The 72,089-nt window shown below is 46.9% G+C and overlaps 1 protein-coding gene and 1 pseudogene across 1 annotated transcript; both read left to right on the top strand.

The window, feature by feature from the left end:
* The first annotated feature begins 25,198 nt into the window (after positions 1-25,198).
* Positions 25,199-25,754, top strand: LOC143431793 (uncharacterized). Its single transcript, XM_076908731.1, has 2 exons — positions 25,199-25,308; positions 25,400-25,754. The coding sequence occupies exons 1-2, from the start codon at positions 25,199-25,201 to the stop codon at positions 25,752-25,754; spliced, it is 465 nt and encodes a 154-aa protein (XP_076764846.1).
* A 545-nt stretch (positions 25,755-26,299) lies between these two features.
* LOC143432026 (5S ribosomal RNA) lies at positions 26,300-26,418 on the top strand (annotated as a pseudogene).
* The last annotated feature ends 45,671 nt before the right edge of the window (positions 26,419-72,089 follow it).

Here is a 72,089-nt window from a genome sequence, read left to right on the forward strand (position 1 = left end):
TGGGAAGTTTGCCACATGTTCGTCGCCTCTTCCTTTACTGTTTTGAACCATTATCCAGTCCGTTTTGAATGACGGTATCCCCGATCTTGGTGTCTTTCCCTCTACGAAGCCCTATGCTGCTGGACCACAATGTCGACGGAGGTGGCGCCGATCACCACGTACGCACCCTCCCACGATATCCGGCGATAAGCACTGGTAATCGCGATTAAAGCGCGACGCTGCGCGGACCTGAGCACCCTCAACTCCCTCTCCGTACACAGGTCAACCCATCTCGCAGAAGTATATGCCACCATTGGGACGAACACTCCCCTGTAAATGCCGGAGAGCGAGCCGAAGCAGAGCCCCCACGCACACCTCGCCAGCCTACTCATCTTCGCGAATAGCAAGCCGACCTTGTTGCTTAGGTACCTACAATGGGTTCTGACGCCCAATCCTGCATCTAAGTATACGGCAAGATATCGTACCTCGGGTTTAAATTTTATATTTTTAGCGCTTATATTATCCTCTTCGACCTAGTATTGGCCTTTCGATCCAGCCACTCTTGAGTACGATTGCCACAGTCTTTGTGGCCGAGATTTCAAGTTTTGCTGAGCTACACCATTGGAGAATCTGGTCAACGACTTGTTGACCTCGATTCTCAATTTCGCGTCCACTATTTCCGCCTACGAGAACGATGAGATCGTCCGCGTAGGCGATAAACCTATTCTCAACTGTGGTCTCGAGTGACCGCAGGAGATTGTCGAACATAAGGTTCGTACAAGCAGGGCCGAGTACGGAGCCTTGCGGACAGCCCCCCCCCCGTCGCCCGCTTCGAAACCCGTTCGTAACTTGTAGCGATACCCCGAAAACGTTCCGAGGGCAGTCGCGCTTCTTTAATGATTCTAAAACCAATGGCCACCATATAACCGAGAAGAGGCAAATCGGGCGGTAGGATTTTGGATCCTTCTCGTCCTCCCCCTCTCTTCAGGAGAACTCGGAGGGAGCCCTCTTTCCAGGAGGAGGGAAAGACGCCCCATCGAAGGCATCCGTTGAGTAGTCGTGTAACTTCGCCGGGGATAACTCTAACTGTGGCCTTCAGCACGCTGACTTCGATGTGGTTCGGTCCTGGTGCCTTTTTATTGTTGAATGTTTTAACTGCACTCGCGACTTCCGCTTCCGTGAAGGGGGCAGCGTCGGGAGTGTCGGGTGCGATGCGTGCACCCTCCCTAATTGCACGCTGCGCCGGCGTGTCTTCTACATCCCGGTCGTCTGGAATGTGGGCCCTCGGGAGTAAGCTAGCGGTTTCGCAACAATCATACGTGTCTTCACTACCACGCCGGAGAGTACTACGGATTCTCTCGGAGTTCATACGCCTGGAGGATATACGAGACTCCACGGCCCCGAATTCCCGTCTGACGTTACAAATCGTTGCCAACTTTTGAGTTTGTCCGGTTTACCTTTTTGTGGTATTTCCGCAAAGAGGAGCGGTACTTTAACCATTTTTCTTGGCGAGCGGTTTCGTCTCTTTCCACCTTAGCGGCACGTCGTTGGTAGTGCACAGCTATCTTCATCTTTAAAAGTTCTTTTGGCCACCACGGAGTGGACATTCTAAATTTCCTTTTATACGGCATCGACGCGGCACAAGAGTCAATGTTGACTGGCGTGTACGTCTCTGCCATTTTATTCACATTCTCCACGGATTCCAACCTTGCGGTCTCGAATCTATAACTACATTGATCGGCAAGACTATCAGTGAAAACCTCTCAATCGGCTCGATTGGCGTCGAGCCGAGTGCTCGCTCCTCCTTGCTCTACCGTTCTGGTTCTCGGGACCCTCAGCCGGATATCTGAATAGGATAGATGAATAGGAGGATGGTTGACGATGCCACTGTAACGTCTATGTAAGAGGAATCTCTGATCGATCAGTAGGTAGAGGGTTGACCAATATCATTCATAAACTCCATGCCAAACGCCCGTATGAGCTCTTCGAATTGAGCTGGTCTATTGTCTATGCTCTGTAGCCCCCAGAGTGACCATCGATCGTTGGTATCTAATGAAACTAAGAGCCTCTTCCCCCTCTGGGAACGAATCACCACTCCGAAGAGCCTGAGGTGCCCCTCGATATTGTCTCTGTACTGGAAGTAGAACGACACGACATATACTGAAAAGCTGGGCGCCAGCACCTCTTCAATAACACTGCGGAGTATTAAGCTGCGAGACAAAGATCATTTCGAATCGAGTATTACAAACGGCAATCGCCGTCCTCGGGTATTGTGAGCCGATGGCCGCCACCTTCGTTCCGATTCCTAGACCGCTCACAATGTGGTTCGAGCCCAGCGTTCTAACGTATGGTTCCTGCAAGATAGCATAGCAAGACGTCTAAACGCTTCTGAGCTACGAACTGACGCACCTCTCCTGATACCGTAGCTGAATGCTGCATATTCAGCTGCAGAATTCTACGCGGACGTCGGTACGGTCGCGGTCGTGGTCGCGGTCGCGATGGGGTTGGGTTAGGTCGCGTTCACGGAAGGTATCGCGGGGCTAATATTCACGTTTATTTCTTCGATTTCGCGATTTTCCCCTTTGGACTCAGCCGGAGATACCGAATCCGACCTGAGTCCCTCGTCGCATCTAACTAAGCGGACTTGGACAGCACGAAGGCTGTGACCTTGAGGCCGCGCCAAAGTCGTGTTCGCAGGAGCACATCCGGCCGCGGCATGGCGATGATGCCTGAGGGTGGCCGTCATCGAGCGCGTTACCGGACGGCTATGTTGCTTGACAGTGGGGCCAACGCCAGGGGACGAGGTCACGAGCCGAAGATTTTTCGCCCGCCTTGACCTATTCATTGCCACGATGACCTCACCCGGAGATCCGAATGGAGGGCTATTTTACCTCCGGAATATTTAGAATCGGATGTGGCCATCATGATTTTTCGAGAAAACGGGGTTAACGCTTCGTACTTCAAGTAAAGGTGGGGTCCGTCGTTCCCCATCAGCGCGCACCGGCGCTGCCCTGCCCGGGTCCTCACTCTGGTCCCCACTCAATAAAGGAGCTCAATTCGAGGTGCTCATACAGGCGTTTGGCATGGAAGTTGTGAATTATATTAATCAGTCGCCTACCTACTGATCAACCAGAGGCTCGTCTTACATAGACGTTACTCTGGCATCGCCAACCATGCTCCCATTCATCGGGGACTGGAGAGTAAGGAGTGACTGAATGACCAGTGATTATAACACCATAGACATCCGGTTGAGAGTCCCGAGAACCAAAACGGCGGAGCAGGAAGGATTGAGCACTCAGTTCGACGCCAATCGTGCCGATTGGGAGCTTTTCACTGAAAGTCTTGCCGATCAATCTAGATCGAGACTCGAGACCGCAAGGTTGGAGTTCGTGGAGGATGTAGATAGGATGGCAGAGACGTTCGTGGGTGTCACCACTGAATCATATGCCCCGTCGATGCCGTATAAAAGGAAACTTAGAAAGTTCAACCCGTGGTGGACAAAAGAACTTTCAAAGATGAAGAGGGCCGTGCCGCTTAGATGGAAAGAGATGAAACCACTCGCCTAAAAAAATGGTTAAAATACCGCTCTACTTTACGAGAATACCATGCAAAGGTAAAGCGTACAAAACTTTAAAGCTGGCAACGGTTTGTAACGTCGGACGGGAATCCGGGGCCGTGGAGTCTCGTATATCCTCCAGGCGTATGAACTCCAGGCGAATAAACTCCAAGAGAAACCGTAGCACTCTCCGGCGTGGTAGTGAAGGCACGTATGATTGCCGCTAAACCGCCAACTTACTCCTGAGGACGCATGTTTCTGATGACCAGGACGATGGAGACACGCCGGAGCAGCGTGAGATTAGTGAAAACGCACATTTCGCGTCTGTTTGTTTAAACACCTAAGAGAGAGAAGATTGCTCTTATTCTGGAGATATTATGATAAAATATGAAATAATGACAACCACGTGCCATCGGTAGCCGCCATCTTGTCAGACATGAATTATGACAAGATAGATAGCAAACAACAGATATAAGAACACAAGACATAAACTATATAAGATATAGACGGGTAACCAATTAATCCCTTGGTACATGCAGGAAATGATCACGTAAAATCAATTAAATTAGGAATATTTGTTAATAAACATAAAATAGAAACAAAAAATAAAAAATTTCTCCATTCTTATTACTGTTCTTTTGTTTTCCCTTTATTTCTAAATATAGAGTTAGTTATTTGGAAGCGCATAAAGGTACCTGTCAAGAAATAGGGGGAGAAGGCTATAAATGAGCATATAAATAATTAAATAATGTAAATAATTAAGCAAATACAAAATAATGTAGATAATAAGATAACATAAAATAGATTCTTACTATACCTTTTTTTTTTTAACGTGGGGAAATCCTCATGGATCCCCCGGAGCTGGGGAACTCCGGGGGTATGCCGGACTCTTACCGGCTAAAACCCCACGGTGACCTTCCTCGGCGCTGCTGGGAGAGGACCGGGAACTCTGGATGATCACGTCCGGTCCGCTCCCGCGCCGGGGTCCTCCATGGTGACTGGGAGGACCCCCTTCCCGGAGGGGAGTGTGGTCGACGAGACACACTGCCCCGACCGAGGTAATGGGCGATGGCTGCGTGACCCAGCCACCGTTCCCGCCCCGGGGAACGCGTGCATTGATCGGTACGATCTCTGAATCGTACCGACCGCACCCCCCGGACGACGCCCGTGCAAAGGCGTGGGGCACGACCAAATGGTCCACCCCGCACGGGCGTCGTCGACGCCTCGGGCCAGGCTTGGCCCGGAGTGACTGGGTGCCCCGGGTGCGTCAGACCCGATACCACGACCCGACAAATGCCGAGTCGTGGCCCCTGAGGCAAGATTCATACTATACCTAACATAGAAATTAATTTAAACTTATATATATATATATATATATATATATATATATATATATATATATATATATATATATATATATATATGTAGAAATATATAAATTGAAGGAATCATAAAAGAGGAACGCTAAGCATAAGATTCTTTTTTTTCATCCTCCACTATCCTCGCAACGGGGGGCTGAAACCAGCAATTACCATAACGTCAGCACACCCGGCCTGGTTTCTCATCCCTAGGGAAACTACGCGAGCGGTCCTTTAAGTTAGATTGGATGTTATTAAGATTTAATCCTTTCAAATAGATAAAAAAAAAGGTTAAGTTAGGTTGGGGCAATGGAGATCTGTAATCAGACTCCACCACTCTGTGAAGAAAGCGTCAAAGGATTTTTCCAAGCGGGTTTTTAACGTCTATCACATATTTAGACAGCTTCATTGGTACTCCACTTCTGCGAGCCTAGTAGAAAGACAGTACTGTTGAGTAGCTAGGTTATTAGTGTCGAAGAGCACTCCGAAGCGCAGGCGTTCAGTTAATCAGTGAGATTAACTCGCATTCTTTAATCTATGGCGAGTACCTTACTGAAAACCTAATAGAGGAAACCGTGAGGATTAAATGATTTTCTCGTACGCGGCGATCCTAAGGAATCATTTCTGATGGACTCGGTACTTAACCGTTAGCTTGAGGAACTCCGTTCTGATGCCAACTGGGACGGCAGTGAATCAAGTAGTGATGAGGAGAAATGTCATCCGAGGGTAAGGGTAGCCACCCGAAACTTTTTCCTAAATACATGCCGTCAGGTCTCACTAAACCCGCAGCCGGTGAACAACACGATAAAGTCTGCGGGGCGAGCAGAAAGAAGAAAGGGAAGCAGGGAGCTCGGGGAAAGGAAATTCCCCAGAGCCGACTTGCAACAGGGACAGTGAGCAGCCCAGAGCCAAAGCTGGAAAGCTCATACTTCACAAGAGATATAGCCTCCTATGCGGACAACTTATTGACGCATGCTTGTGAAGAAACTACTCAACAAACTACAGAATTTGGTAAACTGATTAGTTGGGTGGCTATAAACGGGGCTGGCCCCGTACCTCCAAGCATCAGCAATCGAAGACAGTCTACCATCTGGGAGGACCGGGTTGCATGGCTTGCGGCAACGCAAGAAGACGAGACTTTTTCGGGCACGGTTCGGGAAAGGGTCAAAGGCAACGGCCCCCATGTGAATGGATTCTTCACTGACGAGAAGGGAAAAGGAGAAGGGAAGAAACAAAGCCTCGGGAAAGGTAAGCGTCTGAGTATCAGGGCTGCGCAAATCGCAACCTAAATCAAGGATGACTCTGATAAGATGATGGACGTTCCAGAGACGGGGGAGTCTAACAGGAAGTGGGCGATCGCTGTGGCCCAAGCCCACAAAATGCTGGGGATAGAGGAGAAAACCATGAGGGGATGGGAGGCCAAATCACACGGGATAGATAGGTTGACCCCGAAAGAGAAAGCGTCCGTAGTCCGCAATTACATCGATCTATGGGCCAACAATAATCCTTCACTTTGGCTGAAGAGGAATTAAATGATTTTGTGGAGCGAATAGAGCAGGTAGCCAAACGGGATGGCAATCCAAGATCCTTCCCTGTTAGCACAAAAAGAAGCCGCTGTAAAGATGACCGAACTGTCGGTTGAAGACGAAGAACGTGCAGCGTACGTGTTTGCATACGTCATGTCTATGTGCGGAGGGGGCGGGTGTATCCGGGGGAAGAAAGTGTGTCCCTTCTGTGTTTTCTTCGATTTATCAGGCATCACGTGTCGTGGTGTACCCCCACACGGTCTAGCACGGAAGACCGGGCGAATCCGGAGCATGAGTCTACCGGGAAGGTTAACTAGCTACGAGCATGGGTCGAGCTGAATTGATGCAGCGGCAGCATCACACAACGCGGAGATGCACGCAATAAACGGCAACATAGATTGTGCTTGGGGAAACAACAGTGAGACGCGGCCCAGAGTCGCGGGTAACAGAACCATGTTCTGCGACGCAAAAACGATATGTGACGAGGGAACCCAGGCGACAGCGCATCACGCTTTGCTGCACAACTCCGTCGTGTATTGGGCTCGGGACCCTGACAGGTCCGCTCAAACGTATATAAACCCTGGGACCTTGCACCAAAAGCTAAGTTACGGTGCGGATTTGAGCGAGAATCAACAATCCGGGCCCAATGACTCACTGGACAGTGGGGACAAGCTACGGCGGGATAGACACAGGGAAGGAGAGAGCAGGCGGGTTGGCGACATTGAGAGTGCATCCACTGTTGCCGGAGACGACGGCACGAAACGTATCAGAGGTGAGAGTACATACGGTTTAAATAACGCCAGACGGAAAGACAGATTAAGGAGCCGGAGGAGGAACGTCATAATACACGGATGGAGTACCCCAGAAAGGTGAGTTGTCACAAAATGACCCCCCACAAAAAGCAGAAGGTTCTAGAACACAGGCCCAAGGTGCGGATGAAATCGACGCCATCCGTCCCAGGTGTTATTAACCGTGCTAAGAGAATATGCACCAGGGGCTATATGTCGAGCGTGCCTATATTAACGATTGTAATTAAGCGAGCAGTAACAGGTGGTGGTGCCGTCTATAGGAGAATGGCGATAAAAGTGGACTTGTATGATGAGTTATGCGAGAGCCGCATGACAGCCTGTTGGCGTTGATTACGCGTGGGCGGAGCCGGAGTTTCCAGGCAGACATGAAGTCTCCAGCAGAATGTCGGGTGACTGGCACTATAGTGGCATTTTTGTGACAACCGACGCATTGGAATACGGATTGAGATTGGGAAGGGGGGCTGCAAGTGGGCGGAAGAAGGGGGTCCAACTAGAGCCTGGCAAGCCCAAACATCAGGATTATCCCCCTCGCAGATAACAGTTGTCCTGATAAAGTAGGCCGTGACATGTGGGTAGTGGGACATCTCACGTACCCTTCGTCCCGCGTAGTGGAAACATTTAAGATGCACATTGTAGGTAGGAGGAATGACGGGCTGATGTTGGAGGGCGAGGAGGGAGTTATACTTGTAGAGTTTGTCAGGACCTCAAGCCTAGTCGACATCAGTGACACCATAAATGCCACAGTTTTTGTGTTGCCATAGAAAAACGCAGGTACAGTAGATATAGGACGTTCCGAAGGATATGGTTATTGCGGAACATAATTTGGATCCTGGGATAGATACTGTCGTCGCTAACTTACTGTCTGCTCCTCGTTCCTTACGCGAGGCATTCAGTGAGTACACATATCAATACTTCCCGAAAGGGATCAATTGGCTTGAAATTAACTCCGTTACCACGGTGTTGACTGTGAGATGGCACCAGAAGATCGAGGGGGTCATGGTAGGTACAAACGAGAGGCAAGGGCGAATTGAGTATTATGGTGCTTCCGCGTCCGTCCTGGAAGAAATGGATCTTACCCTAGGACTTGGCCTCAATGATAACAGCTACCCATCATATGGGGGCATGGTAGCCGTAACCGGCATTGACCAAGGCGTGGCAAAACGTAGTAAGGCGCATAGGTACACCATAATACGCGTGAGGGAATGGAGTAATCTGGCGTCGTTGGCCGTGGCTACAGGGTTTGCCTGTTTCGACACCTTCAACGTAGAGAACTCCATCCAAGTAATGGCTCAATGTCGAGCGGATTGAACAGATTGGAGCGTGGGCGCCACTTAAGTCGTGGTTTCGAGGATTGGATACGGCCGGCCGCGCAACAGGACCGCATAGCGTTTCCAGAAGAAGATCCAGTTGCCCTGAAATACTGTACCCGTCTTATAGTAGGCAGTGTGGTCGGTGAGGGTACATCGACGACGTGGTTCGCAGGAATGATTATCACGAAACAGGTCAACTTGTCGTGGTCGATCAACACCTATGCAGGGGGCACTGGCGGCACCCTTACCGGAATAAGAACACCTAGTTCATTCTGGAAGACGTCCATAAATACCGAATGGAGGTCCGTCTGCATCCAGGGCAGTGGGAGACCGAGGGCAGAACCTCATGTATGTGATACAATACAGGCCAGTTGGACGAACCGCTACTACGCACAATTTGGTCAGGGTGAGGACGCTTCCACCCTCGATATGGCAGTGATGCGAATAAATATGACGGTAGACGAGGATCACAACTGGAGATTTCGCTACAAGAGTCACCCCCACAACACATATATTGACAGAGTGAGTTGGGTAGTCGACTACTCCTACGGAAGATGATTAGCGCGAGCCAGAGGATAAGACGACCATGACAGTACTGAACCCCCACCTGACAAATGGGGGTGTATAGCTGCCATCTCTGTTAAGGATTATGGAACGAATAGTTTAAACACGCTGGTCATACCTGGCGGAACTGCGAAAGTGGTCACTAGTAGTCAGTTCTCAAATGGGTACAGTTCCATTACTGAGGGGCGACAGAGACGAGAAGGCTATCGGCCTCCAGCTACACTACATTGACCGATCAGTCGGGTTTGACCCGTCACTCTTCAGGGAACGCGGGGAGGAAGGAAACGAAAACGGGGGTCGGATAGCGCCCGGCGCGGAGTTCCAGGCCGAGATTGCTAAATTAAGCCGGGAAATAGAGGAGTTGAAGGCTGCACGTACAGCGGACCTCCGGTTCATCAGGAACTACGAGGACGCCGGTCCCTTGGGGTGGGAGAAGGATCCAGCTTCGGCAGAGGGTAACAACGAAAAAGGGGCCCGAATCATTTGGAGAGGAAGGAAGAGGCTCGCGGTGCCAAAGCGATAGCTGAGATCACGCTGAGATGAGGGAGGAAGCGAAAGAAATATTGTGCAAGGAGTTCGGACCGGAGTTAGACTGTGGATGTGGTCTTCAAGGGTGGGGGCTGGAGTATAATGAGTTTCTACTCCAGCTGTGAAAACCAACCATCGCTCACAATGCCTCGGGTGCTCATCAGGCCCAGGGGTGATGGAATACGATATTCACCTCATATATTGTGCCGCTTTCTCATGAGTGGGGGAAGCGATTTTGAACAGGATTAGACGCACGAAGTGAGAAGTTCCGGACGCATGCCGCCACGGGGTTCAAGTCCTTCTGAAGAAAGAAACAGGATTATACAAGATGGGGGGTGGGGGAACATCAGCCCCTATTGGCGTGAATTCTGTTATTGAGGATTGGGGTACGGCTTCCCGCTGTATAGGGATTCCAGGTACATGTTTTCCAAAGCGTACACCTAACTCGAAGAAGAGCTTACACTTGGAGGGCTCTGGAAGAACTAGAATACATGTCCCTGTTGGAGGAGGAAGTTCGAAGATTCATGGACACAGAATTGAAAATACCGAAGCGGATTCCGTCCATACATGAGTGAGTGAAAACCTGCAAGTGGAGGGCAAGTCTGGGACGGGTCAAACCTTAGAGGAAGAAGTAGAGGGAAGGAAGATAGCGAGCCAGAGGTAAATGATTTGACAGCTACTATAACACAGATGATGAAATAGAAATCGAGCTTATGTTCGTCATGGGAACAATTGTACATGTAGGAGAGAAAAGATTTCCCTGGATGAACAGTCTGCCCTTAGGCTAGAGGTGGACCGGCGTACTGGATACTATATTGAACATCTGCAGCTTCTAAGCTATCAAAACAGTCGCTGAGGCTGTACTTGGTAGAAAGGAATCAGTGGACCATTTCTATGCCCACGGAGATGGCGTTATATTTGCAACCGAGAGTCTAGACTCCATACAGAAACTGATAGATTGTTGCCAGAAAGTGGGATACGAAGTCCACCAACTTAAGACTTACATATCACGCGGGAGGGCTGAACTCCTGAGGCGTAGTTATGAAGATGGAGATGTAACAGGCTACTTAACATTCACAGCTCGCAGCTTCGTTAACGTTCGCTTCAGGAATCCGGTACAAGCATCACCACTAACATCAGCGAAACGATTGTACTCCAATTTAAACCAGTGGCACTTACTGTCTTTGCGAACTGCACCTCCCGAAAGCTGTGCGGTCATATTTCTGAGTATGCAGAGGCTCAAGGCTTAGAGCGAAAGAAGGCCGCGAGTTATGGTGTGACACTTAGCGCGTTAGGAGGGTGCGCCACTGATATCAGGAGCAAGATAGGTGCATGGTTAATGGAAATGTCGGATAGTAAACTACATACAATGGATATTTGGAAAGAGATGCCAATAGTCAAGAGAGATCTTGGAGCTTGGAGGGGAAGGTTCATCCGCTTAGGTTGGAGACTAAACGCGGAACGTGAAAAGATCACCAGTCAATTAGTCGTCACATGGGGTTTGAGAGAGTCTACGCTCGTCAGAGATGCCGATTCATACTTCGTGGAGGTGGCTCCGGTGCTGCCAGCGCCGCCGATTAGTCCTACCACATTTCCAGACCCAGTCGTCCTTTGGAATTTGGACAATGTCCCAATCCAAGTAGATGGTAACTATGTCGCGAGCGCGTTGTTCACGGCACCTGAGCGCTCTGGATGGTTCGGGCAGTCGATCGGCAGCCACATGACTGGAAGCATTCGCGACTCCCACAGGGCTAAGAAGACAAGTGTCCACCAGGTTATACAGATTGTAGCGAGATAGATTACAGTGGCAGTTTCTTGTTACAACTACAACGGCACATAGCCGACTTCGAAAGCTAAATCGCATAAATAAATTTCTGACTCCCACATATACAAATAACGTTAGGATTAGATATATGTTAAAACCTGGGAAATATAGAATATAAATTTCCTTTACAGAACAAATAGCTGTCCTATAAATATAGACAATATTATCTAAATAATACCGACAGTGGGAACCAGCACGAGGAAATTCAACGCGCAAGCAAAGTAATTCAGTACAAAGTCCTATCTCTAATTAAAAATAATGTAGCGGGAGCGATTAGCTCTGGCATGACCACTGATAACATACCGTGTGTTAACACCAAAAAAATTAATAGTAAAAATGGTGCAGATAGTGATCCTTAGTATATCCTTAGTGAGGGATATAGAAAGCACACTAACAATAGAAAATCCACCAAACTCCGGAAAATTAGTTAACAACTACGAATAAATAGTGTAAGAAATAAAAAATTAAACATAAAAGACCACTTAAAATAGAACTATGTAAAGAACAAAATAATACTATTAAAGACTTTAATGGCAAAAAAAGAGAAAAAACATTATAAAATATAATCTTGCAATAAGACAGAGCAACAACAATAGTAAATTATAGTCACAATAAAAGAAATAGCTTTTAGATATTAGCAATGTAAAGTAGCAAGCGCAATAATTCAATATACATAGGGATGTGACGCAGCACAATTATATAGAAAGAAAAACCTGAATAAGTAGAGTGAAACGCAACGCAGGATATAAAATACACGTCTCATACAGGATCAGTAATATAACTAAGTAATGTAAAATATCTAACAGCGAAAGAAACCTTACGTTCCGCAGTACAACAATGTAACTTGAAAATACATATCGCTTAAAAATACCACTCAATATATTAATAGATACATCTAAAATAGAGAAAACTCCTATAATAAGACCCTAAATATGGGACTCAATAAATATTGAATTTATATAAACTACATTTGAGCAAGTAACTTAACCGCGGAACTCATCGCAATAGAGGTGGCAGCGGCGACACTAGACACGGATCTCATTTCCAATAGAGGGGATTAATGTCCAACTAAAATAACTTTATATAATGGAGCGCTCGCTTAATTGCCCTGGGAATGAGACCAGGGCGGGGGTGCTAAAGTTATGGCATCTGCCGGTTCCAGAACTCCTAATGCGAGAAAAAAAGGGTTAGGATAGGTAAAGTAAGATAAGGTGAAGTAAGGTAAGGTAAGGTAAGGTAAGGTGAGGCAAAGTAAGGTGAGGCAAGGTAAGGTAAGGTAAGGTAAGGTAAGGTAAGGTAAGGTAAGGTTAGGTTAAGTCAGAATAGGTTCGGGTCAAAGGGGGTTCTAAATATATTGCTGTTTTGCAACAACATGTGCCATCCCCGCGTGGCTAACAGGGGTTTTGGGGATCCTGGATACTTAGTAACCTCAGTGATGGGGCGATCCTAGCGGGATCTTCGGATCCTGGCAGCGCCTGCCTTGCCGGTAAGGCCCAGAATTGAGGGGTGAAATCGGTTGAAACGGTTCCCTTCCCAAGGGCTACGGCCAATTCTGGTCGTGGTACGGGGGGTTGCGTCCCGGGATCCCATAGATGGGCAGAGGTGGCGTTACCCCTGTCGTAATACCGTAAACCGGTGGTCATGTTTCGCCGGAGTGGGCGGCTTGCCTTCATTGGCCGGCCCACAAGGGGATAAACATCTATAGAAAATCCCTAGCTTCAAGCTGCGGTACGCGGCGATAGGGCATGCACAGTCCTCGCGGCTGGTCGTGGACGATGGTTGCACCGGTCTCTAGCGACCAACCCCGGGGAATGGGGAGGATTACAACGAGGGGGCGGGGACCAGTCGGGTCCGTAGGGTCGACAGCACAAGACCAACATCTGTCTCGAGCAAGGTGCTAACTGCACCAAAGACGGGCGCCGTGGAGGAGTCGGGATACGCCCCCTACGACTCTGATACTTCGGCTGGATCGGTGCGATCCATTTTTGACTTGGAGAGGCCATGCCCCAAGTCAAAGAAGAGAGGAAGACCCCCTACAACAGGGGATTATATGGGTCTCACGGAGGCCAAGAGGGCCTCTGTCGAGGCCCAGCGAGAGGTGGAGCTCCTGGAGGTCGAAAGGGAGATTCACGCAGGCGTAGGCGTCCCACCTCCTCCAGTAAAATCGGCCAAGCCTATGCCTGATATGGAGGAGTTTTTGCAGGAGGCCAAAGTTAAGCCCTTGGCAGATTTAGGGGCGTGGGCCCTCGAGGAGACCGACAGAATCGAATTGGCGACGGCCATCTCCGCGATGAGGCAAGAGGCGATCTCCAAGCCCGCCTGCTATAATAACGGCGGACTTGGAAATCGCGAGCCTCGCGGAGCCAGCACCGGCCCCGCCAGGGAAGGACATGCGAAGTTTAATTCCGCGGAAGGGTGACCCTACACCTAAGCTTAGGGAGTCCTTTTTTTTAACTTGGGGAAATCCTCATGGATCCTCCGGAGCTGGGGTACTCCGGAGGTTTGCCAGTCTCTTACCGGCTAACACTCCACGGTGACCTTCCTCGGCGCTGCTGGGAGGGGACCGGGAACTCTGGATGAACACGTCCGGTCCCTTCCCGCGCCAGGGTCCGCCATGGTGACTGGGTGGACCCCCTTTCCGGAGGGGAGTGTGGTCGACGAGACACACTGCCCTGTCCGAGGTAATGAGCGATGGCTGGGTCACGCAGCCACCGCTCCTGCCCCGGGGAACGCGTGCAATGATCGGTACGGTCCCCCAATCGCGCCCCCCGGACGATGCCCGTGCAAAGACGTGGGACACGACCAAATGGTCCACCCCGCACGGGCGTCGTCGACGCCTCGGGCCAGGCTTGGCCTGGAGTGATTAGGTGCCCCGGGCGCGTCAGACCCCATACCACGACCCGACAAATGCCGAGTCGTAGTTCCTGAGGCGTAACGGCCACCATCGTGGCCCGCAGGCGCGACGAAGTTGGCGAAGTCCCGCCCCCCGAAGGTTTCTTATGAAAAACTTCCACCCGAAGGAGGAAGCCCCCCCCCCCCACCCGTGAGGCGGAACGGGGCAAACGTCTACGACGCCGACCCCGCAGGCGACGTTGAGCTGGCAGGGATTGCTCCCTAACCCGCTCGGCGGCCTCCTTCGCGACCATAACCTCCTCGCAAAAGGAGATCATGGCCTGCCAGACGATCCCGCGACCAAGCTTCCCCGAAAGGATGCTCGGCAACGAGAGGTCCGGACGCATCTCTGCCGCTAACACCCGACGCGGCACCTCCCAGGCTGGACACGCCTGAAGAGTGTGCCGCTCCGAGTCCTCCGCAGCGCCACAATGGTGGCACCGTGCGGTCGCCTCGCGTCCGATTCGGCACATGTACTGACCGAAACTATCATGGCCGGTCAGCATCTGTGTGGCTCGGAAAGTCAGCCGTCCGTTGCTATGGCCTACCCATCTATCTAGGATGGGCAGGACCGCCCCGACGATCCAAAGGTCGCTGTGACGAGACAAATCGTCTCGCCACTTTAACATGGTGGACCGCCGAGCCTGCAGCCTAAGCTCGTCTCGACTTAACGTCTCCCCTGGCGGGCTGGAGACCTGACGCACGATGCGAAGACGCCCGTAAACGTAGGCGTCTTCGAGCGCCAGGTACTCCAAGGGTGGTAAACCCGCCAGGGTGGTGGCCACCTCATAGGACACCGTACGGTACACCTTTACGACGCGTATGGCCGCGCGTCTCCACTCTCGTCGGAGGAGAGTGCGACTCCTCCGTCTCGCTAACAATGCGTCGGCCCATACAGGGGCGCCGTACAGTGCCACGCTCTTCAAAACACCACAATAGAGGCAGCGCACCCGCGCGTCAGGACCGCCAAGGTTGGGCATGATGCGACTCAAATGAGTCATGAGTTTGCCCAACCTGACGGCCAGACGAGCCAAGTGCGGGACGAAACTCCTGGAGCCATCTAGGTAGACACCAAGATATTTAATATCTTGGGCCGCCTGGACGTCGGACGTCCGATCCTCACCAGACATGGAGCCGGAGTGCCCCTCTTACGACGACGGAAACAGACTACTTCCGTTTTCTGAGGGGACAACTCCAACCCCATGCCCCGAATCCGCGAGGTGATGGCCGCAACAGCGACCTCCGCTCAACGGTTGGTCCTCCTTAAGTCCCTGCCGGTGGCTAAGACCATCGTGTCGTCGGCGTAACACGTCAAGTGTACGCCGTCCGGCAGGGAGACCCGCAGAGCCGTGCCATACCCCAGGTTCCACAATAACGGGCCCAAGACGGACCCCTGGGGTACTCCACGGCTTATCTCACGCTGACAAACCCATCGCGGCCACCGTAAACGATAGCCCTGTCCCGCAAGTAATCACCGACCATCATTCGCAGGTAGAGGGGCATCTCGTGGCGTTACCACCTGGCCCGGATGTACTGGCGGCGAGCGACCCCGCAATCAGTGCGGAGGCGTTGTATTGCGTCACTCCACCAGTACACCGGGCGGCAGGGCGGATTGGCGCGGACACGTGCCATCGCCACATCGCAAACAGATGACATGATGTCCGCGAACCAAACCGCCTCCGCGTTCACATCCACTGGCCCAACCGGAACGCCCGGCTAGGCCACTGCGAGAACGGCCGCCATCAGGGCGTCCTCATCCAGGCCCCTCAGGGCCCACCGTTTCTGGAGCTGGGCTGACGGGCGGGTCGGGGGAGGCGTTTAGACCTCTATGCGTATGTACCTGTGATCAGAGAGAGTCTCCACGTCGTCGACCCTCCACCCCGGCACACGACGCGCGGCTAGAGCATTGGCGAAAGAAAGATCGACGATGCTTTCGCCCTGGAACCGCACGCACGTGCTGGACGAGACCCGGTTTAATAACCGCAGACCCAGGCCAGCCGCCCAGTCCAACACCGAGTGACCCCTCTGGTTCGTCCTCGGGGAGTGCCACGCAGATGCGTGAGCATTAGAGTCCCCGAGTACAAACACAGGACGAGCTGCGTGCGAAGAGATTAAGCTCTGCAGCTCGTCCAGAAAGATGTCGAAAAGACTGAGGGGCCATCTCGGTGGCGCGTACACGCCCACCATCAGACAATCGGCCCAGTCGACCGCCACGAACCCGTGGCCGCGCGGAACGAGCGCTATCGGCCGGATCCGTGACGGGTCCGACTGGGCGACCACCACGCAGTCGTCCAGGTCCCCAGCCCAGGACGGGCGATGGAGAACCCGGTACGGCTCCGCGGCGACGACCAACTCAACCATGCCACCGTAGAGACCTTGAACCATTAGGTCCTGTGCTGCGATGGCATCGTTCAGATTGGTCTGGATGATGTGACCGTGAGGAGGCGTGAACGATATGCAGCGTCCATGGCCTCCCCCCGGCCAGCAGCATCCGTGTGAGCGGGTTCATCAGCCCGCTCAAACTCGTCCCCAGTGTCCATTAACCCGGAACATCCCACGGTGGAGGATGATGCGGCCGCTTCACCCACGCTGGAACCTCCCACGTTGGAGGGTGCTGCAACTACACCACCCCCTTTATGAACACTGGGGATCTTCGTCTTCTTATCTCCTCCCCTAGTTGCCTTCTACACAGCCGACGACGGCTGTGCCCCCTTGCCGCTTCGGCGGGCCTTAGGCGGGGAGCATGACTTGCTCCCCGTTCTGTGGTCCGCGGGCCGCCCTGCCTCTTTGCAAACAAGGCAAACAGGGACGGCCGCGGTACACAGGCCCGCCTGGTGGCCGGTCTCGCCGCACCTATAACATAGGAGCGACCGATCCAACTTCGCAGTGCACCGCTGCTGGAGATGACCCAGCTCCCAGCAACGGTAGCACTGCTCCGGGCGGGGTTTCAACACCATAACTCGGGCATCAGCCCAACCCACCCGGATATGATCGGCAGCGACCACCTTTTTGGCCGCTGCCAGGGGGCACTGCACCCAAAGGGTGCCGAGCCCTCTTAGGGAAGACCGGACCAGCCCGGTCCTCACCTCTTTTACCCGACACCCTCCGGTGCCGGCTATAACCTCGTCCTCCTCAGACGAGGTGACCGAGTCGTCCAAGCCGATCACCCGCAGGTCTTGCTTTTTGACCGGCCTAGCCACCGTTACGCCGTAGCCAGCTAACGCCTCCTTCAATTTTTCAGCCAAGGCCGCAGCCTTGGCTTCCTTCTCAGGACCGGCAATCTCCGACAGGAGACCGCCGGTCCTGGACTTCTTGGGGCGGACAGATTCCACCCCGACATCCGCCAACTTTACCCTCTGCCTGGCAGCCACCATAATATATCGATAGGTGGCTTTGCTGCCAGGCAGAAGGGTCAGTGCGACTGCCGCCGCGCGTGGTAGCCGCCCTAGCTTCGGCCTGTCCTCCTTTCTGGCCGTCTGGGCCTTATGTGGCGGAACAGGGGCGGATTAGGCCTTTTTGGCTGCCCTAGCCGCCTTCCTGCCCACCACCTGGCCCCAGGTATCCTCCTTAGCGGCACCAGATACCGAAGGAGATGGTTTTGGTGCCGCTGTGTGTTCTGTTTTGCACCTCCTGGCGCGCCAATTGAGGCCTTTTTGGCCATTGTCGTTGACGGGGGTTTTGCTTTGGCGACTGTGGACTTTACCGAGCCGTTGCCTTCTCCCTTCTTCTTCTTTAGCACCATGTTCTTCTGTGCCACAATGGTCTCAGTAACGGGACCATCTGTGGGCAAGCTCTCCTTCCGTGATGCAGGGAGAAGCTCCAAACGGAGTTCCTCCATCTTCTTGTTTATGATGTCTACCACCTGTTGCAGTGTGGCAGATCCCAGTTCCTCCCTAGGTGCCGGGACACCGTTTCGTGGAGATGCGTTCTCCATCTTCTTTTCGTGCGAGGCCGGTGCTGGCACCGCGCGGCTCCCCATATCAACGTCAGCCGTCGTCATTGCTGACAGAACTGGAGATCTTCTATGCAACAGACACAGCCTTTCGTGCAGGCGTATATTTTCGGCCTTCATGGCCTCCAGTTGCTCCTTTAAAGCCAATATTTCATTGTCCGACGATGGTTTTGTCGGACGTTCCACACGTTGTGCTAGCTCCAGCGTGGCCGCCCTGAGGCTTCTAGCACCCATCCTCAGGTCACGCTGGATGGCGCCCTTTAGATTCTTGGACTTCGCTGCAGCTAGCTCAATCCTGCCAGCCTCTTCGAGTGCTCACGCTCCTAAATCCGCCAGTGGCTTGTTCTTTGCCAACTGGACGAAATCATCCATTTCCGGCATAGGGTTGAACGAACTTCCCTGGTGGCGGTGGAATCCCTGTGCCGCTGTGGATCTCGAGCTCAAGATCCACAACCTCGGCTTCTCGATGCGCCCCAACGTAGGCCCTTTTGGCTTCTGCCAGGCCTACGTATTCCCCCGTTGTAGGGGGTCTGCTCCGCTTCTTTGATTTCGGACACGGTTTCTGAAACGAAAAGGTAGATCGAACCGAACCCGCCGAAGTGTCCGAATCATAAGAGGCGTCCCCCGACTCCTCAAGGAGTGCCCCTCTGCCGTTGCTGCGATCATCTTGTCCGAAACAGATGCTGGTCTCGGACCACCGACGATACGGACCCCACTGGTCCCTGCCCTCTCTACGTTAATACCCCCCTTCCTCGGTTTTTGAAAATAGAATAACTCATAATAAGTCCCACGAGTAGGGTCGGAAATAAAAGTCGCCCCTGGCAGAGCCGCCTTGCCAAGGGAAGGCTAATACACCCGGGTGCGCCAGTATCCCTGGGGTTGGTCGCTAGAGACCGATGCATCCACCGGCCACGCCCAGCCGCGGGGACTGGGCGTGCCCCATCGCCGCGTACCGCAACTTGAGGCTAGGGACCTTTTATAGAGTTTATCCCCTCGCGGGCCGGCCGATGAAGGCAAGCCCCCCGCTCCGGTGAGACATGACCAGCGGTTTACGGTATTACGACAGGGACAACACCACCACTGCCGAGCTATGGGATCCCGGGGACGCAACCCCCCGTACCACGACCAGAACTGGCCGTGGCCCCTGGAAAGAAGCTTAGGGAGTCCTAGGAGCTTCGTTTGGAGCTCTTCCCAGCTACGAAGTAAGATAGCTTGCTTTCGAATGGCCCCACTACACAAGCCGTCGAAGGAAAAGAAGAAGGAGACAAAGAAGAAGGGTGAGGGTAACGGGCCGATCACATCCAATGTCATCAAATCAAAACCTTCCTCATCCTCTATAGTCAAAACTGCCCAACTGGGGCAGCAAGAAGGATAGAATTGGCGCACCAGGAGGCAAAGAAGAACACTGCAGCAGCAGCAGCAGCACTATTTCTTTCCGCAGCTGGTGCCGCAAAGTGGTCGACAAGAAGGCAGCCAGGGCAGCTAAAAAGGCCCAATCTGCCCCTGCCCAACCACCAAAGACACAGATCATAAAGAAGGTGGAGGAGAAACCGAGGTTGGGTGGCTGCCCCGTACCGCGGCAATCGCATTTACCCTCCAGCCTGGCAGCAAATCCTCTTACAAGGACATTATGACGGCTTCCAGACAAAGGGTAAACTGCCTAGGTTAATAAACTGAGGGAGGCGCTTGCCGGCGACGGCGGTCACGGTGACTAGGCCTAGCAAGAAGGCTGACCTCCGTGTGCTAGTCCTGGTCGAGTCGGTCACTTTATCGGAGATGGTCGAGGCCATTGCTGGCACCGGAGGGTGCCGGGTAGAGGAGGTGAAGGATTCTTCCGGAGGAGAGATCCGGTCCTAAACCGGATTATCTCAGCCTTCACCTAAGGGGCTTGGCACCATTTGGGTGTAGCACCCTCCAACGTGGCAGGTTCCAGTGGGGATGGTGCATCCGCATCACCCCCTAACGTGGGAGGATACGGACATCACATGGACACTAGAGATGAGGCTGAGCAGGGTGTTAACCCTGCTACAAAGGATGCTGGTGGCCGGGGAAAGGCCATGGACACGGCCTAACGTTCCCGCCTCCCCGCGGTCAGGTCATCCAGATCAATCTCAACCATGCCATCGCCGCACAAGACCTAATGGTTCAAGGTTTGCGGTGGCATGGTTGAGTTGGTCGTCGTCGCGGAGCCGTTCCGGGTTCTCCAGCGCCAGTCCTGGGCTAGAGACCTGGACGATTCCGTGGTGATCGCCCAGTTGGTCCTGTCGCGGATCCGACCGATCGCGCCTGTTGCCTGCGGTCACGGTTTCATGGCGATCGACTGGGCCGATTATCTGGTGGTGGGCGTGTATGCGCCAACGAGATGGCCCCTCAGTCGTATCAACACATTAATGGATATTAATGGACGGGCTACAAAACGTCGTTTCTTTGGACGCAGCTCGTCCAGTGTTCGTCTTCGGGTACTTCAATACTCACGAAACTGCGTGGCACTCTCCGAGAACGGACCAGAAGGGTCACTCGGTGTTGGACTGCGAGGCTGGCCTGTGTCTCAGGTTGTTGAACCGGGGCTCGGCCAGCACGTGCGTGCGGTTCGAGGGCGAAAGTATCGTGGATATATCTTTCGCAAATACCCTAGCGATACGCCGTGTGTTGGGTTGGAGGGTCGACGACGTGGAAACACTCTCAGATCATGCGTACATACGCATAGTTGTCTCCACTCCTCCCCTGACCCGCCCATCAGCTCACCATCAGTGGAGGTTCACCCTGAGGGGTATGGGTAGAGGACATCCTGATGGCCATCATTGTGGCACCGCGGAGGAGGTGCCTCGGAGGTGCCACGTCGGTTGTTAGCGGCATAGGTGGGTCCGGACCTCTTGTTGCCGAGCATCCTGTCTGGGATGCTTGGTCGCAGGAGTGTCTGGCAGGCCATGGTCTCTTTTTGTGAGGTAACCCGCTGGTTAGGGAGCAATCTCTGCCAGATCGACGTCGCCTACGGGGTCGGCGTCCTAGACGTTTTCCCCGCTCCGCTCCACGGGGGGGGGGGGGGGTAGGTCCCCCACCTACGGGTGGGAGTCGCTTCTAAGAACCCTTCGGGGTCCCGGCGCAGGTGGGGCGAGGCGCCGACGTGTTCGTCTAGAGTTCCCAGTCTCCTCCCAGCAGCGCCGAGGACTGTAACCGTGGGGTTTTGGCTGGTAAGAGTCCGACATACCCTCAAAGTTCCCTAACTCTGGGGGATCCATGAGGATTTCCCAACGTTAAAAAAAAGGTTAGGTTACCTCTATGTTTACATGGACTCCTGTATTACGAAACTGTGGCGGGAGGGAGTGGGGGGGGGGGGGGGGGGGGAGAGTAAGAGGAGGAGAAGGAGGAGGACGGAGCCCCGAGAGTGCTTCCGGAGGTGGTGCAAAAAGAGGTGGTATCTATATGGCAGCTTCCGTTCACCGCTGAGGCGCAAAGAGGCAGCATACGACCCTCGTTTCGGGCACAGGAATTAGCGCCTCTTGGACGTGGAAGAGGTGGACACCAGCGATCCCAACCGATCTCGGGCCTCGTCGCTATTCGTCAGATCACCGTCTGCTTTGTCAGGACAGGAGGGGGAAGGTAGCGACTCCGCGGAGACCTATCACTCCCCCGTCGACATGCTGGGCAATTTTCCTAAAACTACTTGGGGAGCATCGGGAGAGGAGAGGTCGCACCCCTGCTACGGAGGACTATATTGTTCCCGCCCAGGCGAAGGAGCACCTCCGGGTCGAAGAGGCGAGACTCAGGCTCAAACAGGAGTCTGAGTTATGCAGTCACGACCGGGAGAAGCCCCCCTCCCCCCCAACCCACAGGCAAGTCGATCAAAACTATTCCCGAGGTGGACGACTATGGCCGGAGGTTTAGAGACGTAGATATGGTGGCTCTTGACCGAAGGGACTATATAGCCGCCAATGACATAAAGTGGATCGCGGCGAGACCTACCAATGTTAAGGGTGGCTTTATTCGTAGGCAGTGCGAGGACTTATGCCAGCTGCCTGTCCTTTTTCAAAAGGCACAGCAGCGGCGAGACTCCCCCTCCCCCCGCTTTCCGTGTTAGGGGAGAAAAAGACCACGGAGGGTCTACCGACGCGTATCTCCGCCTTAAAGGCGGAGAAGAACGTGCTAACAGCGCGTATCTCGGAATTGGAGAGGATACCAATTCCGGTACTGGGGATGACTCCTGCACGATTAGGGGTGATGCGCGGGGATGTACTATCGCTGCCTCGAAAGAGAGCATGTAAGGCAGCGATGCATTGCTGCAGTGGACCGGGGGGACCGCTGCTATAAATGCGGTGCCTCCCACTACCAGGCGTGACAATGTTCGGTGGCCGCACCCCACTGCATCGTATGTCAGATGCGGGGAGGCCGACCAACCATCGGTTGGGATGGCCGCAGTGAAGGCCGCCCACCCGGAGGACAAGACAGGTCGCCGTCAAAGCTCCATCAAGGAAGGAACCCAATACCTCCAAGGAGGTGACTGGGTTGGAAATGGTGAAGGGGGGACATCAGCCCCCCCCCCCCCCCCCCCCCCCCCCCCCGCCCCCCAGGCATATGGAAGGAAGTGTCGTGTTGTTTGCGACGGCGCTGATTGGAGGAGGGACGAGCCAGGGTGAGGCTACAGGTATGGACTAGCCTTTACACGTGCTCAAGTCCTACAAGTGAACATCAATCACGCCCGCCGTGCCCACGACCTATTAGTCGAGGCACTTGTGGCGAGCGTGGTTGATGTAGTCGAGGTTGCCGGGCCATATGTTGTACCCTACCGCCCGCCCTGGGTCGGAAACAACAGTGATGCCCTATACACCCGTAGCTTCGGGGACGGGATACGTGGCCGTCAGCTGGGCAGAGTTTTTGTTAGTGGGGTTATATGCACCGCCTCGTTGGCCCCTCGCGGCTTTTCAGTAGATTATGGACGGGCTGCAGACCATCGTGTCATCGCACGCAGCCCGTTCAGTCCTTGTCCTGGTGGACTTTAACGCTCATGCGACTGCATGGGGTTCCCCCAGGACGGACGCGAGGGTCAGTGCGGTGCTGGATTGTGACTGGCCTGGACCTTCGGTTGCTTAACCGGGGGTCGACCAGTAAGTTCCCTGGATCTTTTATGGACTTCCCCTGGTCCCGCGCGCCGGGTTACGGGATGGCTCGTTGACGAGCAGACGGAGACCCTATACGATCATTGGTACAATCGGATAGAAGTTTCCGTCTCAACCCCGGACCCCCCGTACCCTCACCAACAACAACAGCGTAGATGGGCAGTGAAGGCCTTGGATGAGGACACCCTGATGGTTTGTTGTTGTTATATATATTATAGTTAGTTATATATTATAGTTATAGTTATTATATTATAGTTGTTGATTTCACGAGGAAATGGTGGCGGTATGTGATACCGTGCCTCGTGCTAGGCCTCCGCCTTGGCGGCCCGCGTACTGATGGTCGGTTGCAATCGCAGAATTGCGGAAAAACTGTGCTGCAGCCCGACGCCTGTACGTGAGTTCTCGCCGGGGGAGACATCGTGATGAGGCACGAACGGCACTGCAGTATGCTGAATATCGCCATTTGACGGTTCAGCTGCAGCAGACCATCAGGAGGGTCAAAGCTGACGCTTGGGACGGACTTCTCCGTACCCTGAATCGGGATCCATGGGGGCACCTATATAAGTTTGCTGTAAACAAGATTCGAACATGGGCGCCCTCAATAACGGAGACGATGGACCCCCAGCTCCTTGGGAGGGTGGTCGGTACTTTGTACCCATCTGGGGACGCACCGGCCACCTTTCCAGGGCAGGTGGACCAGTGTGACTGGTCCACCGACCTGGAAGTATCCGAGGAGGAGTTGGCCGGGGCAGTGCAACACCTCAGGGCCCGGAGTACGGCACCGAACCCTGATGGCGGCTTTTTACAGCCGTCTTGAGGACGGGGACCTTCCCACTTCGGTGGCGTGTTGGACGACTGGGTCTCCTTAGGAAGGACGCGGATTCTCCCTCCGCATACCGGCCTATTGTGCTTTTGAATGAGGTGCGGAAACTCTTCGAGCGCATCGTCGCTTCCCGCTTCTCCAGGCATCTGTCCCATGTTGGACCCCATCTGGTCGAGTGCCAATTCGGCTTCAAGGGGGGGGGGGCGGTCCACGATCGGCGCAATCGATCGTGTCCGCTCCATCGCGGACTCGGCCACTTCCAGGAGAGCGTTAGCATTAGCTATTTCCTTGGATACAAATAATACTTTTAATACCCTCTCCTGGGAGACCATCCGCGGTGGACTCGAAACTCATCGAGTCCCCATGTACCTGCGGGTGGCGATTGGGTCGTACTTGCGTGGCAGGTGTGTTGAGTATATGGGTCGGTATGTTGTTTACTATCGGAGGGAGATTAGCCGCGGCATACCTCATGAGTCCGTTATAGGAACATTGTTATGGAACCTGGGATATGACGAGGCTCTGCGTATCCTCCCCCTGACAGGCGTCAGCATCGTCTGCTGCGCGGACGATACGATGCTCATAGTCTGTAGGAACACACCGGGGAGTATCGTCCGATGCGCCGAGGTGGGATTGGCCCTCGTGGCCTCCAGGGTCCGGAGTCTGGGCCTAGAATTGGTCCCTTGTAAGACGGAGGCTATGTCGTTCCTCGATCACAGCCACCGCCTCCGTTCTTGTGAGGGACAACTACTGGCCCGAACTCTGGTCCGGATAAGTAATGTCGGCATCCAAGTGGCAGACGGGATCTCGGTCTCCACCTGGACGGCTCTCGGAGTTTTGTGCGCCATTTCTCGCTTCTGGGCCCCCAGTTGGAACGTATGGCGGCCAATCTTGGCCGTCTTTTGTCCAACTTAGGGGATCCAGACGGGAGGGTCCGCCACCTCTACGGGGGCATCGTACGGAGTATGGCCATGTACAAGGACCCTGTGTGGTCGGGTGACCTGATGGTCAGTAGTCGCAGCATGCAATTGTTGCGCAATGTTTGGCGGCGACTGAACATCAGAGTCATCCGAGGGTACCGCACGGTGTCCTACGAGGCGGCGACAGCTCTGGCAGGGCTACCACCGTTAGAACTCCTGGCGACTGCTGATGCCTATGTTTAATAGGCAGTTACGCGGTTGCCAGAATGACTCTGACCCGTCAGAGTTGCTGAGAAAGGCGCTCAGGTTTCAAGTTCGGCGTTCTGTTTTGAATACGTGGCGGGAACTACTCAACTCCCGTCACGGAAGTCATAGGACCGTCGGGGCGGCTTTGACTGTCTTGTCTAGATGGGTAGACCGCAGCCATGGCCGACTTACCTTCCGGACCACGCAGGTGCTCACCGGGCATGGATGCTTCGGTGAGAACCTGCATCGAATCAGCAGGGAGGTCACGGGGATTTGTCACCATTGTGACGGTCTCGGAGACACGGCGCAGCACACGCCGGAGAGGTGTCCAGCGTGTCCAAATGTTGCGTCGTGATTTTCAGGCAGTTATAGGCCATGATCTGCCACTGCCATCCGTCATTAAGCGGATGGCAGAGGATCAGAGAACCTGGCGGCCAATGACGGCCTATTGTGAGGCCGTCATCAAGATTAACACGCTTTGTCACCTTGTGGCAAGGGGTGATGGATGATCTACCATCGCTATGTTGCGATGGTAGTAGTATGGAGGATATTGCAGACCATGACCCATCATGGTCTTGCACGCAACTTCCCTCGTGGTGGCGGCGACTCTGGTGTGGCCCTGAAGTCGCCGCGGAGATATATCTCCATGGGAAGGAGACTCTCATGCTGCACTTGACATTGTACAAGTGCAGCATGGGAGTCTTGGCGCTGGGAGGGAAACGGTAGCGTTCATTTTGAGATCCCGGTTCCCTCCCAGAAGCGCCGATGGTGAACACCGTGGGATTTTAGCCACTAGAAATCCGGCAGAACCCCGGAGTTCCCCCCCAGGGCTCCGGGGTATCCATGATGGATTTCCTCACATAAAAAAAAGAAAAAAGGTTAGGTTAGGTTAGGTTCGTTATCAACGATCATACCACACATAACTCACCGATTCTTGTTCGATCACCGAAGTTAAGTTGCGTTAGGCGTGAATAGTACTTAAATGGGTGACTGCTTGGGAACTCCACGTGTTGTTGGCTTACACCATTTTTTCTTGGCCCTACTTACTTTTTTACCTGTTCTGTGTTCTACTTTCTCTCCGATTTGCTCTGTTTTATCAATCAAAGGGCGAAAAGGGGTTAGAAGCATACGCTGCGTCCACACAAAAAGGGACGCCAGCGAGTGTGCATTAATTTTATTTCTTCGCATCGTCTTGTACCTGACTAAAAAGGATTGGCGTCCTGCCGTGATCCACTCGAAAAAAGGAGAACATTACAAGTGCGCACAAGGAGACAACGCACGACAAACAACTGGTTGACAGCTTTAGACCACAAGGGCGGCATCTGTTGCTTCACTTTAAAATGTGAAACAATAAATGTGAAGTTTTAAAAAATGACATGTCGGAAACTTCGATGGAAGTGAATGAAGCACAGTCAACATATAAAGTTAGCACGTGGCATGGTGAAGACTTAACGGAATTCAAAGAGTTCCTTGATGATACAGAGGCAAAAAGAAGCGTAAAACAAGTGATCAAGAAGATCAAGGAAAAAAAATTATTAAAAAGGAAAAAGGACGCATAGCAACAAAATGGAACGAACCAATCAGAAGCCAACCTCGGATTCAAAAACAACAGTGAATCAAAAATTGCGATCAATGATTCAAGAATTGCAAAAGGAAAACAAAGAATTGCGGGAGCAATTAAAGAAATTGACAGAACTGGACAGAAACCCCAAGAAAGATACAAATGAGGCAGCAGAGGACAAAACACAAGCAGCGTGCAGCGACAGCATGCAGATGGAAGCATCGATGGAAGAACTTCAAATGGATCACCAAGATGACTTCATACAAGTGCTAAAAAGAAGAAATGAACTAAGGAAGACGTCAAGTAACAGCCACAATGGTAAGCAGCATCAGAACAATGGGAATCCCAAGAAACAGCTAACAGCAGAACCTGCAACGACTACAGGAGGAAACAACAAAGCCAGAGAATAAAATAAATCAGAAATCAAACCAACATCCTCCGTTAATTATCCTAAACCACCATCTATTATCATCATGTACCAAGACCCAAAGGAAACGATACAATTAATAAATAGTACGAATAGTCATGTAGGATTTCACATAAAAAGAGTAAGTAAGATAAAACATGTTTTGCAACTCAATAATCTGGATGATCATCAAAAAACCAAAGATATCTTATCGGAAGCTCAAACTAGTATTTATACCTACACTCCAAAGGGATTGAAAAACAATAATTTCCTGCTCAAAGAGCTCTCAGAGTCCTTCACTGAACAAGAAATTATGGATGAACTGCAAAGCATGGCAAATAACGACCTATCTTTTGAAAAAATATCTAGATTTAAGACACCAAAATCAATTGAGGAAGGGCGTGTATTACCAATATACCTTTTACAGAAATCGCCAAACAGCGATCTGAAAAAACTAAGTAATATTGGGTACGTAGGTCACCACATAATTAGATGGGAGAGATTAAACAAGAAGGGCGATGCTCAGGGCAGGTGTCAAAAATTCGAACACTCGACAATCAACTGCAATTTAACGTTCAGATGCGTCAAATGCAGCGACCAGCATGAACCAGGACATAAAAAAAGATTTAAAATATGGAACGATTCAAATAAATACAAAGACAGAGTTGGTGGAAACAACAAAAGTACGTATAAACACGTCAGGCAATAACAAACTTGTCATAGTAGCACTTTATGCGAAAAAAGGACCAAACACGAAATTCAGAGAAGAGCTGGAAAATTTATTCGAAGAATTAGACTTGACGAACCAATGCAACCACTATATTATAGCCGAGGACTTTAACGCAAAGCATGAAGCATGGGCAAATAAAATTAATGACGAGCGAGGCATAGCGATGAAGGATTGGATTGACAATAATGATATTAAATCTAGAATAGATCTATTCCACACTGCGGTGCCCTCCTTCCCTCGCACTGGATCCTATATAGATCTAATACTAGCGGACGCAATATTAGAATTCACAGATGCATACAGAAATAAATTAAATACATTGCAAGCAGCAAGCGACCACGAAGCTATCACGGCGCGAATCAGAATCTCAAATCAAGACATCACCAGGGTCCAAAGCAGGGAGTGAGCAGGTTATAATTTCGCAAAAGCTAACTGGACGAAACTTCGAAATATACTACAGTCGTACAAGCCAAACATAGAGATAGAGAGAAACCGAACAATAGAAGAAATAGACAAATACACACAGGATACTGAACATAGAATAGTAGAAGCAATGGAAATAGCAATACCTAAATCACAACCACAGAATTCTATAGATAAATATGTAACAAAAAAAATCAGGCAATTAATGAAAGAGGAGAAGGACACGGTAACCTTGCAGAGAAGAATCCGAAGATCAGGTACGATAAGCGCACAAACGGACCACGTTATCGAAATATTAAAAAGGAAGTTCAAAACAATAAAAAACAAAATCAGGGAAGAAACACAAAAAAATGTTAGCAATTATTGGTACAAAAGAAACAAACAGGTAAATCCAAGAAAACCGGACCAGATGCTCAAGGAAATAAATTATATGTTCAGGAAAAAGTAAATACTACAACTACCATCGCTAAAAATACAAGCAAAAAAGTCGAATATACTGGGCATCGCAGAAATAGACACGACCACACTGACCAAAGATGACATGGACACTTATGAAATAGACGACATGAAGGACAAACTAAATATACTAGGTGCCCAGTATGCCGAAGAAAACAGGGCAAATGATAAACTGAACGGCCAGGCATTTGTAGCGGCTAGCAGTAAGGTACAATAGAAGACCTTTCGCTACAAACGACTAGCACGGTTTATAGTATGCGCAGCAATCAAGTCATTTTGGAGGAACCGTTTTAAGCTTTTAACATTTTCCAGGCATGCCATAATTAACTTGATTGGCAAAAGCAGCCAAAACTGAATATCCAATCAAAAGGCGCGAGAAATGTAACGCGCCAACGAGGAAAATAGAAAAACAGAAAGACGACAGTCTCCGCTGAGAATTCCTCAAAAAAACATCTAATAAAAATGCTCTCCAAACGATTCTTGACTTACACCCTGTTTAGAACATCCTGAACACGCATTATCAGTATAAGACAATCCCTTCATTGGTAACCCCCACGTGATAGTTCAAACAGTGTAAAGTCCTCAGCAAGTGTCCAGTGCATAAATTACAATATCGTCAACGATGGCTACAAGAAAGAACGCAGCCGCTGCAGTTAACACGAATCTGGGTACGAAACACGCGAATGTAGTAGAAACGAATCGCTTTGCCAGTCGCGTGCCGCCATTTTATCCGGAGCATCGTAGCATATGGTTCAATCAGCTAGAGGCTCAGTTTGCCCTAAATGGCGTAGTTGCAGACCACACCAAATTTTACTACGTCGCAGCGCAGCTCGAGACGAAGTACGCAAAGGAGGTTCAAGATATCATTTCCAACCCCCCAGAGTCGGAGAAGTATGAGACGCTAAAGGCCATGCTAACCCAGCGCCTATCACCAACGCAGAACCAGAGGATCCAGTAGCTCTTAGAAAAAGAAGAGATGGGCGACAGGACGCCGTCGCAATTTCTCAGACACATGAGAAATTTAGCAGGTATGACGGTTACTGATGACTTCCTGCGCACATTGTGGGCTGGTCGTCTTTCGGCCATGACCCGCGCCATCGCGAATGCCCAAACGGACCTGCCTCTGACGAGAATAGCCGAGATTGCGGATCAAATACATGAGGGCACACCTAAAAGCGAAACTACTGTAGCCAGCGTTACCTCGAACACAGCTATCAGCTAGCTGATGCAAAAACTGCAGAGCCTGGAGACCCGAATCGAGGAACTATCGAGAACGCGACCTCGAGATAGGCGGAGCGGCTACTACCGGCACCGGTCGGAATCAGGAAGCGCACGGCGAGGCAGACCTCCATCTGCAAACAAGATCTGCTGGTACCATAAACGATTCAGAAACGGATCGACGAAATGCGTGCCGTCTTGCAGCTTTAATCAGGCGGAAACGAGCAGGGATACCACTGAGTGCGGCTATCAGTGAGGGTCCACAAACCAGCCGTTTCTACGTAGCTGATAGGGTCAGCAAGGAAGAATTCCTTATTGACACCGGCTCGGATCTATGCGCGTACCCACGTGCACGAGTTAAAGACCGAGTCGAGAAGACACCCGCGGCAAACAGCTCGGTCATCTCAACCTACGGAGTGAGGACATTCAATCTGGACCTCGGACTTCGCCGCGCCTCCGCCTGGAAGTTCATCGTCGCGGACGTCACGAGGCAAATCATCGGTGCTGACTTCCTCACTCACTATGGGCTGCTGGTCGATTTGCGAAACAGACGGCTATTGGACCAGACGACGTCGCTGAGCGCGAGAGGACGAGTCATAGTAGACAACACGCAGTCCGTGAAGACAATTATAGAGAGTTCTCCCTACGACCTCCTCCTAGCAGAGTATGCCACGATCACGCGACCCACAGCAGTGACACCTCAGGTAAAGCTCGACATAGTGCTCTATATTAACACGACCGCCGGAAAACCCGTATTCTGTAAACCGCGCCGCTTAGCACCGCAATTATTTAAAATCGCGCGAGCGGAGTTCGAAGATCTCCTGCGCCAAGGTCACATCCGTCCGTCGAAAAGCCAGTGGGCTTCAGCCTAACACATGGTTCCTAAAAAAGACAACGGATGGAGACCTTGTGGAGACTATCGGGCTCTAAACGCTAGCACCGTACCAGATAGGTATCCGATTCCGCATATTGAGGATTTTACGCGTACGCTGTCGGGAAATGCGATCTTCTCAACGTTAGATTTAGTCCGCGCATACCACCAAATACCCGTAAATCCGCCTGATATCGAAAAAACCACGATAACCACACCATTCGGCTTATACGAATACGCCTGAATGCTGTTTGGATTAAGAAACGCGGAACAAACGTTCCAACGTTTTATAGACACAGTCCCGAGAGGGCTCGATTTTTGCTACGCGTATCTGGACGACATATTAATAGCGTCGAAAAATGAGTCCGAACACGGAGAGCACGTCCGACAGGTCTTCGCCCGATTACAACAATACGGTGTCGTGATAAACCCGACAAAATGTGTTTTCGCCGCGACCGAAGTGGAATTCCTGGGCTACATGGTTAATAGTCAGGGAACAAAACCGCTACCCGACAAGGTCGAAGCAATACTAAAATTCCTAAAACCTACTATCGTGAAACAATTACGTGGTTTCCTGGGAATGGTAAATTTTTATCGTAGGTTCATTCCAAACGCGGCGGTACTACAGGCTCCGTTAAACAAATTATTAACGGGCAAGAAATTAAAAAGCACAACACCGATCACGTGGACTAAGGAGACCGAATCGGCTCTCGAAAATTTAAAAACCGCGCTCGCGAAGGCAACGCTTTTGGCGCATCCAGCCAACAACGCGTAACTCGCGATAATGGTCGACGCGTCTAATTTCGCGTTAGGTGCTACGCTACAGCAGAGGCAAGGAAATTCGTGGCAACCACTTGCCTTCTATACGAAATCTTTGTCGTCAGTACAAAGAAAATATAGCGCGTACGACCGCGAACTTCTCGCGATCTATTCCGCCGTCAAACAGTTCCGGCACGCAATAGAAGGTCGTGTATTTACCATATACACAAACCATAAGCCAATTACATTCGCGTTTAGGCAAAAACCGGGAAAATCAACACCGAGGCAATTTCGTTACTTAGATTATATAACCCAATTTTCTACAGACATCTGCCACATTATCGGCAAAGATAACGAAGTAGCTGACGTGTTGTCGCGAATAGAAGCCATTTCCACTCCGATAGATTTTGATAAACTCGCGGAATCACAGAACACCGACCAGGAATTGAAAGATCTAATAGCATCAGGCACGTCATTAAAATTAAAGTGTATATAACTTACATCAAGCGACGCGCATGTATATTGCGACGTAGCAACCGACATTGTCCGCCCATTTGTCACACAACCATATCAACGTCAGGCCTTTGCACTAATTCACGGGCTCTCGCACCCGGGAGTAAAAACTATAGTAAAATTAATAAAAGAACGTTTTGTGTGGCCGTCGATGGAACGCGATTGCCGAGAATGGGCGCCTAGTTGTTTAGACTGCCAACGCGCAAAAATCAGGAGACATAATAAAGCTCCGGTCGGTACATACACTCTACCGTCGGCTAGGTTTGACCATGCGAACATCGATCTAGTAGATCCGTTACCGATTTCATGCGGATATAGGTATTGCCTAACTTCCGTGGATAGGTATACGCGATGGCCAGAGGTTTCCCCATCGAGAATATCGAGGCGGAGACCGTTGCGAGAACGTTCATTGCTGGCTGGGTCGCTCGTTTCGGTACTCCCTTACGTATCGCGACTGATCAGGGCAGACAGTTCGAAAGCGAACTGTTCAAGCGCTTAAATGCTTTTCTCGGGTCGACGCATTTAAGAATCACAGCATATCACCCAGCAGCGAACGGCCTCGTACAACGCCTGCACAGACAATTAAAGGCAGCAATCAGATGTCACAACGATAAACGTTGGACTGATTCGTTGCCCATAGTGTTATTAGGTATAAGATCAGCGTATCGCGGCGATCTGAAGGTGTCTACGGCCGAACTAGTATACGGGCAAAATTTAAGATTACCGGGCGAATTCTTTAATAATATAAAAACTGATAACCGCGAACCGCCCGATACAATCAAAGTACTTCGAGCATACTTCAGAGATATAAGACCGATTCCCGGAACTCGGCACGGACAGCAAAAAATGTTTATTCACAAAGACCTGGAGACGTCTTCTCACGTCTTCGTCCGCGTCGATGCGGTCAAACGACTGTTACAACATCCTCTGTCACGCTCAAACAAAACATATATAATACGGTTGAGAGGAAAGGATACTACGGTATCTGTTGATCACCTCAAACCGGCTTATTCAATCAGGATAGAGACAGAAAGCAATGTTACCGAGAAAACTAGCGAGCCATGCAATAAAATAGAAAATAAAGAAAGCTTGCAACCAACTTGCACGCAGGAACCTCTGCGAACGCGCTCAGGGAGACGGGTGAGATTCCCAGATCGCCTGCAGGTTGGTCGTTAGTGGCAATAGAGATAAGTAGTTAGTAAGTTTGTACATAGTAGGTAAGAATAATTTTAAGTTATCTTTTAAGTATAGCCACTAGCAAATAGTATGTAAATATTATAAGGTAACGTTTGCACTGGTAAGGGGGTGATGTAGCGGCTAGCAGTAAAGTACAATAGAAGACCTTTCGCTACAAACGACTAGCACGGTGAACACCAGCAAATGCGAAACAATACTATTTAAACCTTCCTGCAGAAGAGCATCGCCCGCTATTGTAAGGCAATATAAACATTTTTCCATATCAGGGGATTCGAAAAGTGGGATCAAAATTAAGCACAAAAACGAAGTAAAATATTTAGGTATACTATTAGATAAGAGATGCCTTATGAACAAACATGTAGAGCTCCAATTGCAAAAAGCTAAAAACAAGTTCCTGGTGAATTCAAAATTATTCTTTTCCCAAAATCTGAACAAGAAAGTTAAACTAATATGCGACCAATTACTAATAAGACCAGTAATCACCTATGGGTGCGAGATACGATACAATATCGGAGCTTCAATAATGGAAAAACTCAGAATATTTGAAAGAAGATTTTTAAGAGCATGTCTAAGTCTGTACAGGTCAGCCAGCTCGAATTATCAAAAATATATAAGTAATGCAAAAATATACAACGCAGCCGAAATAAATCGTATCGACAATTTTATCATAAAAATTATTAAAAATTATTTTGCAACAGCAGCCACAATCAAAGACAATAGTTAGATTTTTCCAATGCCGCATCCTGACGGTAATTATATCAGAAAAACGATTAACACAGGTTATATGCCGCCGGAATTATAAATATTCCTAGAGAGAAAAGGCTACGTACAAAACGAAGAAGCAATACCGATATTGTACCATATCCCGCGCCATAAGAGCAATAAAGCTATAAAACTAGCTCTAGAGTCGATTGAAGACGAAACGTACAAAGCGTTACTCAAATATAATACAACAATCCCGCGAAGAGACTATATAGAATATAAGAAACGGGACCACAAAAAGTTTTGGTGGCTAGAGACCACTTAGATCAAGTAAAATTCTTAGTATTACAATCAAAACAAGGTGCCTCTAAATGTGCATTATTAGGATAAAAATATGAACCGCAATATAGGACAATAAGATTTAAAAGACAGAGTTACATTTATCATTGGATTTGTTTATATTTATACCTATATAATATATTTTTAAAATTTTTGTACTAGATACACACCGTGTCGCAGAAAAATATGAAAAAAGACGTTAGATTATATAAAAAATAAGTATAAAAAGATAGAAGAATAAGAAAGAAAAGAAAGGATGAACTAGTATTAGCATTAGCAGTAATATTAAATCATAAAGATCCTACGTCGTCCACATCTTCTTCACTCACTGTTGTAAATACTTTCTTCACTCATCCATTCATTGATTTATATATCTATCATCATTAGCTCTTACTTAGTTATAAGCGTATAATTGTGATGCTAGCTCCAATTTTTGTTGGCTATTTATAGGGAGCAATACCTATAATAAGATACTCATATTAAATACAGTAGCTCAAGTTAAGATAAATACAACGAGCAAAATTAAAATATATTGATCGTGATAACAAATGTAACGGTAAAAGACTGAAAGTAGTACAAATAAGTCGAAAGCGCAAATAAAGAGAACAAATACTTTTTGATTATTCAGAGTAAGTACCATTGTAAAACATTTTATTAGCCGTAAATAAACGTATTAAAAACAAACACAAACGCATAACACACCGGTTCCCGTCCGATCACCGAAGTTAAGATGCGTGGGCCGCAGATAGTACTTAGATGGGTGACCGCTTGGGAACTCCACGTTGTTGGCTTACACCTTTTTTTCTAGCCTCTTATTACCCTTTTGTCCTTTCTGCGTTTCATTTTCTCTGCGATTTCCTCTGTTTTCGGTATCGAAGAGCGAAAAGGGGTTAGAAGCGTTCGCTGCGTCCACGACAAAGAGGCGCGCCAGCATCGGCGCACTAATTTTATTTCATCGCTTCGTCTTGTACCTGACTGAAAAGGATTCGCGTCCTGCCGTGATCCACTCGAAACCAGGAGAACGTCACAAGTGCGCGCATCAAGGAGACAACGCACCACAAACAACACGTTGGCAGCTTTACATAAGAAAGGCGACGTCTGTTGCTTCACCTTCGTCAACGATCATACCACGTGGCATTCTCGTCCTGACCTCCGAAGGGTAAGGACGTCCCAAAAATCGGCTGCCTTCCCGAAAACTGCTAGCAAAGTCGTAAAACGCGGTACGTACCATCAACTCACAGTTAGGCGCGCCGCGACTACCAGAGACGCAAAGTGTAGTGCTAAGACAGGAAGTGAAAGCAAAGAAGTGGAATAAAAAACTACATAGACAATAAAAATAGTGCAAAACAGGACATAAAGTGACCAAGTGCACGCCACTCATTAAGGATGCGGACCTCGCCACGCAATCCAGCTCAAGTATAATGAAGCCAGTACCTTCATACAGGACCAAGGTCCATATCATCCCCCCGGCCCAAGCTAAAGAAGTACTGAAACAAATTCAGTCCGCCGCTGCCAAGGACCCATGAATGTCAGCATGTACGTCAAAGACCACAGCCTCCTCAGCACCCATGGAAACCGAAACTACCATCGCCAACGTAACCACAGCCAATTCCTTCGCACTGCTTAGCCAGGCACCCGAAAATCCACCGGAAGCCCCTACCAGGGAAAGACCACCGCCGATAGTTCTGAATGGGACGCCAGCAGACATTAAATCCTTCATCGGCGAGCTCAACAAAATAACCAACCAATACTACCTAAAAAACACTGGTCGAACCACCCAAATCCACGTAAAAACAATACAAAACCACCAAAAAATCATACAACTATTGAAGGGCAAAAACACAGAATTCCACACCTATGGATACAAAAATGAACAAAAAAGAAAATATGTTATGCGGGGACTACCAGGTACATTCTCTGCGGAGGACATCAAAGCTGACCTGGAACAGACCCTCAATAAAACAGTCGCAGTGCACCAAATGACAAGAACGAGTGAACAAGGCACAAAAACTCCACTTCCCCTGTACATAGTCGTAACGGATCAAGACATAACGCGTGGCCAACTACGCACAATTAGCGCAATTCTCCACCACAAGTGTACGTTCGAGAAGTACACAGCGAGAAGCACGGTAACCCAGTGCTTCCGCTGCCAACTATTCGGACACTCCAGCAGTCATTGTAACCTCAAGACACGCTGTGTAAGGTGTGGACAAAATCACAGCAGTAAGGACTGCAATAGAACGTCCAACACCATCAAGTGTGCAAACTGCAATAACGCACACGTGGCCAGCTTCAGACAATGCCCAGCACGTGCAGCCTACGCAGAGAGAAAGTCCACGCGTCTTCCACCCAGACCTCCACAAACCATAAGTCACCCACCCCTTGCTTCCCAATACACCAGCAGAACCACCACCAGCGTATCGTACGCCGACATGGCAAGGCGAAGGATACCAACCCCTCATCAAGGACCCCCCCGAGGCCAGCGCCAACCCAACCTCCGAGGCCCACTCAGGCCAACAATCAACCTACCACCGGACTTGCAGCTGACCTGAGGGAACTTTATGACGAACTGAAAGAACTCAACATATACCAACTAATACACGACATCAAGACACTAATTAGCGAATTCAAACAGGCAACATCAGGTATTGACAAGGCGCAAATTTTAATCAAATACGCACACATTTTTGAACACAATGGCCCCTGAAACACATCACACATACAAACTCATGACCTACAACATACAGGGACTATGCAGTCATGCACTCGAACTCCGTCATTTACTCAACGCAAAGCAGATCGACATTGCCATCATCACTGAAACCCACCTCACACCCAAGACAAAGTACCACTTCCCTGGCTACACCTCACACAAGTACGACCGACCCTCCCAGGGGGGAGGCGTACTTATCTTAATTAAAAATCATATACAACATCACACAATCCCTATCGCAACCCCTGATAACACCACAATAGAATTAACAGCCATTAAAGCCAGGCTACACAATCATTACCTCACAATAATAGGAATCTACAATCCATCACGAAATAAATTCACAACACAAACCATCACCACGCTTTTACGAAACGGTCCCACAGTACTTATAGGGGACTTCAATGCAAGACACAGACTCTGGCACTGCCAGTCCCAAAACCACAATGGCAGGATTCTATATGACCTGTCCACAAGCCGCAACATATACCTACACGCCCCAACAGACACAACATACTCACCCACCACCCCAAATCGTACACCCAGTGTCATCGACTTCCTAATCACCAACAAAAGCAACCTAGTATACAACCCCCGCACTATCACAGCCGGCTTCTCGGACCACCTACCAGTCATCTACGACCTTCCAGGCCGTCCCCTCCACTAAATCCCCAACATAATAGACCACAATTCAAAGCAGCAAACTGGAAAAAATTCAGAAAAACAATCAACGACTTAATTCCAAACGCGAAACCCACTATATACTCTGCCGAAGACATCGATCCCGAAATAGTCTCCTTCAATAAAATCATCACACAGGCAGCGACGCAAACTATCCTACACAAACGCCACAAACTACGCACACAAACTCTACCCCCCCCCCCCCCCCCCCCACACACACACACATAATTCACGCCATTCGAATTAAAAACAAGGCCCGAACACTCTGACAAAGACATCAAAAACCAGCCCTCAAAACTATATACAACGCACTCACTAAACACGTACATCACCAACTAACGCAATGGAGAAACCTACAATGGGAAACAAGCTCCGCTCATTAAACATAAACGAAAAATTCTGGAAAATAGCCAAATTCTTTAACGAACCGAACCCCCACCAAAAGCCCCCATTAATTACCAGTAACACCACAGCGTATACCAACAGAGACAAAGCAGAAACACTAGCAATACGTTACGCAAAAATCCATCAAACTGCACGTAACAATGGCAACCAATCCTTTACAGCTCAAATAAATGCACGTACCAGCAAACTACTAAACGATACTCACAGACCCAATCCCCCTCTACACACCGTATCAAAGCAACATCACCCACAGAGATCCGGAACGTAATAAAGAAGCTAAAAAACAATAAAGCGCCAGGACACGATAACATCCACAATATCCTGCTTAAAAACCTACCTCAAAAAGCAATAGTCAGACTGACCTACATAATCAATGCCACCCTCACACACAACTTCTTCCCCAATACTTGGAAACACGCTACAATAATTCCCATTCCAAAACCAAACAAAAACCCCTCCCTCCCATCGAGCTACCGACCCATCAGTCTACTCCCGTCCCTCTCCAAGGTAGCCGAAAAAATCATCCTATCCTGACTCAACATACTCCTTGAGAAACAAAACACCATACCCGCCACCCAATATGGATTCAGACACAATCATACAACCACCCACCAACTACTGCCAGACACAAGCGACATAAAAACGCAAATGTCGCTGAAAAACACAACTGCAATAATCCTACTCGACACCGAGAAAGCCTTCGACTCAATCTGGATCGAAATACTAACGCACCAACTAATAGAAAACAAAATACCGGAACCTCTAACTAAACTGCTCCACTCTTTTCTCACAAACCGAAGCATTGCAGTAACGATCGGCCACGAAAAATCCTTAACACACACGATAGAGGCAGGAGTTCCACAAGGGTCAGTACTCTCTCCAACTCTCTTCAACCTGTACACTGCTCACATCTTCCACAACCTACCAAAACATACAAATATTGCAGGATTCACGGACGACATTGCCTTGTACTCCGCCAGCTCTTCCCCCCACAAGGCACTGGCCAGGTGCCAAAACGCCGCGAACTTAATAGTAAGTCGGCTACACAAATGGAAACTTAGTACAAACACGGAAAAGACAGAAGCAATGCTCGTAACCTACAAACGAAAAACACCAACCCACATTAAAATCTAAAACACCTCAATACAGCTCCAAAAAACAGTCAAATATCTCGGAATCCACATCGACAGTAAACTAACATGGAAACATCACATAGCAACAACAAACAAAAAAGCAACAGCAACCCTCGCCCGATACTATAACCTTCTCAAATCACCAGCTCTCCCCGTTAAACTCAAAATTATCCTCTACACAACACTTATACGACCAAAGATGACGTACGCTTCCACGGTATGGCAAACAGCAGCCTACTCACACATCAAAAAGCTACAAACAACACAAAACAAGTGTCTAAGAGTAGCTACAAACGCACCCCGCAGAACCAAAACCAGCAAACTACACCGTCTCCTCAATATACCAACAATAGACACCTCCATATCAAACACAACCAAAAACCTAAGTGAGAAGCTTAAATACCACAGCAACCCGACACTAAAAAATGTCAAAACATGTATAAAAACCCAGTGGGGGCCTAAAAAACACTAACAACAACCCATACCACAACAAGACGAAACTAACACCAACAATCAGGGGAAGGCAAATACCTACACAAAACCATGAAAATACACAAATGTAAATATACTGTAAATAGTCTGTACATAGCCTGTAAAATAAAATAAAACTAACAGCACTAACATAGAATAAGCCCCACTAACACCACTAACACACAACCCCCCTCCCCCCAACAAAAACAAAATCGACATGTAACCAGGTTTTTAAAAATTGTTAAAAATTTTTCCTAGACACACACATCAATACCTACAACACGTACTTATAAGACCTGAAAAGTTGCACTGCCGATGTAAGCGCCAGATATCTCCGGATAGAGAACGCGACAATAAAAAGTAAGAAACATTGTAGCGATGAAATATTGTATACTGTGTAATCATCTAAGAAAACAAAATAAACAAATGTCAAATGTCAAATGTCAAATCATACCACGCATAACTCACCGAAGACACTCCTTCAGTGACCTCCGTACGGAGCGGACGTGTCTACGACCCCCTAAACAGCGGTTATATCCACAGTGGTTCTACAAAGTGATCAACAAGTGTCGGTGGCGGTGCCGATAGTGATCTAGTAAATTAAAAATCAAATTATAAATATAAAACCTCGAACACCTAGCAAGTGAAAAAACTGTGACGGTGAAAAAAAAAGAAAGAAAAAAGCATCACCACAAATTAAAGACGGCAACGTCATCCTCGTATGAAAAACCGGCCCCATGCCACAGAACCCCGCAGCCTGGGGAGGCGAGCGAAATAAAATTATATAAAACCGCAGAAAACAAACCAAAATCCACAATGGAAGAAAGGAAGTTAAATAAAATCCTTTTCAAATTAAAAGAGCGTGCGGAAATATCCACCGACAAAACAATATTGGACTCTACAAATAAAAAACAAAATCCGGCACCGAACCTGATAACCAGGAAAAAGGAACAAAGAAAATCTCCCGAATGGAAAAAAACGCAGTAGGGGAAGTCAAAGAAACCCACCATAAGCCAAATACAACAAACACCACAAAAAATAAGGAATCAGACGACAAACACCTCATGGAAGTTATAGAAATCCTACAACGAAAAATTGAAGAACTAAAAAATGAGCTGGAAACAGAAAAAAAGAAAAATAAAGCTCTCGCGAGCAGACAGACAAGACAGGGCCGGAATTGAGAACCAAGAAGAAAACGCTACAAAAACTCAAGAAGGCATGGATTGCACAGAACCTGCAGTACACGTGTCAAAGCAAATGGAGGACCAGGTATGGGCTAAAGTCACATACAAAAGAAAAACCAGAAAATAGCGGACCTTACGAAAAAGGACAATCAGGTACGAGCAAGCAAGACGACAAGGCAACCACCCCTCAAAGAGGACCCATGGCCGCCCCGAAAAGACCGAGAGTCACCGAGGAAGAACTGACCGCGACGTCAGCGAAAAACCCAAGCAAACCTCCACCAATTATAGTTTTTAACGTAGAGTGTAAGTACACGATCAACACACTACAGAAACACACAAAAGATGTTTACATTAAAAAAATAAATAACCAAAAACACATAATTCAAACAAACAAAATTGAAAATTATATCATACTAGAAACACTAACAGAAAACAATATTGAATACTTCACTTACACACCTAAACAAAACAAAAGAATCACAATCCTACTGAAAAACCTCGAGGGCGGATACGAGCAGGATCACGTCCTAAAGGAACTGCAAAACATAAACCCCCCTAACATTAAATTCCTGACAGCGAAAAAATTTCAAACACAAAGATCAAAACAATTAAACAACTCACTCCCCATATACATAACCCAAGTCACCCCAGACAGCAAAGTAGAAGAACTTAGAAACATCAAAGTCCTTCTACACTCCCTGATCACATGGGAAAAAATAATAAAGACAGATAGGCTGCAATGCAAACGATGCCAACGCATCGGCCATGCAGCAGCAAACTGCAACCTAAAATACAGGTGCGTGAAGTGCGACACCCCCCACTCATCAGGGGAGTGCCCACTTGCCGCCAAAAACCACACCAACAAAGAAAACCCCGATAACAAACCTTACTGCGTAATATGCAAAAACTTCGGCCACCCGGCATCATACAGAGGGTGCCCAAAGATAAAAGAGATAAAACAAAAAATCGACAAGAAAATAACGAAAACTAAAGTAGACAAGGAAAAGAAGTTCCAACAAATAAATAAATACACAAACCCTACGATCTCCTACAGCGCGATCCTATCCAAAAACAATCAAACTCAGAACATAACACAACAACAAACAAGCACAACCACGGCAACAAAATCGGAATCAACCCGCATACTACAGGAAATCAGAAACACCATAGAAGACACGATCAAACAACAAATAACACATATCACAAACAACATCGAACAAAACTCGAACAAAATCAACCTAATCGCGGAGGCACTGGGATTAGATTTCCTAACCCACAAATGAATCAGAACACTCACACAACTGACAAGCAAAATAACAAAAAATTACAAGACTCACTAAAAATAATACAGATAAACGTAAACTCCTTAATATCAAACGACAAAAGAGCATCACTACAAGAATTCCTATACAAACACAAACCAGACATAGCACTACTAGCAGAAACCAAATTAAACCATAGACACTCATTCCACATAAAAAATTACAACATAATACGCACAGACAGGCCGAACTCAAAACAGGGGGGAGGCACCGCCATCATAATCAAACGACCACTAAAATACAGAGAAATACAAATAACAAACATATCACCAAGCTCCCATTTCGAATCCACCCAAATCAAAATAACCCTACAACGTAACTACAAACTGTACATAATAGCTACATACGTCTCTAGCACAGGCAACACAGAATTCACACCCGAACTGGATCACCTTTTCCACACACTAAACCTACTAAGCTTAAAATACTACTACATACTAGCAGGCGATCTAAATGCAAAACACACTGAATGGGGCAACACCACAACCGATAACAGAGGAAGAAACTTACACAGATGGGTCCACAACAACAAAATGAAACACCGTGTCACACTATACAGAACAGACAAACCATCATTCCCAAAAACAGGATCATATATAGACCTATGCCTAGCTGACACAAGGCTAGACAATTCAAACAACCTACAAATAGATACAGAAGAACAAAAACCAAGAATAAACCTATACAAAACAGACTGGCTTAAATACAAAAAATACCTCACCGAAAACGACAACACAAACATACCAAACAACAAAAACATATCAAACAACGAAATAGATATACAGCTTCATCTAATAAACAATAGTATAACCGAAGCCCTAGAGCACGCATCCCCCAAAATAAACTCAAACATAAGCACTACCGACAAATACGTCACAGAGGAATTCAAATACTTACGGAAAATAAAAAGTCGCACCATCACAAAAATGCGCAATTTAAAAAAAATCCAAAACTATACAGCAAACAAAGCACAAACTATAACGGCATTAACAACACAATTGAAAGAAATAAAAAAGCGAATAAGAATTGCATTCCACAACTCTGTCAGCACATTTTGGAAAAACAAAATCAGAAACATAACACTAAAAAACAACAAAAGTAACAGCCCATTCAAAGCAATTAACTCAATATTCAGAAGAAAAGACGTAACATCAATAGATCACCTAAAAATAGCAATCCACAGCAATCCAGAAATTCTCAACTAAGTGAACAATAACCACAAAACTCTACCTACATCAACCAACCCGGACACAACCATCACAGACGCAATACTAAAACTAAGCATACTAGGACTACACTTCGAGGCAGTACATTCACAAAATAACGAAATGGGAGTGGAACAACTAAACAACATCATAAACACAAAAATCACGCAACTCAAAGAAGAAATAAATAACGACTCGACAAAAAAAAACACAATATGCACTTTCTCAAACTCCAACACCGCCGACGACCCAGACGAAAAACAAACACCACCCAACTTCTTCACAACATTCAGAAAACTACAGACCATACTAAAAAAGCTAAACAACAAGAAATCATCTAGCTTCGACCAAATACCCAACATAGCACTTAAAAACCTACCACACAATTATACAAAATACTATACAATACTTTTCAATAACTGCCTAAACAATTCACATTTCCCACAGGATTGGAAAATTGCAAAAACAATCCCAATAAAAAAGAAAAACAAAGACTGAAGCAATCCGTCAAGTTACAGGCCAATCTCCCTCTTACCCAACATTAGTAAAATATTTGAAATCATTGTAAACGAATCATTAACCCACCACTGCAGGAAAAATGACATAATACCAGAACATCAATTCGGATTCAAACACAAACACAGCACAATACACGCAATCACCAAATTCATAGACGACATCTGCTGGGCGAGAAACAAAGACGAATGCTTAGGAGTAGTCTTAATAGACATGGGGAAAGCCTTCGACACCATCTGGCTAGACGGACTTTTCTACACATTAATTAAAAAAAATTTCCCTAAACACATTATAAAAATCCTATGGGAAATGACCCATGACAAAAAATTCATAGTAACGGACGGACATCACACATCGGCAACAACATTCACAGTGACGAACGGATTACAACAAGGGACAGTAAACTCGCCACTACTTTTCAACATTTACACCAGCGACTTGCTCCTAATGTTCGGATTAAACACAACACACAACAAAAAGGCAATAGCATTCGCGGATGATTTAGTAATCTACACACAAGACAACAGCCCGGCAACAATAAAAAACACCCTCCAAACCCTATTCGACAAAATACAAAATTACTTAAGAACCTGGAAACTCAAAGTAAACACACAAAAATGCGAAACTATCCTATTCCGACCATACATCTCAAGAACATCCAACGCAAACTACGCAGTCCGAGCACACTCAAACCATTTTCATTTACACGACACAAATAACCCACACATAAAAATCCCACACAAACAAATTGTTAAATACTTAGGCACACACATAGACTTTAGCCTAAACTTCAACAAACACATCGAAATCCAAATTAATAAGGCACAAAAAGCCTTCATAGCTAACAGAAGACTCTTCTATGCGAAGGAATTAGATAAGACAGTCAAAATCCTCTGTTACAAACTACTAATCCGCCCCATACTAACATACGCAAGCCCGATCTGGTTTAACATAAACGCAAACACCGCGGAAAAACTCAGAAAATTCGAGAGAAGATGCCTAAGAGCGTGCTTAAATATGTACCGATCGGCTAAAACAAACTATACCAAATACATAAACAACAAAATCCTATACGAACACGCAAAAATTGAAAGAATAGACATTTTTATAATCAGACTAATCAGAAACCACTGGGCAAACATCCCATTCATTACAGAAAATAGCCTTATATATAGCTCCACTTATCCAAATCCACTCTACTACGATAAAATCAGACTTACAGGACTATCCCCACCACAGGCATTTATACATCTGGACAGCTTAGAACTAATACAAAACAGAAACAACCTACCCCTAATATACCATTACAACAGAAAAATCAGCGACAAATCAATAAAATACGACAAAAACATTCCTCACACGCACAAAGATTTACGGTTCGTAACCAAACTTACAAGTTACGATACGAAAAGCAAACACAGAACCAACACTAAAAAATATTGGTGGCTCCAATAAAAGTACCATCATAGTAGTCTACCTCGGCTAATCCCAAATGACACACAGTTATACCCAAAAACATATCTAATCGACCTTTTGTACGTTCGCGTGCTGGAATCTACAAAAAAAATCCCAAGAAACCCTTACCAAATAGGTTACAACCAACAGATAGAAGATAAGCGGCATTAAGTGCAATCATCAAATCCCAAGTTACCGATCAGATTACGAGTGTTTTAGATCAATAAAGCCATTAATCTAGTTGTAAGTTATAGATAGGAAACTGTTGTGCGTTTCTGTTTATTGTTCTCATTGTAAATACTGTTAATTTTGGCACAATAAACGTATTATTAAAAAAAAACCGGTTCCCGTCCGATCACCGAAGTTAAGATACGTTGGGCGTCGATACTACTTAGATGGGTGACCGCTTGGGAACTCCACGTGTTGTTGGCTTACACCTTTTTTTTCTTGCCTCTTATTACATTTCTTCCGTTCAAAGATTCATTTTCTCTCCGAATACCTCTGTTCTCGGTATCGAAGGGTGAAAAGGGGCTAGAAGCGATCGCTGCGTCCACGACAGAGCGGGAGGCCAGCGTTGGCGCACTAATTTTATTTCATCGCTTCGTCTTGTACCTGACTGAAAAGGATTCGCGTCCTGCCATGATCCACACGGAACCAGGTGAACGTCAAAAGTGCGCGCAACAAGGAGACAACGCACCACAAACAACTGGTTGGCAGCTTTACATAACAAAGGTGAAATCTGTTGCTTCACCTTCGTCAACGATCATACCACGCATAACTCATCCAGTCGACCCTTGACTATCGGAGGTGTCGGACGTACCCTAACCGCGCGGCTTAGCTACCTGCCCATAAAGTGTAGAGAAAGTGAGTTGCTCGAAAAATCTTGATAGTTATCGTAATACGCATTGAACTAATGCGGCAACGGTGAAGTGCAGTGTATTAAGGTAATTAAACAAAATTGAAAATTAAAAAGTAGCTGGTAGAAAACTGGTATAGAGTGTGTGCATCACCACAAACTGAGTCATCAACTATAGCCACGAAAAGCGAAGAGGAGAGCCCCAAGAGGCAGTCTCAGTTACCAAATGAGAAACTATACAATATCGAAAGTAATCGATGCAAAAATATCGAGCAGAATATACCCTGGTCAGGTGATAATATAAATGACCTGATTACGTTCATCAAACGAAAAAACATATTAAACAAAGAAAATATTAATATTACTGCCCTAATGAAGTTAAATTCAAGAGGCAAACTTAGACCAAGAAAGCTAAATTCCGCCTCGGGATCAACAAGTGCTTGCAAAAAGATCAAAAAAATGGAAAAAGAGAACACAGAATCTGCTACGGATGAGGGCATTCAATCCTCTCAAACTAAACCAGCGCCAATGGAATCCGATAAACCCAGTTATGAGGACTTATTAAAAATGATAAACAATCTCAACAAGATGATTGAGAATTTGTCTAAATAACTAGAGGAAGAACGGAAGGCCAGACTCGTCCAGAAAACAGGAACAGCCACGGCCCTGGAAGGAAAAACCCCAAGACCCAACGTCGCAGGTACTACGACCCTTCAGCCCAACCGCACCAAGGACCCTAACCGGCCGGCGGAAAATGAAGGCCCGTGGATAAAAGTTTCTTCCAAAAGGAAGATTGAAAAAAATGACACGAAACAGGTAAACCCTGTACAGTACAAAACGAGGCCCGTCAACCCGAGCAAAACGGACGAGGACAGCAAAGATAGCAGCAAACGACCAAGAGTCGCACCCGAGGTAACCTCCCCACCACAGTACCAATCACCACCAAAAAACAGGCCACCCCCAATAATAGTATATAACAACCCAAGCAAACAAACCATCAATGCGCTCGCGAGTAGTATTAACAATAGCGGAAATTACCGAAGGGCACGCGAAATTCTGAAAGAAAATAATATCGAATATTTCTCATACACCCCTAAATATGAAAAACTGAAATCCACATTATTGGAAAATCTAGAAGGGGATTTCAGACCTGAAATCGTTCTTGAAGAGTTAATTAAACAAAAAATCGAAAATTTTCTATTTATCTTATACAACTTTCGGCGGATAGTAATCCAGAAAACCTAAAACAAGTAAAAACCCTCCTGCACTCCATCATCTCCTGGGAGAAAATAATCAGAAGGGATAGATTACAGTGCAAGCGATGCCAACGTATCGGACACGTGGCAGTAAATTGTAATCTGCAATATAGATGTGTAAAATGTAACGTGCAGCATAACCCGGGAGGATGCCCCCTCTCTGCTTCCTTAAATTCAATGGAAGAAAGTGCGGAAATTCGGCCCTTTTGCATAAATTGTAAAAGTTACGGTCATCCAGCATCCCATAGAGGTTGTCCGAAGATAAAAGAAATAAAACAAAAAATAACTGATAGAATTTTTATTTCGACTGATAGTAGCCGAGCCTAAAATTCATTCTTAGTTGTGTCATCGAACGACATTAAGAAGTCAGAGCCTACCGACTCTGTGGACACAATGCCCAAGAAGAAACCCACGAAGACTGGATCGGGATCTCGTTCTAGACGGACTGATGCTTTTCATCTGAAGAAGAATGATGATACCGACAAAGCTATTACAGCTGGCATCTTTGCGAGATTAGGGATAAGTGACCCCACAGCTGTCACAGCTCTTGAAATCTATAACGAACGTCATCCAACGACCGTTCCCATCGCATTCCGCCAACAACACGAGCTAATCACGCGTACTTGGAATGCCATGGAGGCCATTGGGACGCGTCCATTCCAGGCCTTGAACGTGCATGGAAATAGGCAGATCTTTGCGAAGGCTATACTGATCATCTCAGAAGCTAAACTTGCTTTAGCGCATAGGGCCCATATTGATAAACCCGATGAAGATCTTCCGGGACGACGGTATTATACAGCTGAAGAGCTGAAGGATATCAACAATATGATGGCTTCGCTACCCCTGCCCTTAGCCATGTACCTTGAGTGCATCGGCAACGTCAAGACGAGTGACGGTATCGTCACACCTGTGCTTGCCGAACATCGAGACGGCCAGTTGAATGGTGTGCTAACGTATGCACCACGGCAGCTGCTTCCGCTGCTTCGGATTTTAAGGGCTGGAGTACCCCAGGCTGGAATGGTCTTCCAAGTCGCTCAAGAACTTGTTGACCTTCCAGGTATCGCCTGGGAAGAGTTTATTCCTCCATCGGTTGGTCAAACAAAGAGGAGACTCGATTTACGTGTATCCTTGACAGCGTTCGCTATCGCAAAGAGGTACACAACACGCACACCAGACAGGAACACAAACACGAGTGCGAAAAGCCCTGGCGAGTGTCTTGTTCTGAACAGGACCGCGGCTTTAACCGGCAACTCTAGCGAGAGTCTTGAATTCATCAGGACCGCAGTCGCCAATGAGGCTCCTGCGCGAGTCCCGAATTAGGAGACCGCAGCCTCGACGAAACAACTAAAGTGTCTCATCCGAGCCTAAGGTTCAACGATAAATCTAAAAGGCGTATAGCTTAAGAATAGACGTCGTACGGGTCCTGACTACGATCAGGCGCATTAAGCGTCCGAAGCCAGATCAGGAACATAATCCTAAGTAGAGATATGCAAATCGTTGAAGACTGATAATTAACGACGATCTAAATACAAAAGAGGCCTCACTCTGTAATACCAGCAGAATGAGACCCTGACATGTATATCTCTACAGTGCTCACTGCAGAAATAGAATATATAACACCCACACAAACAGAAACAAAACTTTTCATAAACGGAAACGGCTCTAGCGAGTGTATCCTTGCGTCTAGCAGCTGGAGACAGCGGTCCCGGTAGGGCAGCGTTGGTGCGCGCTGATGGGAGCAACAATCCCATCGTCCCGAGGTAGAAAAACATCAAGAAGCAGTGCGGCGTTCGATGCGCGCAAATGGGAAGTGACGATCCCACCTTTACTGCATGTATGAAGCATCACCCCCTCCCCCCCTACCAGAAACGCAATTTATCATGATAGCCACACCCGACTTTAAATATTCCGTAGGTAAAGTAGTCTTCCATTCGGATCGTGAGGGCAGAGCTGGGCGAGGCGATCATGGCGTGCGATGGGTCGAGACGGGCAAAGAATCTTCGGCCTGTGACTCCGTCCCATGGAATTAGGCCCATAGTCGAACGGCGGATCCGTCCGGTACTTCGGTCGATGACTGCTGTTCTCAAGCGGCGTCGACAACCCGAGGCCGGGTGAGCTACTGCCAGCGATACTTTGGAAAGGTCTCTAGGTTTCAGCCTTCGTGCTGTTGTAATCCGGTTAAGTAGATGCGACGAAAGACTCAGGCCAGATCCGGAATCTTTGGCTGAGTCAAATATAAATAGGAACTGAAATCAAATTAGGAATGTTAGCTCCGCGAACCTCTCCGTGATCGCGATCCCACCATACCCCAGCGCGTCCACGCCCGTTACTGATGAAGCTCAGGCGTCGACGTCGACATCCGCGTACGGTACTGCGGTCACAGGAATTAGGATACTGCAGCTGAATATGCAACGTTCAGCTGCAGTCACAGGACAGGTACTTCAGCTCACTGCACATAAGTGCCTACACGTTCTTCTATTGCAGGAACCATACGTCAGGACACTGGGCGTGAAGTATACTATTTGTGGATTAGGGATCGGTATGACAGTGGCGGCTGTTAGCTCGCAATATCCGTGCGCGGCTGTCGCCGTCAGCAACCCTCTTATCGAAATGATATTTGTCTCGCAGCTTAGTACGGCGCACTGTGTTTGAGCGGAAGTGTCGGTATACGTTGCATCGTGTTACTTCCAACTCTGCGACGATATCGAGATGCACCTCAGGTACCTCAAAATGGTGTTTCATACTTTGAGGGGGAAGAGACTCCTAGTGTCCTAGACTCCCGATCGTCACTCTGGAGGCCACAGAGTACAGACGAGGGAGGAGTTAAGTTCGAGGAGCTCATTTGGGAGCATAGCATGGAAATTATTAATGACCATAACCAGCCGCCTACCTATTGATCGACCAGAGGATCATCGTATATCGAGGATACTCTGGCTTCGCCAACCATGCTCCCATTCATCGGAGGCTGGAAAGTAGTAAGGCTGGAGTCTATGGAGGATGTGAATAGGATGGCGGAGACGCTCACGGGAGCCATCACTGACTCTTGTGCCGCGTCAAGGCCACTAAAAAGGAAATTTAGAAAGTCCAACCCGTGGTGGACAGCAGAGTTAACGAGAATGAAGAAGGCCATGTATTATCAACGTCTTGGTATCCAGTTCGGGTAGACAATTCGCGTTTACACCTGGAAAGTTGACGAAAGATGCAATCGTGGAGCTGCGCCGCATGGTCGATGTCTCAGAACATCGATATGTTGTGGCGTTGCTCTTCGATATCTCTGGGCCCTTCGGTAATGTCTGGTGGCTCTTTGTCTTAAAATCGTTAATTGATGTTAAATTACTTCGACGGTCGACGGGTAAAATTCTCAATAGATTCCGAACAGGTTTCGAAGGAAGCGACGAGAAGATGCCCACAAGGCTCCATACTTGGCCCTGCTTGCTGGAACCTCATTTTCGACAATCTCCTGCGGTCACTCTAGACCACAGTCGAGAATAGATATGTCGCTTACGCGGACGATTTCATAGTTCCCGTAAGTGGAAGCAATAGAAGAGAACTAGAGAATAATGGCCAGCAGGTAGTTAACCAAATTCTCCATTAGTGTAAGCTGGCTGAAATTGAGGTATCGGTCATAAAGACGGAGCAACCCCCTTTGGGTCGTTGTTCGGGAGACTTAGTACGTGGCTGGCTGCCACGTAAGCTGGCGACGTGTACGTGGGGACTTCGCTTCGACTCTCTCGCGGAATATACAGGGGTGTGGTTGTATCGTTGTCGTCTCGTGTGGTCATCCAGTTGACGAAACTCACTTTGACCGACAATTGTTCAGTCGGTCAAAGTCCTTCTATACAGAAATTAAAACATCAGGGTCAGGGTGTGCGTGCACGCATGTACGTAGTAAGTTCGCCGCGGTTGGGACTCGTTCCTCCTGACGGAGTAACTGAAGGACTCACCCGCGGGAAAGACGCCGCGGCACATCTGGATTTTCCATCGCCCGTTTTACTGGCTCGGTGTAACTGGGAGGTAGAAGAGAAACCCATTGGTATATACCTATATGGGTGAGGTAGCATATCGAACACCGTCCTGGTGGGAGAATAACAATGAACCTGAAGGGCTATGGTCTTCCGCCCTTTTTGACCTGATGAGGGATGCAAGTAAGGATGAGATAAGGAAAGAATTCGGTGAGGAACTCAATTGTGTGATCAGCCGGGCTGGCATCTCGAATACGACAATTTCCTGTTGGAACTACGGAAACCCACAGTAGTACATTCCACATGTGCCGGGTGTTCTCTGGGGCATGTTTTAATTGAAGACCATGTCCACTTGATGTACCGTGCCGCCTTCGCTCGCGTTGGTGAGGCAATACTGGAAAGGACTAAGAAAATAAAGAACAAGGTACCAGCTGCTTGCCACCAGGGCGTACAGGGATTGCTGAAGACGGAGACGGGATTGTATAAGGGGGGGGGGGGGGTAAACATTTGCACTTACTGGCGCGAAATCTGTTATTGAGAGCTCAGCTACGGGTTCCTTCCATACGAAGAAATGGATGCGACTACATGTCGTTACTCGCCGAAGAGGTGCGTCGGTTTATGTCCAACGGGAGGAAAATACCTAGGAAGATTCTCACCATCCACAAATGGGTCAAAACCTGCAAGTGAATGGAGGGAAAATCAGGCACGAGCGTGATTCATCAGACGAAGCGTTGTGTGTATCTCTGCTGTTTGATATTGGGGACAGACGATTCGTCTGGCGAAACGGGCTATCTTCGGGCTGGCGGTGGACAGCAGTATTTGACACGATCCTTAACATATGTAGCTTCAAAGCTATTAAACGAATTGCGGAGGCAATCCTAGGGAACAAAGCTACCGTTGAGCATTTCTACGCACAGGGAAATGATGTGGTTTTTGCTACTCAAAATTTGGACTTTATTCAGACGCTCATCAACTGCTACCAGGGGGTGGGGTACGAAGTGCATCCTCTGAAGATGTACATATCTAGAGGGAGAGTAGAATTGCTAGGAGATTTATGAGGACGGTGAGGTAACCGGGTACCTGGCCCGCAGTTATGTAAACATCAGGTTTAGGAACCCGGTATAGGCATTCCCTCTCACTCCGGGAGAGCGTTTATATTCCGACTTAAGTCAGTGGCACTTGCTATGGCTGCGCACTGCATCACTAGATGGATGTGAGAGTCTAGACAGGAAGACGGCCACCGCATACACTGTAACACCCAGCGCCCTAGGCGGGTGTGTGGTAGACGCCAAGAGTAGGCTCGGTGCGTGGTTAACAGAGGCCTCTGACGGGAGGTGTAACACCATGGAAGTAAAGAAGGAGATGAAGTCGATTAAAAGAGACCTAGGGGCATGGATGGATCGGTTTGATCGATTGGGATGGAAATTAAGTGAATCGGAACGTGAAAGGATTATTATCCAATTAGTCGTTACATAGGGTCTAGGAAAATCGACTTTGGTACGGGACACTCACTCTGACTTCGTGGAAGTGGCTCCGGTACTACCTGCGCTGCCTTATTGGCCAGTTACGATTCCAGACCCAGCTAGTCTGTAGGACCTGAAACATGTCACCCTTCGGATGATCAGCAACTACAAGAGGAAATTAGTGAGCGAAGGTAGAGAGGAGGAAGGATGTAGAGCAGGATATGGACCGATCCTAATAATACTGCGCAAAAAGATGAGTCTCCGCGTGTATACCGGATGTATGTGCGGAGAGTGGGAACATCCCACACCGACGGAAAGAGTGGAGCCCAGGTATGGGAGGGTGGGATATTAAGAAATGGGCGACATTACGGTTCGTAGAGCTCTTGGATCCCGGGGTATAAGACTGGGACGTTTAAGCAAGCACCTGTTACGGATAGAGGGTAGGATGAAGGATACGCTAGGAGAGCTAAGCGGATGGGCCTTTATTGCACAATAAAGGGGCGAAAGGAGAAGCACTGAAAACTAGGAGAGGAAGGATGAAGGCTTAGGCCGACCACCGCCAATTAGGGCGGTACCACGGGCAGTACGACTTTTTGTCTGGTGAATAATACCACCACTCATACAGCTGTCGCCAGACGGCACGTCGCGAAACCCCCTGACAGAAAACAAGAAAAAGCGGCAAGGCCTTACCGGAGGACTCTGCAGAGGCGCTGTAAAGAAGATAAAGGGGAGTCTCATTTAGGCAGCCATAGCGTGTGGACATGTTCTTAAGCGCTCCGAATGCAGTGATTATGCGACGTGGTTTTTTTTAGGAATAGGGTTAAAATTCTGGTTTAAGAGATAAGTGCAGGAGTTCATTAATCCAGGCACGAGGCAGAAGGCTGTAAGTGTTCGAAAGAGATCCCGGCTTTCTGCTGTCAAGTGCGAGGATGACCATAGCAGCGTTTTAGTCGGTAAAAGTCCGGCATAACCAGTCGCGTATGCCCTTGTGACCCCTTCTGGGACCGGGTTCCGAATAGTCCGAAATAACCACGGATTTCCAAAAAAATCCATGGTAGCTATGAAGATTTCCCAGCGTGAAAATAAAGATTAGGTTAGGCTAGGTTAGGTTAGATAACCCGCCCAAGAATGGTGAACAGATAGATAAATAACGCTGCCCACCACTCCTGTGAGCGGAAAGTTGCCCCGCGTCCGTAGTCTGGTAGGCGCTCGTCTGCCTGATACCGCCCGGCTGCGACCACGCCTATTGTGTGCGATGCCACGAACGCGGGGCAACACAATACTCAAGGGTGAGAAAGGAAGAAGAAGGAAAGCAAAACTAAAAATAGGATAGAATAACCTTTGCGCAGTGGTATACAAATAACATTTTGAATTTTACCTTAGCAATAGCTAGGCTGTTTAATTACGGATAAACAATTTTTTATCTAACCAACCGTTTGAAATCATATAGAATAACCTTAGTCGTACACAACACAAATAACATTTTAGAACACATTCCAACAGTCTTAACACGTTGAACGCCCAGTGTAAATCGGTGGAGTTTCTCCCGGGACCCAAATCTGGGAGTGTAAACAGCGCGATAAGGAAGAGCGATACAATGCAATGCGTCGCATAAATATAACCACAGTTTATTTTTTTGAAAGAGTATTAGAAGATAACTTTGTAGAAAGTGCTTATAAAGGGCCTCGAAGTGGGGAATGCGATCAGCGTTCCGGACAAAATTCGCTATGACAGATCTCATGGCATTTACACTAGAACTTTCAGTCTCCTCAGAACCTTTAGTTGTCTCAGAACTTTCAGTTTCTTCAAATCAGTCAGTCAAACAGTATTTTTTGCATATTTTTGACATTTTCATTTACTTCTTGATCCCTAAAATGTTCGTTAGACAGCGCAAAAGTGTAGATGAAAGTGAGCCGAGTAGTGACGAAGAGGTATTCAGGTTTCCAAGAAAAGTTAGAAATATTGTTGTGTCAAGTTCAAGCTCGGAAAATGAGGATTTGTATGAGAGTGAAGATTTTGAAGAACTAATACCTGGCTGTAGAGGAAAAGGATGAACAGATTGATACTGTCGGTTCATCTGACAATATCCAGTGGAAGGAGTTCACCGGAAAACAAAAATCATTCGAATTCACCGGAAAAAGTGGACTTCTTGTGGAACTACCTTCCAATATTACAGCGGGTGAAGCCCTTTCTCTCTTCCTGAATGAACAAGTGATAGACCTTATGGTGAAAGAAACAAACAGGTATGCAGAAAACAAATTAGATCACAATACAAGTAGCGAACACGCTCGAATGAACAGATGGAAACCTACAAATTCCGAAGAGATCAAAATACTTCTTGGACTGTTGCTTTGGATGGGTTTAGTGAAAGTTCCACTAACTAAATATTGGTCAACGGATTCTCTTTATAATTTTCCATTTCCTCGAAGTAAAATGTCTCGCAATCGATTCGAATTATTGTTGTCGAATTTACATTTCGCAAACAACGAAGCCATACAGTGTAATAATCGACTTGGGAAAGTGTTGCCATTAGTGGAGATACTTACAAATAATTAACAACAAATATTCTTACCCGGCGCAGAAATTGTAGTTGATGAGACTATGGTTTCTTGGAGAGGAAGGCTCATATTCAGGCAGTACATACCGACAAAATCACGTAAATATGGGATAAAACTCTTCAAATTGTATTCTACAGAAGGATATACGTGGTCCACTAAAATATATGCTGGACGCGATTCCAGCGGAATCTAGCGAGTTGGCATGGCCGAAACCGTTTGCTTCGAACTCATAAACAAGCTGTTGAACGAAGGGCGAACTTTGTTTATCGACAATTTCTATATTAGCTACGAATTAGCAGTAAAATTGTTAAATTTTATAACCCGTATTGTCGGAACGGTACGCCATAATAGGAAATTTATGCCAAAAGCTGTTATGCTTCACCCACTGAAGAGAGGTGAAATAATATCACGGGAGGACGATAATGGCATTGTAGTGCTGAAATAGAGAGATGTCCGTGACGTCAGAATATTATCATCGAAACATGCACCTATTATGGTATCAGTTTCGAACTCGTCCACTCTTCGCGGACGTCCTCCAAAAATAAAACCTTTAGCAGTCATAGCTTACAATACTGGAAAGTCTGGCATTGACAGAAGTGACCAAATGGCATCATATGCAACAACAATTCGAAAGAGCATAAAATGGTATCGGAAACTAGCAATTCATTTCCTAATAGGTACTTCTCTAGTGAATGCACACGTTGTTTATCAAAAAGCAACGAACCGGAATATACAAATAAGAAAATTCCGAGAGCTTATAGTTCGGGAGTGGTTGGAATCCGAAAACGCAAGACCCCAAGCAGTAAAGAAAGCATCTCACCGCCTACAAATTCGCAAAAATCCTTAGGGCAAATCTATTAGAAGAATGTGCGTTCGGTGCTATGCAAAACAGAGGGAAACTCTCGAACGCCAGGACGCAAAAAAATGTGTGAAAGACAATAACATATTGTCCAGAGTGTCCACAGTCACCTCAATTGTGTTTAAAATGTTTTAACGACTACCACCTAACTACCAACTAACTAACTACCACCAGGCGGTTTCTAACTCAACTCAGTTGAATCCTAGTCGATTTAATTGGTTTATTTGAGCCTAGAAACAGATTTTCGTTAACCTTTTATTGGAGCGCTCGCATTTTTTTTTTCTACTCAGGAGGTGAGTGGCCAGGGCGGGAGTGTTGATGATATGGCATCTGCCGGATCCAGCATTCCTGATGCGAGGAAAAAAAAGGTTAGGTTAGGTGAGGTTCGCCTCAGGGGCCACGACTCGGCATTTGTCGGGTCGTGGTATCGGGTCTGACGCACCCGGGGCACCCAGTTATACCGGGCCAAGCCTGGCCCAAGCGGGGTGGATCATTTGGTCGTGCCCCACGTCTTTGCACGGGCGTCGTCGGGGGAGCGCGGTCGGTGCGATTGGGGGATCGCACCGATCATTGCACGCGTCCCCCGAGACGGGAGCTGTGGCTGCGTGACCCAGCCATCGTTCATTCCTCGGATGGGGGAGGGTGTATCGTCGACCACACTCCCCTCCGGGAAGGGGGTCCTCCCAGTCACCACGGAGGACCCCGGCACGGGAGGGGACCAGACGTGTTCGTCCAGAGTTCCCGGTCCCCTCCCAGCAGCGCCGAGGAAGGTCACCGTGGGGTTTTAGCCGGTAAGAGTCCGGCATACCCCCGGAGTTCCCCAGCTCCGGGGGATCCATGAGGATTTCCCCACGTTAAAAAAAAAAAGGTTAGGTTAGGTGGGGTTTTCGAGCGCTCCGTAAACGCTATACACAAAGACGCGACTTGTGTCGAAAAAGACGTAAAACTTTGGTTTTACGTCTTCCGTGGTGGATCGCGAAAGCTCCCGGAGTGAAATCCAGGAGCGATTAGCGATAATTTTGTGGTTTTTACGGGAAATACGTGTACGCGTCTCCCTGCCACGTGGCGTGCGCGCGAGTGTGTGAGTTCGTCGAATTCACCGCGTTCGAGCGCTGGAAAGCGACCATAGTCGCTTCCAAAGACAATATAAGAACTGTTATTCACGCGAGTGACGGTGAAAAGTGTGTGAAATGGTGATAAATCTGCGAAAAAGAGCCGAGAGAAGCGAGGGCGTCGCCGCCGCCATCTTGATTCGCAGGCGTGGCACGTACGCCACGCCATCGCATTTTGCGATTAGAGCGGCTTCTCTCGCTCCTTTTGAACGGGTTTACATCCTCCCAGTGCCGAGGAACTATCCGTGGACTACTAGAGACGCTGTTTTAACCCTCCGAAAGGGTTAAAACAACGAAAAAAGACTGAAAAACGCTCGCAGATAGGAATCGACGGTAACGCCATCCATCGGCGAGTGCAGGCGCAACTGCAACTGCAAGGGAGTAAAAGAAACTTTTCCGTATAACCGTTGCTACGAGCGCGAGAGAGACAGCCTCTGTGCCTGAGACAGCCAGTGTGCGTGTGTGTTTGTGTGTGTGTGTGTGTGTGTGTGTGTGTGTGTGTGTGTGTGTGTGTGTGTATGCGTGTGTATGTGTGTGTGTGTGTGTGTGTGTGTGAGAGAGAGAGAGAGAGAGAGAGAGAGAGAGAGAGAGAGCCGGTTGCGCCGTAGTGTGAAAGAGACAGAACTATAGTCGGCCAACCGTGCAATAGTAAAGGAGAGACAATCGACCGCCGTGTACGAGCGACAAGGACACGCAGTGCGACCGAATAATCCGTGGAAAGTGCGGTTTTTTCCACGCGCGCGTGTCAGTGCAGTGCGCGAATCGATATTTTCTCTCGGGAGAAAATCGAGTGCGCGACCGACTCGCCAAATATAAAATCGCGCGACGCCTTGCTTGGAATTCCAAGCATGCCCTCGCGCGAAATCGCGACCGCGACGAGTGGGGACGGGTGGGAAGGCCCAAGTGGCCCTTTTTCAGATGATTCTTCGTGGTTCGTGCCAACAACGAGGGAGACATGCGTGGCCACGAAGAAAACAACGAAGAGGAGAGTCATAGAAGACTCAGGCGAGGAATCCGACGTCTCCCTGGAGTCGGTCCTTACGGCGTCGTCGGAGACGTCGATCATCTATAGAAAGAAGAAGGGACGTCCCCCGACCACGGGAGACTACATCGGCCTCACTGAGGCGAAGAGGAATGCTCGTTTAGAGCAAGAAAAAGACGAGGAACACGCTCTCGTAAGAGAGATTTTATACGGAGATTGCGTTCCGCCGCCCGCAGGGCGGTCATCAAATCCAGTTCCTCCACAAGAGGACTACGATGAGGAGGCTCGACTTATGCCGACGCCTGATTTAGCGGCGAGAGCTCTCAAAGCCGTGAATCAGGTGGAGATGGCGGCAGCGAAGAGCACGCAATTGAACGGCGCGATCAAGCGCCAAATGAGAATTGCGGCGCGAATCCTGCGAGGAGCCACGACCGAAGCTGTCCAGAGGACAAGACAGACGGTCGAGGGGAAAGATGAAGAAGTTCGCGTTAAGAATAAGCTACGCGAACTCGAAGAAGAAAACGCGCAGCTAAAAGCGCGCCTCGCCGCTCTCGAAGAAAGAGCGGCTAGAGACCCTTCCCCTGTGCTTCTCAGCCAGGGAAAACCAGGAACTCCCCGACAGGAGAAGCGGGAGAAACCCCTCGCGACCGCGGAAGCGGTATCAGAGGGGATGCTGAGCTGTATTATGGAGCAGCTCAGCAAACTGGTTAAGTCAGAAATGAGCGACTTCTGGGCGAAGGCAGAAGTGCGATTTGCCCAGAAAGCGACGGAGCCTGCACACGACTTTCTCGCGCCGGAAAATCGCCCCCAACCACCCATGATGGAAGGGGGAAAGCAGGTGAAAAAGCCGGAAAAAGTTCCGGCAAAAAGCGGGAAGGAAGCTCCGCCACAAAAACCGGGAAAATCGACCGAGAAAACCGGTCGAAAAGAAGAATCGTTCGTGCAAAAACGCATGCACGCGATTCAGGATGCGCAAATCGCCAATGATGAGGCGAAAAACGCGCAAAAAGACACCAAGAAAGATACTGCGGTGGCGAAAACCGCGGAAGAGACGCCGTGGACGAAAGTCCTCGGCAGGAAGGCCAAAAAGGCCGCAGAAAACAAAAAGGAGGCGCCGAAAAAGACGGTGAACGCGCAGAAGGGCGCAGAAACCGCAAAAACGGCCCCAAAGAAAGAAACAGCGAAGAAAGAGGCCGTTAAGATTGCGAAGAATCCGTCGACGGCCGCGGTCTCGCTCGCGCTTCCAATCGGAAGCAAAGCGACGCACGCCGATGTCCTATCGACAGCCAAAAAGTATATTAAGCTGTCGGACATCGGAATCGAAGAGGTGAGGGCGAAAAAAGCCCCCACTGGAGCCCTCGTGCTGGAAATCACGGGGGGGAAACGAGAAGAAAAAACGGACATTCTCGCAGAAAAGCTGCAAGAATTATTCGCCGGGGGCGAAGTCAAAGTGACACGCCCCTGCAAGAAGGTTGACATGAGGGTCTACCGAATAGAAGATTCCCTCTCGGCGAACGAAGTCGTCGAGGCGATCGCAGCAGCAGGAGGCTGCCAGAAGAAAGATATCCGTTCAGGGCCGAAAAAAATCGGCTTTAACGGAATGGGGCACATCTTCGTGCAATGCCCGGTAGCGGCAGCAAAGAAAATCTTGAAAGAGGGAAAAGTGCGCGTAGATTGGACCTCGGTGAAAATCGAAGCACTGGAAAAGAAGCAGTTAATCTGCTTCAAATGTTGGGAGATCGGGCATGTGCTCGCAAAGTGCACAGCCGCCGAGGACCGCCGCAACGCCTGCTACAGGAACGGTAAAGTAGGCCATCGATCGTCGGAATGCGAGGAGAAAATTCCGACGTGTCCGATCTGCCAAAAAGCGGGCAGACAAGCCGATCACCGTGTGGGCGCTAAAGCGTACAAGCCGGCCCTGCCTGTAAAGAAGGACGGAGGAAGGGTCCCACCTTCCAAGACGGCCGCCAAACAAGGACAGGCGACCGTCGAGAAGAAAAAGGACGGCGCGAAAAAGGTCGCCGTCGAAAAGAAAGAGACGGAAGCAACGCGCGAGGCTTCTAAAGCGACCACGAGTCGCGAAGAGGCGATGGAGATCGCTTAAAATTCAACCTTAAAGCGAAAATTCTCCAGGCTAACTTAACTATAACCACGCCGCAAGAGCACAAGATTTGTTAATCGAAAGATTGCAAGGCGGGGAAATTGAGTTAGCCGTTGTTGCTGAACCGTACTCGATCCTGCAAAAACCATCGTGGATCGGGGACGACGAGAAAAAGGTCGCGATTATCCAGGCGACGCCGACACGCATCCAGCCAATCTCGCTCATCGCGCGAGGGCGGGGATTCGTCGCTGTTTCGTGGACGGATTGCGTTGGCGTGGGATTATACGCGCCGCCGAGCTGGTCATTGCAAAATTTTGACCAGCTTCTGGATGAAGTGGGAGGGGTGGTAAGACGCCACGCCCACCTACGAACGTTCGTCTTGGGAGATTTCAACGCGCACTCAATGCTTTGGAACTCATCAAGAACGAATCAACGCGGCCACTCTACGATGGACTGAGCAGCTTCCTCAAATTTAAAGCTTTTAAACCACAGAAACGCCAGTACATGCGTGTGTCAACAGGGCGAGAGTAAGGTCGACCTCTCGTTCGCGAATGGCGCCGCAGCTCGTAGAGTCACGAAATGGATTGTAGATACGACTGAGACCTTATCGGATCATCTTTATATAAGGATCAGCGTATCGAAGATTCAAGAAAGAAGATCAACGACCAAAAATCAAAATAAATGGTCGCTGAAACGCATGGACGAGGATGCTTTTATGGCAGTGACCCTCGCGACTACCTGGCCGGACGAACCGACCGAAGAGGCCACAGTCGAGAGCGAGGCCGAATGGTTTACGAGGACGTTGACCTCGGCATGCAACGTAAGCATGCCGAAATTAAAATCTAATCCTCCTCGTAATCCCGTCTATTGGTAGAATGACGAAATCTCGAGACTCCGTGCGGATACGACGATCGCACGAAGAAATTACACGAGATACCGGAGACGGCGAAATTCCATTCCGGAAAGAAGACAGCAGCTGTACGACATCTACAAAGGAAAGAAAATAGAGCTGCAAGCTGCGATTTAAACATCGAAAGTACGAGCCTGGGACGGGCTTCTTCAAACGCTGCGCGAGGACCCGTGGGGGCGCCCTTACAAGATAGTAATGAATAAATTACGACCATAGACGCCCCCAGTGACGGAAACTATGGAAACTTCGCTCCTGGAAAGGGTCGTCGACACGCTCTTCCCGTCGGAAGATCCAACGTCGGCGCCAGAATACAAAATTCAACGATCAATACATCGATGAATGACCCGAACATCTGGTCGCAGGAATTCGTAGTTTCGGAAGAGGAAATGTTCCGCGCCATAAAGCGTATGACAAAGAAGAATACCGCGCCCGGTCCAGACGGAATTCCAGGCCGTGCGTGGTCCATGGCGAACAGCATCCTCGGCACAAGACTTCGGAAATTCTTCTCGACGTGCTTGAAGACCGGGATGCTGCCCACAAGTTGGAAAACCGGCAGGTTGGTCCTCCTCAAGAAGCCGGGAAAGCCCGAAGATTCTCCGTCCGCGTATAGACGAATTCGGAAAATTATTCGAAAGAATAGTTCACGACCGTCTCGTCCAGCATCTACCGCGAGTCGGACCAGATCTAGATGAAAACCAATATGGCTTCAGAGAAGGAAGATCGACTATCGACGCGATACAAAAAGTAAAATGTCTCGCGGAGAATGCGATCAAAGAAGGGGGAGTCGCAGTAGCGGTTTCTTTAGATATAAAGAACGCCTTCAACTCCCTCGAGTGGAAAGCGATTCGAAGAGTGCTCGAAGATCACAGATTTCCACGATACTTGCGAAGGGTCGTGGAAAATTGCCTGAGCGAGCGAGCGACCTTCGAGAATCGCAACGGCTTCGTCAAGAAGAATATAAGCCGCGGAATTCCACAGGGGTCCGTTCTCGGTCCCCTCTTGTAGAATATCGGTTATAACGCGGTTTTAAAATTGCCAATGCTGTTAGGAGTTCATCTCACGTGTTACGCGGATGATACTCTGGTATTGGCGGTTAAGACGAGCCGTAAACAAGCTATCTGCCGTCAAAAAGATGAAAGAACTGGGGCTTCAGATGGTGCCGGAGTAGACGGAAATCCTCTGTTTCGAGGGGAAAAGAAGAAATCCGCGTGAAGGCAACGAAATGGTTACCATTGGTCCAGCGAAAGTCAAAGTCGGAAGCGACATGTGTTATCACGGCGCACCTCGACTATAAATGGGCCTTTGATCGCCATTTCGCTCGTCAGGCCGTCCGATTGGATGCTGCGGCTAATTATTTAAGTCGTATCGTGCCAAACATAAACGGTCCAGACGAGAAAGTAAGAAAACTTTACGCCGGTGTTATCAGAAGCATCGCGCTTTATGGAGCCCCGGTGTGGAGCAACGCGATTAGCATGGGGAAAAGAAGCTTACAAATCCTGCGAAGTGCGTAGCGCAGAATCGCAATTCACGTCGTAAGAAGATATCGAACCATATTTTACGACGCGGTAACGTTGTTGGTGGGCTTTCTGACAGCTGTAAGACAACAGCCTACTCCAGTATTCGAACTACCGCTACCTACGTAAGAGGACGAAGAAGACGAATTACCAGCACCAGTCACTATGCTAAGAGCAAAAGACGCAGTGCGATACATTCCAACTCTTAACCGAGACGATGATGTTGGAGTTGGAGACTTTATCGAAGAGGTTCGAGACATGAGAAACAGATGCAACGAAAAGGATCTCTTACTAAAAACAATCAAAGTAGAGAAGATAATAGGAAAAGCAGCACAAAGTATACGCAACTTTCCGATTTCTACTTACGGTGATTGTATATGACGCTCTACGGACAAACGTCGCCACTCAGATCACCTCGAATGAGTACCAGGAACAGCTGTACGATTTAAAACAAGATAGGAACGGGAGTTTCCAATTATTTAACATCAGATTCAGACGCATATACAACAAACTGACAAATGCAATCGATAACAAATATCCACAACCATTAACAATACGTATAACGCTTGAAATATTGAACCCCAAAGCTCCAAGAATCTACATCCGTGATTTAGACAGAAACATTGGCAGAATATTACTGTCAATTAGGCCTACCACACTGTTGGAAGCCGAAGAAAAAGGCGATAGACATAGAACGCTACCTTCAAGGAGAAAGAAGAGAATGGCAACGCCTTTCCAACCAATTACTGAGACAATCAGTGAAAACCAGTTTTCAAGGCAACGCTTCGCGACCAGTTACAACTAACAGTTACAACTAACAACCCACCGAAGCCGATTTATCAAGCAGAAAAGGCACCATTAGCACAAAAAGCTCAATTAATAATATCAAGCATGCGCAATATCAGCCTGCAGTGCATATTGGGGTTTGCTTCAAATGTTATCGAACTTTCGAAAATTCTAAAAAATAGGCAAAGTAGCACTGAGTAGCTAGTATTCGGAGTACAAAGGGTTAATCATAGTTCCTAAATTCCAATTCTTTTATCATCTTATATTCGCTTACTAATCCTGTCCTCTGTCTTTTACTTGTTCGCTGATCTTTTTACCTTGACTCATTCACCCTCAACCATATACCAGCTAGTTTTCGCCATAGCTCAGATGAAGTCTTCCGATAAATGTTGTACTCTATTCCCCAGGAACTATCCAAACTAGAGTCCTACAATTGGGTTCCTCCGACTAATTTCTCCTTACAATAATACGGTAAAGTTCTTCAAACAAAAAGTAGTTAAAATAGCAGAAATTGTGAGAAGTTGTTAAAGTAAACAGCTACCAATGGTAGATATAACCTTAACCGCTAGCATGCTCAACAGATATTAAATATATCATCGCATGATGATAATGATTTAGTACTAAGCTTTGATATACAGAGTATCCCACGATATCATTATAATTCTTCATGAGAATACCACTGAGAAAGAAAAATCTTTACGTTCAATATTTTAAAGTTATACTCGTGTTTCTTAAATGCAATATTTCCATCTTCGTATTAGCAAGTTTAATACACGTACTTGAAATGATAAAAAATCGCAAGAACAAAAAAGCTTTAAAACAGATAACGATCAATTTGTTCATCAATCGTGTAATTTCAAAATATTCACTTAAAATTCCGAAATATTGCTCTAGGTTATTGTGAAACGAACGGCTGAACGCAAGTGCAATTGTTTCTGTTCTTATATATAATGACCTGTGCATCAGCTGCTTTTATTAATATATTTGTTCATGATACTTTAAACAAAAAGTTATGTCGCACCTCGAACTCGATAGGAAGGTTACTACGCATGCGTGTTGCTCCTTCCCCTCTCACACCCTCAGCAATGCTTCTACTCGATAGGAAGGTTACTACGCATGCGCTTCTCTTCTTTCTTGCTCCAATCTCGAGTAGTCCTTATCAGCAGTCCTTTGACTCGATAGAGAAGTGACTATGCATGTACTCCCCTTCTTTCCTGTTCTCACCTTCAACAGTTCTTATAGTCGATAGACAGGCTACTACGCATGCGCTCCTCTTCTTTCTCTCTTTCACCTCCAGCGCTTTATATCTCTGTCCTCCTTCAATCGAAGTCGGACGAAGTTAGTCGAAGCCAAACGAAGCCAGTCGACGTACAAGCTGCCCACGAAATAATGACGCGAATTTTCAAAACTGTATTGCATATTACAGTTTCTTTTCTCCTTTTCATTCATAATAAAATTATAGCAATTCTGATTTACACAATTCTCTATTTCAGGTATTTTAGAGGGTATCCACGTCCAATCAATCGAACTGGAAATATTGTTTATACATCTTCTTATTGTTACATTGTTTAAACATCCTCTTACTGTCAATAAAATAATGTGTATATTCATAATAGGATGAAACTGTAGCGGCCACGATTCCATGATTTTTAGAGTCGTAAATTTTCGGTTTAAATCACATTGCGTTTCCAAGACTCAGCGCAGATCTGGTCACCGCGGATTATAGCACTTGGCGACCAGGTCCACGCGCTATCCTAATTCCGACATCCGTCTGGTTTGTGCCGATCCTTCAAGCCACGCAATTGTTTTCCTCAAGAATTCATCGCGACTGAGCATTGCCCAGTCGTGTACGGTAGATCCTTGACCTTTTTTTATTAGGACCAATTTCCGTTTCTTGCATTTTCGTGGAAGCAGTCACTTTTCTCATCCGCGCATCCATCCTTTTCGTTCTTGGTTTTTCCATTCTTTGCTGTACGCGTTTTTAAGGGGTGACATTTTCGCTCTCGCGGCAGTTCGTTTAGAACACTCAGTTCGTTCAGAGCAGTTCGTTCATTCGTTAAGAACCGTGAATTCGTTCAGAGTTTGGAGTTCATCGAGAGCTCTGTGTTCGTTTAGAGCTTCCCATACAGTCGCGTATAGTGACGCGAAAGAATTGTAGCCACAGCACCGCTCCCGCGATAAGAAATGTTTTATCCTATTATCACTATTGTTATTGTTGATTTATATATTAAAATTGAGAGCGAGAAGTCGAGCGATGTTCTTCCTTCCGTACGCCTCAAAGCACCATTAAGTTTTATAACCATTCATTCTAAAAATAGCTTAAATTAACATTTTTCAATATATGGCAGCTTATTCCACACAAAAACCTTGAATATAACTCGAAGAAATACAGATCAATAATTTGATCGTTAAAAATTCCAAATAGTACGTATTAAGACTTCAGACTACTTTATTCATCCACTACTCTCATCCAACGAGGATTATTCTGTATTGTGTATGTGGATTATTCAGTAGTTCTTCATTGGAGAACAAAAACTTTTTAAAAAACAACAGATCTCCTATAATCTTCTCCTTTGTCCAAATACAATATCGTATTCCTGTTGTCTTTCTACTTTTCTTCTTTACTTTACACTTCACTTTATTCTTCTTCTTTTCATTACTTCTTTACTTCAGACTTGACTTTCTTCTTCTTCTTCTTTCATCACTTTCTTCTTCTTTACTTCTTTACTTTCACAGACTATGCAATAATTTGCACTATAGCAATGAAAATGTGATTGCAAGATTCTGTATTTTTCAGTGAACTCTTGCTGCTAATACAATTCTTCTTATAACAATTTAGGAACTGGTTATTATTACTTCTAACACAGCTTCAATAATACATAGTAGAGGAAGGACTTCTTCTTAAAGGAAATTCCAGTTGCACGTGCTCTTGATATAATTCCTTTAATTATTCTTGCTGAGGGTACATGCTTCAAAGTGCAGTTTTATTACTGCATTACATGTTCGAGAATTAGAGTCGTATCGACGCCTTTTTTTATACTAATAGTCACCATTCAATAACAGCAGTCGAGCAATTACGGACAAATAGAAAAGTAGCCATAGTTCTAGGTTATTTTTATGTAAAACGATTTTCCTTATTTGCAAACAATTGTTTTTCCGATCAAGCGTTCATTTTATAATCGTTAGATCAGAGTTTCTTAAATCGTGGGTCGGGAGCCCAATTGGAGTAACTAAAAATGATTTTCATTGAAAATTTTCACATTGTCTTACGGCTAGAATTGCAAAAAATATTTGCCAGCAATGTTTATGAGGTCCCAGAACAAATGTTCGTAAATATTATGGTCTCCTCATATTAAAAATTTCAAGAAACCCTGACGTTAAACAGTCGCGATACTTAGCGCACTAATATGTAACATGTAAAACACCAATTTTCGTTCCTGCAATTTTGTTAAGTCGTTAGCATCGTAAGTTCATATTTGCGAGGAATTTCTTGAGGTATTTTTCTGGGCAATGACAAAAAGCTTCGATAAAAATGGAGAGTTTCGATTGTAATGGTAATAAAGACGTAATTAGGTCTACAAAAACGTAGACGTATTATTGCGATATTAAATTCTGGCGATCCGAGTTAGTTTTCCACTTCTTTCAATAAAGCATCATTTAAAAAATATAAGAATTTGTTTTTTAAAAAAACATGAGATAAACCTAATTTTTTAGAGCACTTGTCAGAGTTGACTCTTTGGGGCACAGTGGAATTAAAAATGTTCCAGCTTTTGATGTATGGTGGAACATTTTTAGAGCTCGAAATGTAATAATAAGTACATTTTTCAATCCATGTAACACGATGGGATTATTTGAGTCTCTATAGATCTTATAATAATTAAAATATTGCTATTTTATATATAATAGCAATAATTTTGCAATAGTTTCTATTTTCTAATTTTTCGTTATTAAAATATTACTATTTTAGCAGCAGTTCAGTAATAGTTTATATTTCCAAATTTTAATTTCTATTGCCTAATTTTAGCAATAGCTTTTATTTTCTAATTTTCTAGTTTCTAATTTTTTTTATTAAAACATTGCTATTTTAGTAATAGATTTTATTGTTAATGTCACCCAGTAATAGAAAATTAAAAAACGGAAGCTATTCCTAAAATATTACTATTTTGGAATAAATAGAACCTATTGTTAAAATATTGTTATTTTAGAAAATATTGCAATAATTCCAGTTTTATAATTTTACTTTCAATTTTCTAATTTTAGCAATACACTCCATTTTCAAATTTTCTATCAAAATATTGCAATTTTAGCAATAGTTTCTATTGCCAACGTCCGAAAGGGAGTCGAGTGCAAAGCATTACTTCAATGATTGCATCCAAATGATACACATATCATAGCACATCCTGTATATCTTAAAATCAATTTCAGTTTTTAAAAGGACATCCAGTTCAAACAGAAAATGTACTACTACATCGAGAAACATTCAAATATAATTTCCAAGATTCAATTCATGTCGTTTATGTTTATGTTTATATAAATTAGGAGAACAAGAGTCGGTTGAACCTCAATGTAGCTTAAAACTCAATTAATTAGGGCAATATACCATCTAACGTAGCACTTGAAAATCTGTTGGAATTCTCCAACACTCAAGGATTTTCCATGGATTAGATCAAAGTTTCTTAAACTGTGGGTCGCGGGACCTGTACCAGGTCCTGTTATTTTTATTATCGTATTCTATTTTTCAAAACTGTTATTTATTGAAAACTTTCACATTCTCATATGTCTTGAAATCAAAAATTAAAGTCAATAGCCTAAAACTACTTACAATTCTTATGCGGTCCCACAACAAATTTCTGCCAATATTATTACATTAGAATTGAAGAAATCCTGAATTAGGAAATAGCTTATTTTTTCCTAAACTGTGCCGAAGAAGAAGAGACACAGACGTCAGTTACACGAGAAACACAAGGCACCAACAAAAACTTACCCTTTATTGTTATGTATCTTCTTTATTGTAAACAATAAAATTCTGTTAAGATATTTGTAAGAAATATCGAGTAACAGTGTGACATGAGCAGTCGAAAAGAGCCACGTACGTTTCTGTACAATCTCTCTGGGACCTTGCCTAAACGGATTCGGATGATCGAGGCCTAAGAAGACATTCTATGGTTGTAAACGAAGGAGATAATGTAGCAGTGGTAGTATTGGATGTAATAGCCTTGATCTAAATTAACGTGACTATAGGACAGCCCAACTGAAGAAGACAAAACTGAACACTTCAACGAGATTCACCTTGACCTAACTTTGATATCAGAACTCTGTCTGACAATGCAGATCCAGGTCCTCATAGAGAAACACTGAGAGCTAGAAAAATACTCAGATCTAATGGCATCTTATCTACACCATTCCACATGACAGTATTTAACTTAGATTCAGAGAACTGAACATTGGAGGGAATTCGCCTCTTAATGCTAACATTTTTCCTAGCCCTAATTCTATACCAAAACGCGACTAGAAGCAAGATTCAACACAAAAAACAAATGAGAACGGTTTGAGAAGACACTCTAGAAGAGGTCTGCAACAACTCGGAGATGATCAAGGAAAAATCCTTGAAAAGAGAGGAAGCAAGGAGGACGCACCATTCTTTCTACAGGAAGACCTCTGAACCAAGAAGCACTGCACAACGACAAGGACGCTTTGAAAGAGAAACACCAGAAGCTCAGATGATTGATGACCCACAGAGGCCAATCAATACAATCCCAATGACTTTAGCAACGTCAAGACTAGGCCACAGAATGCAGAAGGACAGTCCTTAACGAAGAGTGACCTAACGAGGAGATCCTTTAGGTGACCAGTGAAAATGTGGCGTAGAAAGTAACAATCGCATCTTTCAGCAAGATTTAAGTGACATCAGTCCCCTCATGAGAGAACTAGCTACAGACCAATATCGAAACGCACAGTCCAGCCCATTAAGAACACCCAAAGATCTTGGAAGAAGAGAACACGTCATCCAAACACTTCCACAGCACGAGTGCGAGCAATAAGACGAATATTGAACCGAGCCAACAAACCAAAAAGAACTAGCGTGAATGCTTAATCCCTAAAGCGTCCAATTTTTATTGTTCCATCTTTAGAGCTCCCATATTTTAAATTATATATTAAGATTTTGCGCAACGCGCGGCAATTCTTGTTCACTTATACTTAGAGCATCACTGCTTATTATGTGCAGATGAAATTAATTTCAAGACTCACTTATTCTATAATGTATCACATGATGAAATAATTGGTTTCGAAAATTGTAGAGCTTACCAGACATCCAAAACTGCAAAGAATGATTTACTTATAATGACAAGTAGTATTGCAAATAATTGGAAAATGCCAATTTACTTTTGTTTCGTGGAGTCTGCATGTCCTAATAACATGTTACGGTGCTTATGGTGCACAATGGCACTTCTAAGTAATTGGGTTCTAAAGTTGTATACAACGCGTTGGCGCTTCTCAGTTCAATGTTTCAAAGTAAATACATTGTAAATTTCTATACACCGAAATACTGTTTATCAGCTTCTATACTACAAAATATGTAATTTCTACAGATCGATGCAACAGGGTGGCGCTTCTAAGTGTCTAGGTGTCAAAATAAACGAGTTCTAGTGTTCTATACAACGCGATGGCGCTTCTCAGTTCATTCTATAGTGCATGCACTAATTACAGTGCATGGCGTCTCTAATTTTGTACAGTTGTCCCGTGATTTAGGAATATCCATCCAAAATTCCACTTTTTCGGTTAATGAACAGAATATGATTTATATGTTTGACACGCTACACTTAATAAAAGCTACACGAAACAATTGATTAAAACATAATTTTGAAATTAATGATAAAATTGCTTCGTGCTCGCATACTGTTCAATTTTATAACCGAGATAGCAAACAATGAATAACTTTTTCAAAATTAAAGTCAAATATGCTGTACAAGTATTTGGTAACCATGTAGCTGCAGGTATGTACACACTACTGCTTAACCGTTTACTTCCAAATGAAGTCGGCGAACAGTAGAATTCATTGATCATTTTGATAAATTATTTGACATTTTAAGTTCGTCAACCAGAACTAATTCTAAAGAACATGGTGTAAAGTCTTTGTTGGAAGTAAAAACCAGACAAATTTTTTGTGTTAGTCATTACTACTTTTAAATAGTATAAAAGTAATTAGTAATAATAATAAACACGTTCGAGTGAAATGCTTTAACTGCTGGCAGGTAAGAATAGAAGGATCGCAACATCTGCTCTCAGAGAAATGAACCTGGCAAAAGACATTAAACAAGATAATATTGGGATAATTATTCTAAAAAACCAGGCATGCATCTTGGCAATTGTTGTATGAGATATCATACATCACTAACTTAGAATATAGATGCGTTAAATGCGACCAAAAACATAACCCAGGCGAATGTGAAAAAACAATCGCAACTCCAAGATACTTTTGTCAAATCCAACTATCCTATTCAAACCGAGCATCTGAAGCATCTCCTACACAAGTCACAACATAAAGGAATATGCCACAAAATTCAGAATAACAGACAACCAAAACCTAGCCATAGAAATCTCCCACGAAAACGCAGTACGATACTTAGGCGTACACTTAGACTTCAATCTAAACTACAACCATCACATCACAACACACTTACAAAAAGCAAAATGCGCATATCTGATCAATAAACGCCTATTCCACTCTAAATACATGAACAAAAAAGTCAAGATACTCTGTTACAAGTTCCTAATCCGACCAATCCTCACTTACGGCTGCCAAATGTGGTTCAACATCAGCGCAAACCAAATAGAATAACTCCCGACTATTCGAAAGAAAGTGCCTTAGAATATGCATCACCATGTACAAAGCACCCGAATCCAAGTACATAAAAACAATAAGCAACATCAAACTGTACAGTAAAGCAAAAATAATACGACTAGACCTATACATTATAAAAACCATAAAAAAACACTGAGCTAACAAACACCTAAGAGAAACTAACAGCCATATATACTCGCAATCCTATCCAAACCCTCAATACCATAT

The sequence above is a fragment of the Xylocopa sonorina genome, unplaced genomic scaffold (assembly GCF_050948175.1).
Source record: "Xylocopa sonorina isolate GNS202 unplaced genomic scaffold, iyXylSono1_principal scaffold0014, whole genome shotgun sequence".
Classification (NCBI taxonomy): domain Eukaryota; kingdom Metazoa; phylum Arthropoda; class Insecta; order Hymenoptera; family Apidae; genus Xylocopa; species Xylocopa sonorina.

Coding starts and splice junctions, on each gene's coding strand:
- LOC143431793 (XM_076908731.1), top strand. CDS start 25,199: ATGGCCATGTACAAGGACCCTGTGTGGTCGGGTGACCTGATGGTCAGT. Junction 25,309..25,399: donor AACATCAGAGTCATCCGAGG/GTACCGCACGGT, acceptor TATGTTTAATAG/GCAGTTACGCGGTTGCCAGA.